General features: G+C 44.0%; 2 protein-coding genes across 4 annotated transcripts; one reads left to right on the top strand and one right to left on the bottom strand.

The window, feature by feature from the left end:
- Positions 1-21,561: 21,561 nt before the first annotated feature.
- Positions 21,562-37,661, bottom strand: TUBD1 (tubulin delta 1). Of its 3 annotated transcripts, none has more exons than XM_026682765.2 (9): positions 37,209-37,661; positions 34,296-34,480; positions 32,619-32,766; positions 30,175-30,391; positions 28,839-29,070; positions 27,252-27,416; positions 26,627-26,767; positions 24,070-24,253; positions 21,562-22,006 (listed from the first exon to the last, which is right to left on the bottom strand). In XM_026682765.2, the coding sequence occupies exons 2-9, from the start codon at positions 34,462-34,464 to the stop codon at positions 21,904-21,906; spliced, it is 1,359 nt and encodes a 452-aa protein (XP_026538550.2). In that variant the 5' UTR covers positions 34,465-34,480; positions 37,209-37,661; the 3' UTR covers positions 21,562-21,903. The 3 variants fall into 3 exon arrangements, with proteins under 3 accessions (XP_026538550.2, XP_087812417.1, XP_087812421.1); XM_087956291.1 differs by lacking the exon at positions 37,209-37,661 and adding an exon at positions 35,516-35,643; XM_087956295.1 differs by lacking the exons at positions 32,619-32,766; positions 34,296-34,480; positions 37,209-37,661 and adding an exon at positions 32,220-32,343.
- Positions 37,655-69,544, top strand: RPS6KB1 (ribosomal protein S6 kinase B1). Its single transcript, XM_026682763.2, has 15 exons — positions 37,655-37,929; positions 43,390-43,439; positions 45,056-45,176; positions 46,284-46,352; positions 48,171-48,318; positions 50,692-50,749; positions 53,272-53,372; positions 54,734-54,824; positions 58,812-58,902; positions 60,309-60,416; positions 61,664-61,726; positions 62,900-62,977; positions 64,096-64,203; positions 66,471-66,583; positions 67,548-69,544. Exons 1-15 carry the CDS (start codon positions 37,858-37,860, stop codon positions 67,783-67,785), a joined length of 1,509 nt encoding a protein of 502 aa, XP_026538548.1. The 5' UTR covers positions 37,655-37,857; the 3' UTR covers positions 67,786-69,544.
- Positions 69,545-71,157: the final 1,613 nt, after the last annotated feature.

Genomic DNA, 71,157 nt, shown 5'->3' with positions numbered 1-71,157 from the left:
AGCAGCTCTTCAGCCTGCAAACCCACAATATCGGCGCAGGTAGTCCTCATCTTACAACCCCAATGGAGCCCAAAGCTTCCCTTGCTAAGCAAGAGACAGTGTTTGGCCCCATTTTACAACCTTTCTCTCCACCGTTGTTAAGTGAAACACTGCTGCTGTGAAGTTAGTAACATGGTTGTTAAGTGAATCTGGCTTCCCCATCGGCTTTGCTTTTTAGAAGGTCGCAAAAGGGGATCACCACACCGCAACGGTCATAAATATGAGACGGTTTGCCAAGTGTCTGAATTTTGATCATAGGGATGGGGAATATCGCGGTGGTTCTAAGTGTCATAAATCATTTTGTTCAGTGCCGTTGTAACGTCCAGCGGTCACTAAACGAACGATTGTAAGTCGAGGACTACCTGTATGGGTTAAAAGTAGCCATGGATCTTCTGTAGTTTCCTCCTCTTGGCCAAAACCTAACAGTCTTTTGAAGAATTGTGCGTACACAGTGGTGAAAAATAGGATGTAAAAATAGAAAACAATACTTGAATCCATGGTATAAGTACATATAAGTCCCCAAATTTAAAACTTCTTCCATTATCAAGTTCGCTCACTCTTTGTTTATTCTGCCTGGGTTGTCTTGAACTGTCAGTTTCTGACATGTAGGATATTTTCACTTTTGTTAAATGCCAAAGTACCTGTAGCCCGTAAAAGATTTTTCATGAAACGCCAAGTAGCAGAATACTTAACGGAATAGATGCTGGAACTTCTGGAATGGTTTGTATTTTCTTCCAGAGTCCTATTAATTGCTGAAAGTTAAGTGTTTACCACCCTGGCCTATGGACCTGTAAATGCCACGCTGGCTGTGGATGATGTGGAGAGCAGGGAGTTGGGTAAGAATTGTATAGCCCAAGCCAATACCATCTTGGAACAAAACCACTTGAAACTGTGGCTGATGGGAAGAAACGAAGAGGAATAGCTAATAATTTTTTATTATTAGCTATCCATCTTAGTTTTCCGAATTTTATCAACACACCCCTCATATTTTAAAAAGTGAAAAAAGTGATGATTTAGAGTACAGTCTTTAGAAAATGATTCACTGAACCAACCTTCGAACAATTAATTAGATGTTTGTGGGTAGCTAAATCTGTATTTATAGAGATAGTTTTCCCTGTGAGTGTTGGGTTTTACTGCTTTTCTATGCTGGTTGATGTGCCTCTTTCCAATTAAATGCCAGAATAAAATGGGAAGAAGAAGAAGAATGCTTCTGGGTTACTTAGCAAAAATGTAGAGGAATCTGTAGAACTTTATTAATCATGCAAATAACAATGCCTTTGCTGGTGGATCAAATAAAAATAAAATAAATTCCATGTTTATTGTAACGAAGTACTTATTTCCAAAATATTCTGATTCCGTCTTAAGAATTTCTCTCTCTATCTTCTGTTTGGTCAATCAAGCTACTCTAGAGGTAGATGTATCATAGGTTTTGCAGTTCTCTCCTTTTTAAGGGCTCACTTCTGTAAATTATAGTGATTAGCAGGACAAAGAACAGGGAGTGCCTACTGCTAGCGCTACTGGTGGGAAAAATCATTAAAACAAGAGTTAATTGTCACCACTCTTTAAGCCAGCCCTGTATTATAGCTGCAAAAAACGGCACAGGCAATTAATTTTAGGCTGCCAACAATGAAAATACGGTTTCAGACCACCAGAAGTCCTTCCTCCAATTTATTTCCCTCGGCAAACTTGGAAGGGTGATATAAAACAATGAGAACCTTTTTTTTCCCTTGTTCTAGAATACACAATGACTAATTGTGGTCTTAACCTACAAGGAAACAGATCCTGATAGAATTTGTTGGGGGCAGGGAATGTTCTGAGACTAAGAATGATTGGACAGAACATAGAATCCCAGGCCTGGAACCCTGGAGGTCTTCTAGTCCAACCCCGCTACTCAAGGCAAGAGACCATCCGGGTCAAAAGGTTACCCAGTCTTATTTTTGAAAACCTCCAGTGACTGAGCACCCACCACTTCTGGCGGGAAACAGTTCCACTAATTGATCGTTTCCCACAGTTGAAAAATTGTTCTCACTGTCAGGAAATTTCTTCTTAGTTCTGGGTTGGTTCTCACTTTGATAAGCTTCCACCCGTGAGTTCTTGTTCTGCCTTCTGGTGCTTTGGAGAGTAAGTCCCCCTGGCAGCCCCTCAAATACCAGAAGAGTAGAACCAGGGACCCCCGAGAAGGGTCAAGTTATCCTTCTTTGGAAGTCTCCAAGCAGAGGCTTAAGTGGGCTCTGTACTTGGCATTTGTGCACCGAGAAGGGTTAGTCTTGAGGACCTCAAGGCCTCTTCCAACTTGAGAACTCGGTTACTCGAGGTAGAAGCGAGCCAGTTCTTGGTGTACAAAAGGCTTTTGCAATCTCAGTCTCAGTTTCCAGAAAACCAGCAAAAGAAATAGCAATCAGAAATTGGAGAAAGGCAGTGGCTTATGAAGAGATCTGAAAGGGGTTTCATTTTTAATAGGTTTTGAAACCCGCCTAAAGCACAGCAGAAGCCACTTCTGCAATTTCAGATTTCCCCTTACGCAAGCAACCAACTTTCTGACTCAGTCCAGAAGTAGCTGACCCCTGGGCTTAATGGTTGGAGACTTGGGGAAAACCAGAGTTTACTTCTCTGCTGACTTGAGAATGAAACTGCCTGGGGGGAACGGAGAGCCGGCTCGGTCCAGTGATGGAGGCACCATGCTAGAAACCAGGAGGCTCTGAATTCTAGTCATACATTAGGATTGAAAGCGGGCTGGGGTGGCCTTGGACCAATCACCAGGAGATTCTGAGCTCTAGTCCCACCTTACGCATGAAAGCTGGGTGACCTTGGACCAATCACCAGGAGATTCTGAGTTCCAGTCCCGCCTTAGGCATGAAAGCTGGGTGACCTTTGACCAATCACCAGGAGATTCTGAGTTCTAATCCCGCCTTAGCCATGAAAGCTGGGTGACCTTGGATCAATCAATCACCAGGAGATTCTGAGTTCTAGTCCTGCCTTAGGCATGAAAGCTGGTTGGTTGACTTTGGGCCAGTCCTTGTCTCACAACCCAACCCACCTCACAGGGTTGTTGTGGACAAAATAGGTGTATTAGGTGGCATGTTCACCACCTTGAGTTTTTAATAAAAGTAATAAAAGGTTAAAAAAAAAACTGAATATTGATGCCTCCTCGGCAAACATTAAGAGCTTCCTGGTTGGCATTGCACCCCATGGTTTCCGCAGAACAGTAGTTTGTACCTTGTTTGCGATAACACCCGATTGCCAGGTTGGTGAGAGCAGGAGAAAGGAATGGAGGAAATTGCTGCAAATAATCTTCAAGAACAATAAAGGCAGTGCTGGGAAATCCAACGAAGAAGGTAAAGTCCAATCTGGCTGAGGTTTATTACTTCCTTGCACGTATGCAGGAATCTTCCATCCTTTCGTCCTAGTGAGAACCTCAGGGATGTAGAAATGGGAATATAGGAATATTCTTTATTCACCAAATATGATTGGACACACATTGTCCAATCACAATTTGTCAGATTGTCAAATTGCACTACGTTGTGACCGAGTTCTGGGTGCTGTTCACAAAATAGTTTCTTGGTTGGCTTGACCCTTCGCCAAACAGATGACAGCAACACGACAACACAAAGTACAGTGTATACATTCACTAAAATATCCCCTGCCTGCTTTTTCCTCTTCCCCAGCATCTTCCTTTGCACTATGGTGCTTTTGGTTTTTTTACGGTGCTTTGAATTCTGGTGCCGGAGAAGACTCCCTTGGCGAGTCCCTTGGACTGCAAGGCCATCCAACCGGTCAGTCCTAGAGGAGATCAACCCTGGCTGCTCTTTACAAGGCCAGATCCTGAAGATGAAACTCAAATACTTTGGCCACCTCAAGAGAAGGAAGGTGTCAGCTGGTGCTCCGTTCAAATTCCAAGAAAGAAATACTTAAGACTCTTGTAATTAGAGAAAAGATATCTTTTACAGGCATGATATTCTTCCGATTAAAATCGGAATTCCGATATTTTTGGGAATCACCTCCCCTTTCCCCCCACCCCTTCTTCTCCTCCTTCCCCTCCCCTCGGAGGCCCCAAGTCAGGAGTTGCTGGCGCGGCTCGCGCGGCTCCAGTCCGCGTTGCCTCAGGAAGGGAAAGGCAAAAGGAAGAGCCGAGGCGGCGCTTTGCAACGGCAGCAGCGGCTCCTGGTTTTGCCTTTCCCTTCCCGAGGCAACGTGGGACTGGAGCCGCGTGGAGCTGCGCCGGCGGTAGCAACTTCTGACAGCCCCAGCTGGATACCTGAGCGGAGCCCGGGCGATGCGAGCGGAGGCCGCTGAGCAGCAGGAAAAGGGAGCTGGGCCAGCCACAGACCAGCCTCCGTGCAACACGCCACCACCCAGCCCTGGCGAGGGAAAGCAGCGGGCACTCCCCGGGCGCGCGGCGGGGGGTCTCTTGGCCGGCCCCGATTTTTTTTTCAGAGCGGAATATCATGCCTGCTTTTACTGGAAGTTAGTGGGAGCAACGAGAAAATTCTGAATCTGGGGAAATAGGCACGTACATCACATGTATCAAGGGAGTGAAATGTTCCCACCCCCAATAGTTCAAACGGTTCTTCCAATTAAAAGTTGTGAACTTCATCATGTGGACATCTCCAGGTGGTGATGATTAGTTGACCTTGGCTTACTCAGATAAAGGTTTGCAATTGCGCAAAGAAGAGAAAGCTAAGCAGGAATGAGAAACCCTCCCCAGTTTATACAATATCAGTTATTAACACTTTCAACACTTTCTACCCCCGTTACTCATGGCAGCCAGAAAGAAGCAAAGGAAAGGAGGAAGATCTTGAAGGCTGACAGAAGGACTCCCTGGAGAAGATCCTAATGCTGGGAACAATGGAGGGCAATAGAAGAAGAAGAGGACGGCAGAGAAGGAGGTGGCTAGATGGAGTCACTGAAGCAGTAGGCCTGAGCTTAAATGGACTCCAGAAGATGGTAGAAGATAGGAAGCCCTGGAGGAACGTTATCCACAGGGTTGCGATGGGTCGGACGCGACTTCACAACAACAACAAAGCACCTTCCCACTTACCTCTCCTTTTTCCTGCATTTGTGTGTGTGTGTGTGTGTGTGTGTGTGGTGTAGGAAATTTCCCACTTGAAAAGAAAGCACAACATTTTTGCTTTCCAAGAAAACTTTGAAGAAAGTTTGGAGTACAGGTAGTCCTTGACTTGGCAACAATTTGTTTAGGGGCCGAAGTTAGAACGGCACCCAAAAAAGAGGGGGGCTTACGACCATTTTTCACACTTAACAACTGCTGCAGCCTCCCCGTGGTCATGTGATCAAAATTCAGACTCGTGTCAGCTGAGTCACATTTATGACGGCTGCAGCGTCCCAGGTTCATGTGAACCCATTTTGCAACCTGACCAGCAAAGTTAGTGGGGAAGAGGGATTCATTTAACAACCGAAGTAACCGTTGTCAAGCCTGGTATTGACCTATGTGTAGCCATTTTAGTTAGGCTTAATATATATTCTTTTTCTTAGTTTCTCTGTGGCAGTCATGGGGGGGAAGGGTTTTGGGCTAGCCACATTCCTAAGGGGGGAGAAGTGGAGATAAGAGTTGTTTAGGCTAAGTGATTCTTCTTCCCATGGGAAAACGAGCTGCCCGTACTTGGGCCCCTTGAGGTGAAGATTTATGATGTCAACATTGAATTACTTCTATTGGAGAATGTGACTTTTGGGGGTTGTTTCTAACTTGTAATATTGTGGGGTAATTCCGGGTTGTGTCAGATCCGGAATTCCAACGGACTTTGCCAATTTGATGCTTTCCTAAATATAAGAAATTGTCTTGGAAGATGGACTTTGTGCTTTTCTTTTTAAGATGGATTTCATCACTTGGAAACCTGACATTATTCCGGATCTGATTACCCCACATATTAGAAGTTAGAAACAACCTCCCCAAAGTCACATTCTCCAATAGAAGTAATTCAACATTGCTTGATGTCATAAATCTCCACCTCCAGTGCCTAGGCACGGACAGCTCGGGCACCTGACAACCATGCTACTAACTGCAGTGATTCGTTTAACAACTGTGACAAGAAATATAACGGGTCAAAACTGATTTTAAAAAGTGTCTCAAGCCATAGAAACTGGGTTCAGTTGTGGTTATATGTTGAGGATTATTTATAGTTAAAGCATCTTTAAGTTGATCTGTAATTAAAGCTAGAAACCTATGAGATAATTTGCATCTCCCAAGGATCTCGTGTTTGGGGCAGAATCTGCAGTTCTCCCAAATGTGCTATCATGCCAAGTTACATCGGTGGGTAAACAAATCTAATGTTCTCCCTTCTTCTCTACCTGAATATGCAAATGAAGAGAAAGTGCCAAGATGGAAACAGATGGTTAACAACTTGGGGGAAAACTGAAATTGCGTTATTTTTCATTACAGATAATCTTCGACTTATAGCTGAATCGAGCCCACAATTTCCGTTGCTAAGCAAGTGAGCTGGGCTCATTTTACAGTATTTTTTTTTGCCATCATTGTTAAGTAAATCAACTGCAGTTGTTCAATGAATCATACGGTTGCCAAGCAAATCTGGCTTCCTCCGTTGACTTTGTCAGAATCTGGCTGGGATGGTTGCAAATGGTGATCACGTGACCTGGGACAGTACAACCGTCATAAGTACATGCCAGTTTCCAAGCCCCTGAATTTTGATCACATGACCGTGGGGATGCTGCAACGGTCGTATGCGTGAAAACTGGTCATAACTTACTTTTTTCAGGGCCGCTGTAATTTCAGTCATTAAACGGTTGTAAGTCACGGATTATTTGTTATCATTCCTTTTTTTATTACATTTTAAAAAAATTAATATAAACACTCCATCTTCCATTAAACAGTATGTCATCTAGTTACAGATATCTCTGTGCAATAAGCCATCAAAATTCATGACAGTATACATTACTTTGATACTGACTTTCTAATCTTACAACCGTAATGTATATAATAAAACTTTCAATTTTTCCCTCTTAATGTATCTTCTAGTAAAAATATAGTAGTAATATTAAACATAGTAAGCTTAATAGTCATATCAATAACAATCATCATATTGTTTACATCTTAACATACTTTCTATAATTCACTAGCCTCCTTTTACTTCTAACTTCCATTTTTCTTCTCTAACCATCGATAGAATAATTCCCATATCATATAATATTCAGTTTGCTCTTTCTCCTTAATTGCTAGCGTTAATCTATTCATTTCTGCACATTCTAATATTTTCCTAATCACATCATTTTCTATAGGGATTAGTGGTGATATTCAGCCGGTTTGCACTGGTTCACATGAACCGGTAGCAAGGATTTGGCATGGGTCACCAAACCGGTAGTAACTTCTGGCTGGCCATGCCCCTGACCCGGTCACCCTTCCCCTACCCACCCAGTCAGTCCTTATTACACATGGGCAACATCGCGTGCATTCCCAACATCACTGACTGCGTTCTTCCCTGCCCAGTCACTCCTTAAGGTGTTTTTTTCCCTCCCAACAATCAACTGTTCCTACAACTGTTCAGCTGTTCTGGGATTCCCCTCGCTGTCTTACTGCTTCACCTAGATCAGGGGTCGCCAACCTTTTGGACCTCAGGGACCACCAAACTCATAATTTTAGATCCCAGGGGCCACTAACTGGCTCTGTGGGCGTGGCCTAATTTGTGGGTGTGACTTGGTGGTCATGTGACTGGTTGGGCATGGCTTGTATGTAAATATTATAAATATTTATATAAATATTGATTTTTTTAATAAAAAAGAGCAACTTTTACCCAAAACCAGGCAAAGCAGGCAGGGAGATTGAGTTGCTCACAGAATCACAGATTCATTCAGAGATCTATCTGTCTGCCGTTGGCTAGCTCAGTCTGTCACATAAAATTTTCTTGCAAGCAAACTCACAAAATTAACTCACAACACACCAGGCATGTAAATATTGAATTTTTTATTTTAAAAAGAGCAACTTTTACCCAAAATCAGGCAAAGCAGGCAGATTGAGTTGCTCACAGAATCATTCAATGATCTATCTATCTGTCATCGGATAGCTCAGTCTCTCAAATTTGCTTGCGAGTCTGCACTGAATTTGCTTGCAAGCAAACCTTCAGTCCTAAGGGGAGGTTCGTCTGTGTTTAGCTAGAAAGCAAGAAATCCAACCATTTCCTGCTTCCTAGCTAATCTAAATCTCCGGCACAGCAGAACAGATGATGGTCGGAAAAAGGAAAAATAGCAACTTAGCAGGCAAGTTTGCTGGGTAAGGAGTGAGTGGGCGGGGAGGGGTTCCTGCGGGCCATGTGGGCGGCGCAGCCTTGTGTTTCTGCACAGCCTGGATTAATTGCTTTGTGGGGGTGCTCTGGGGGTGAGATTTCTCTGTGGCCCACCAAAATTTTCTTGTGGCCCACTGGTTGGCGACCGCTGACCTAGAAGGCTTCCCTGAGCCCCAAGAAGGCAAATAATAGAGGGGGGGGCAGGAGGCTTGCCTGAGGCCCAGACGGCCCAAAAAAATGGGGCACAGATGCTGCAAAAAAAAAAAAGCCACGCCCACCTAGCCACGTCCACAAAACCGGTAGTCAAAAAATTTGAATCCCACCACTGGTAGGAATCTCTCTTCCAGTTTTGTGCAAATACAATTCTAGCTAAGGATTACTTGTGACCATTCCTGATTGAGCTAGTGGACTTTCTTCCCAGCTGAAACGGTTGTGGACTCGCAACCCATCACAAATGGCTGGGTTCCAGAGTACTTAAACTGTACTAAAAGAACAAGGAGAGGGAGAAAGGGAGTTTACAAAAGAGAAAGGCTCAGCACAAATCTAAACAAATTTGTAAATCTTGAATTGACACAGGCCGGCTTTTGTGTGCTAACTTGTCTTACACTCAAGGGGAAGGACCTTTGCCCTGTTAGATTACTGGTTTCAAAATGCCTGAGGTTGTGTTAGCTCTGAAAGGTCAACAGCTTCCTGAGCACGTCATGGCTTAGATGTTCTCCTGAAACTTTCCTTCTCAGATTCTCCACATCATTCCTTTCCTGGTATGTATCACCATCGCTGCATCTCATAGCCCAGAGGTTCTGAAAATTAACCAGGATCTCTAAAGAGAAGCTTGCCAGCAACTAAGTCTATGGAGATTCTCAATCATCCAGGTCGTGGTTGTCCCAAAGGTGCTTTTCCAGGAGGCACCTGGACTTTTCTTGTTTTTTGTTTGAAGATGTTTTGCTTCTCATCCAGGAAGCTTTTTCCAGCTCTGACTGGATGGTAGGGAATGGAAGGATTTATACTCTTTACAGACAGCTGGTCATTTGCATCCATTTAGAGAGTCCTTGAGGCTACTTGGAGGTGACCCTGTGTCCTCAGGGTCACCTGCGTGACTCTAATGGGTGTGGAGCCTTCTTGGGTGCAGGATGATTTGTGTTCTGTGTCCCTTCACTGTTGAAGACAGGCACAAGCTGTTGGGGAAAACATCCTGTGGCCAAGAAGGCTCCGCATCTATTTGCACTACTCAGGTGATCCCGAAGACACAGACAAACCTCCAAGTGCCTCCGAAGAATCGCTGAAGAAGCTTCTTGGATGAGAAGCGAAAGATCTTCAAAGAAAAACCAGAAAGTCCAGTTGCCTCTTGAAAAAAAGCACCTTTGTGACTCCAAGTAGCCTCAATGATTCTCTAAAAGGATGCAAATGACCTTGGAGCTGTCTTCAAGGAATATATAAATCCTTCCATTTCCCACCATCCAGTCAGAACTGAAGAAGCTTCTTGGATGGGAAGCAAAACGTCTTCAAAGAAAAACCAGCAATTTACTTCGCAACTGTGGAAAGGGAGGCCGTAAAATGGGGCCAAACTCACTTAACTGTCTCTTAGCAATGGAAATTTGGGGCTCCGTTGTGGTCATAAGTCAAGGACTACAACCTGTAAATGGACAGCCGCACCTACAATCTTGAGTTCAAGATGAGCAATGGGGTGTTGCCCACATCTGCTTTTGCTGAACCCTCAATTCATCAATGACATTCTCATAACCTTGGTTACTTTGGAACTGTAGGATTATCAATTTTTTATGGAAATTCTCAATCATCCATCCAGATCATGGTTGTCCCAAAGTTGTTTTTTCCCAAAAAAGCAATGGACTTCCTTTCTTTTTTGTTTGAAATGGTTTCACTTCTCATCCAAGGAGCTTCTTCAGTTCTAACTGACTGGAGGGGAAGGATTTTTATTCTTTGCAATCACCTGTTTGTTAGCTCTTTTGAGAGTCGTGCGAGTTTATCTGTATCCTGAATCAGAGCACAAAAAGGGCGTGGCGCTTTCTTGGAACTGCCGACAGGACTGTGTTGTAAACAGGAGATAGGTGGTGTCCTATCTCTTCCCCTCTGTTGAGGGAGGGCTGTTCAGTTTTAATAGAGATGGCCCCTTTGAACCCTCTTTCAAACCAGTGGTCCCCTCTCTCCAGAATGGGGCAAAATGTAGGATTGTCAGGTCTGAAGAGAGGTTGACTCTCCAGAGGTGGCATTCAGCTGGTTCGGGCCTGTTCTGCCATACCAGGATCAGAAATTTTGACTGGTTCGGAGAACCGGCAAATACCACCTCTGGCTGGCCCTAACCTGCCCTGCCCCTTCCAGGAGTCCCCACGTGCCCCGTTTTTGCTCCCAGGGGGCTGCAGGGAGGCCTACTAGGCCCAAAACGGGACACGAGGGGGTGCAGCATGTGCCCCCTACGGCCCGTTTTTGCTCCTAGGGGGCTCCCAGGAGGCCTACTAGGCCCAAAACGGGACACGAGGGGGTGCAGCATGTGCCCCCTATGGCCTGTTTTTGCCCCCAGGAGGCCTACTAGGCCCAATACGGGGCATGAGAGGGTGCAGCCCCTTCTGTGGCCCGTTTTTGCTCCTAGGGGGCTGCAGGGAGGCCTACTAGGCCCAAAACAGGGCACGAGTGGGTGCAGCATGTGCCCCCCACGGCCCATTTTTGCTCCCAGGAGGCTGCAGGGAGGCCTACTAGGCCCAAAACGGGACACGAGGGGGTGCAGCATGTGCCCCCTACGGCCCGTTTTTGCTCCCAGGGGGCTCCCAGGAGGCCTACTAGGCCCAATACGGGGCATGAGAGGGTGCAGCCCCCCCATGGCCCGTCTCCCAGGGGGGTGCAGGAGACCGAGTGCTGCCCACCCTGGCTACGTCCACCCAGCCGGTCCTTAGAGCAGAGACTCAGTTGTTTATTTGAATCCCATCACTGTCTCTTTCCCAAGAAGATGCCCTCCTGAAACCCAACCTCAGGAAGGAAGAGTCTCTTCACTTGAGGCCATGAGATCTCCAGGCTCTCTCCTCAGGGAAAAGTCAAGTCTTCTGGCCTCAAAGTCAAGCCCAAACAATTTGCATTGCAAAAGAGGTGGCAATCTCATTGAAACCAACTATCTCTCCAACTTCTGCTCTCTGGAAACCATCTGTAGACCTTATATGCAAAACCTGGAACCTTTGAAATGCAAAGCAGGGGCTGTGTCATTAAGCAATGAGCCGTTTCTCATTACCAGTTAACCATTAACTCATATCATTAGTTCATTAGTTAAGAGTCTGCTGATGAAGAGTCTTTGTGACAGGCAATCTAGTTGCAGCACGAACAGCGATTGTTCGATTGTTTTAATTTGGGGGTTTGCATATTTATTCATTTTCCATAGCCGCCCATCTCAGTCAATGTCTCTGGGTGGCTTATTAAAAAAAAAAGTACTGCAATTTTAAAAAAAAATCATTTTAAAACAATAAAAACATTTTAAATCATTAGAAGCAAAAAATAACCCAAATAAATATGCACAGCAGCCAAAATACTTGGCCAGTTAACAATACAGGTAGCTCCACGATTTACTAACACAATTTGGGCCAAAGTTGATGTTGCTAAACGAAGCAGTTGTTAAAATTAGTTCTGCTCCATTTTATGACCTTGCCACGGTTGTTAAGTGAATCACTGCAGTTGTTCATTTGCTTGTCAGAAAGTCGCAAAATATGATCACATGACCCCAGGACACAGCAACCATTGTAAATACATGCCAATGCCAAGTATCTGAATTTTGATAATCTTAAACATCCGCATGCTTCAACTGTCATAACTCTGAAAAACGGTCATAAGTCAGTTTTTAGTACTGTTGTAACTTTGAATGGTTACTAAACGAACGGTTGTAAGTCAAGGACTGCTTGTAAAGCCAGGATATAGGGCATCCATTCAGCTATTATAATTTGCAAGGTCTATTGGTGGTTTAGTGAGAAGAAACATCCATCCGGTTCAGTTCCAAGCTGGGAGAAATGCACTGGAGACAAAACGGAGGCTGGAGGCTAGATTGCAAAGATGGTTTAATGATGTAGGGGTCATCTAGGGGTCACAGCTGGCTCTGTAGGCAAAGTACAAATCCTAGGTATTTGTCTGAGCTACGTTTGGTTGAAGTTTGAACTGCTGAGATGATACAATGAATGAGGCTTGTGTTTTGAAAGGGTGTTGGGCAATTCCTATAATGGTTTAATGGTTTAATGGCTTTATCCTGGTTTGATCTTGAGTGAGGGTATTTGCTTATGAATAGAGCTACCTATCTCTTTATCTCTTAAGTGCTGACATCTGCTGTGGGCTATTAAGGCAGGCGGAGACTGCTTTCTGTCTCTTAAGAGCTTCTCCATTTCTCATCCAGGGAAATATAATATTCTGCCTTTCTAATGTTTCTCAAAATTTTTCTAGGAGAGGGGTGGGTGCTAACTTTATACAGTTTAATAAGGGTGAGCCCAGCTAATTTGGGTTTATTGGACAAACCCTAATAACACTAACCCTGATTTGGTATAAACGATGAAGCTGGATCGCTGCCTAGCTGAGAATTTTGTGTAAAATTACAAGCACAGACCAAAATTTATTATAATCTGCTTAAGGGATTGATTATCTTTGCATCCCTCACTGTTTGCATAAAAACCTGCCTTTTTAAAAACTTTCCTTCCTGCTCCTTCACCCCAGACAGAATTTAGCTTTCTTGGGCAATTTCTCCCCACCCGACTCTCCTAGAAGGAGAAAAAAAAAGGGCTGGTGGGAGGAAGTTGTGTAAGAGAAAGGGAGAGGTTGTAACAGGGAATGAGTAACAGGAAGAGAGAGTAGAAGGAGGCGAGAAACCAACCGAGAGAGGCCGTTTTTTATGCAAAGGATGTGGAGCGATAAATAAGAATTAAGAACACAGAGCAGAAAAGACTATTATCTGTAGCTTGTTATGAGTCACCGAAAAGAGGAAGGACAACATGCAGGCAGTTGAAGGTGGCAATGGGGGGGAAAAATAAGGCCTTTAATGAGGACTAGAAGCATGGCTGAAGATCAACTGTGGTCTAACTTCATTCAAATATTCCAACACCCCCTTCTCTTCTCCAAATGGACTTTCCCTCCATCCCTCTTATTTTTCCTTCTTCCTGGGGTTTTTTTTTTTTTGAGGGGTGTCCACATCACAAGAAAACACAACTTTGCTTTCTCAGAAAACCCTAAGAGAGTTAGTTTGATGCAGTGGTTAAAGGCATCGGGCTAGAAACCGGGAGACCAGAGGTGGGATTCAGCAGGTTCTGACCAGTTCTGGAGAACCGGTAGCGGAAATTTTGAGCAGTTCAGACAACCGGCAAATACCCCCTCTGAGTGGCCCTGCCAACCCCATTTCTTCTCTGCCTCCCGAGTCCCAGCTGATTGGCTGGGTCTTCTTGTGTTGCCCTGCACAGGAGAATGGAGCTGGAAAGCAGGGTAGTGGGGTGGGGAGGGAATGGCGATTTTGAAGTGTCCTCCCCTTGCCATGCCCACCAAGCCACGCCCACCAAGCCACGCCCACAGAACCAGTAGTAAAAAAAAATTTGAATCCCACCACTGTGGGACCATGAGTTCTAATCCTGATTAGGCATGAAGCTAGTTGCTTGACTTTGGGCCAGTCCTTCTCACTCAGCCCTAGGAAGGAGGCAATGACAAACCATTTCTGAAAAAAATAAATCTTTCCAAGAAAACGGAAAGGATTTGTCTGGGCAGTGGGCCAGAGTCAGCCCTGACTTGAAGCCACAAACAAAAAAACACACACATACACACAAAATAAAACTTTGGGGTCCATTTCCCATTTGGAGGCCAGACACCTTCTTGTCCATCAAAATTATACCTGGGGCTGGCACTTGGATTCCCACTTTCAAACCTATGATGCTCAAATTCACCTGGGCAGGTATAAAGATTTAGAATAGAATAACAGAGTTGGAAGGGGCCTTGGAGGTCTTCTAGTCCAACCCACTGCTCAAACAGGAAACTGGATACCATTTCAGAGAAATGTTTCTGCAATCTCTTCTTAAAAACCTGCAGAACTTCTGGAGGCAACTTGTTCCACTGATTAATTGTTCTAACTCTCAGGAAATTTCTCCCGAATTCTAGCTTGTTTCTCTCCTTGATTACTTTCCAACTATTGCTTCTGGTCCTGCCTTCAGGTGCTTTGGAGAATAGCTTGACCCCCACTTCTTTGGGGCAGCCCCTGAGATATTGGAACATTGCTATCATGTCCCCCTAATCCTTCTTTTCATACCCAATTCCAGCAACCGTTCTTTATATGTTTTAGCCTCCAGTCCCCGAATCCTCTTTGTTGCTCTTCTCTGCACTCTTTCTAGACTCTCAACATCTTCAAATGGGTTTGGTTTGGTTCAGCTAAATCTGACTTTTTAGAGACAATCATCTGCAACCAACACAGAGAGTTGAGAATCAAGAAAACTGAATTTTTGACATATTTTTATAGACTTCGCCTACTATACTGAGCAGAGTGAACAGAAATTATAGCCCAGCATGATTGAAGGGCACCTAAGTTGGGGCCATGGAGATACACAGTTCCTTGAGAAGATGAGAGGTTAATTAAAATTGAGAACCAGAAGATTACTAGAGTACCTTCCTTACCAGAAGTACATATGTCCCAAATACAAAAGCTAGGAGGAAGTTAGGTTGATAGTAAGGAACTCAGAACAGGAAGTGGTCAAAAATACATGAAGATGCTGGCTGGAATGGATGACGAAACTTCTGGATGGAAAAAAACAGCCTGATCTTTCCTTCAGCGTCTTCTAGTCCAAAACCTTCCCCAAGTAGGAGATGGATAGTCCTCAACCTATGACCACAACTGAGTCCAACGTTTGTTGCTAAGCCAGACAGTTGTTAAGTGAGTTTTGGTTCCATTTTACAACCTTTCTTGCCACTGTTATTAAGTGAATTGTCACAGCTGTTAAGATAATAACATGGTTGTTAAGTGAATCTGGCTTTCCCATGGATCTTTCCTTGTCAGAAGGTCACAAATGGGGATCATGTGACCCCAAGACATGGCAAATGCCATAAATACAGGACAGTTGACAAGCAATTGAATTTTGATCATGTAATAACCATGGGGATGCTGCAACGATCATGTGAAAAACAGTAATAAGTCACTTTTTCCAGTGCCGTTATAACTTTGAACGGTCGTTAAATTGAATGGTTGTAAGTCAAGGACCACCTTTACCATTTCAGTCAAATGGCTGTCCAATCTCTTCTTAAAAACCTCCAGTGATGAAGCACACACAACTTCTGGAGGCAAGTTGTTCCACTGGTTAATTGTTCTCACTGTCAGGAAATTCCTCCTTAATTCTAAGTTGCTTCTCTCCTTGCTTAGTTTCCATCCGTTGCTTCTTGTCCTGCCTTCAGGTGCTTTGGAGAATAGCTTGACTCCCTCTTCTTTGGGGCAGCCCTTCAAATATTGTAAGACTGCTGACATGTCACCTCTAGTCCATTTCTTTGTTAGACATTTAGAGTTCCCACAACCATTCATCATATTGTTGGAAGTTAAAACCCACCCCTCTCCTAGAAAAATGACGTACTTTAGGATATATTAAAAAGGCAGAATATTTTCCCTAAAAGAGAAGTAGAAACTCAGCGAGGCAGAAACTCTGTTGATGGGCCATTCAGGCCTGGGGCAGCCTATTCTACATAACAAAGATCTACCTCCTTCTAATTGCTCTTCATTGCAACCACCCACCAAGTTTCAGCCAAACGTAGCACACAAGCAACCTACAAAGCTAGCTATGACCTCTGACAGCAACCAATCAGGAGGCTCTTCCTGTGCCCCAGGAAGTTCAAAGCCAGAGAGGATATCAAACCCAGGCACTCTCAGCATCTCTTCCCCTTTTTCTTCGCCCAAGAGCTCCAAGCCATGGGGTCCTCTGCCCACCATTAAACCATCTTTCCTAACAGCCTCCATGTTTCCAGTGTCTTTTCCCCCAATTGGAACTGAACCCCAAAGGATAATTCTTCCAACAATTTGTTTTAGCCTCCAGGCCCCTGATCATCTTAGTTGCTCTTCTCTGCACTGAGTCTCAACATCCTTTTACTATTTTTTTTTTCCTTTTGTAATTAATTTGTAATTTACAAGGCTAATTCACAGATACCTCTCCTGAGTCAGGTCTCTTCCATCCATCTTTCCCTGTGAGGAAATCTTAGGGCCAAACAAAATGCTTTCCCGCTCTTTGGCTACAGGAGAACAAAATCTATTCCCTACTTTGCCAGGTTTTGCAGAAATGGCTGGGGTATCTACAGCAAAGATGAACATGAAATCAACCTGTCCAGTACGGTTCTTTTTTTTTTTTTTTTTTCATGCATCCATTCATTTGCTATCTCCTTTACGCCTCCACACCACATCTTTTTTTCCCAATGCTATATCTTTTTTTTTTTAATAAACAGGTATGAGTATATATGTACATAATAAATGAGTAGGAATAAATGGGAAGAGTAGGACAGGGACCGTGGGCATGCTGGTGCACCTACAGACCTCTTAGGAATGGAGTGAGGTCCACGGTAGTCTAAGGTTAAAGTTTTGGGGGTTTGAGTAGTGGTGGGATTCAAAAATTTTTTACTACCGTTTCTGTGGCTTGGTGGATGTGGCTTGGTGGGCGTGGCAGGGGAAGGATACTGCAAAATCCCTATTCTCTCTCCACCCCACTAACCTTCTTTCCAGCTCTGTTCTCCTGTGCAGTGCAACACAAGAAGACCCAGCCGATCAGCTGGGACTCAATGGGAGGCAGCAAAGAGGGAGGGCCAGTCAGAGGTGGGATTGGCCGGTTCTCTGAACTACTCAAAATTTCCACTACCGGTTCTCCAGAACTGGCCAGAACCTGCTGAATACCACCTCTGGGTTTGAGGATGTGATAACAGAGTCAGGTAGCGAGTTCCAGGCGTTGACCAGTCTGTTGCTGAAGTCGTATTTTCTGCAATCGAGTTTGGAGCAGTTTACTTTGAGTCTACTTTCCTGTGTGTTATTGCGGTTGAAGCTGAAGTAGTCATTGAACAGGTAGGACATTGTAGCAGACAATTCTGTGTACTAATCTTAGGTTTCTGAGGTTTCAAAACAGGCACTGCTGCATTTATGACAGGCGTCAATCTCTCCGAAGTGCTTTCTTCTTGAAGCAAAAAGGGTTCGTCACCGAGAATTGTGACTCAGCAGGAATTCAGGTTCACCCCTCCCATCTTCCTTTCTTTCCTTACCAGAAGAGTAAACAGCAACTCTTGGGTGCAGTTTTGCAGTTGCAATGTCTGCTCCAGGTAGAACAAAGAGTAGACCAGCCAATCTCTCCTTAAATGCCCTTTAATGCACAACCATAACAGAGCCCAAAATTTCCTTTGCTAACCCAGACAGTTGCTTACATGAGTTTTGCCCCGTTTTACGACCTTTCTTGCCACAGTTGTTAAGTGAATCTTTGCCGTTAATAACACGGTTATTAAGTGAACCCAGCTTCACCCGTTGCTTGTCAGAAGGTTGCAAAAGGTGGTTCGCCTAACCCTGGGACACTGCAACAATCATAAATATGAACCAGTTGCCAGGCGCCCTTAATTTTGATCACATGACCCTGGGGTGTGTGTGTGTGTGTGTGTGCTGCAACGGCTGTAAGTGAAAAATGGCTGTTAAGTCACCTCTTCCAGTGCCGTTGTAGCTTTGAACGGTCACTAAATGGTCCTCAACTTACAACCATTCATTTAGGGATGGTTTGCAGTTGCAACAACATTGAAAAAAAAATGACTTACAAGTTGTCGATCGAAATAGAGTTGGAAGGCAACTTGGAGGTCTTGTAGTTAAGGCCTTGAAAACCCTACCTGGGTCTTCCAAACCTTTGGTGTTGCCCCCCCCTGACCATGCCCAATTTAATGATTACTTTTTAGTTAACTGGTTATTATTTGGAAAGGACTTCAACCCGGGAAAATCTGACTGCTGAGTGTAACCTGTTCAAGCCAGGTGTGCTAATGAGTTGATAGACGTGTTACTGTGTTTCCCCAGAAATAAGACCGTTTTTTTTTTTAATATATATATTTTTGCCACCAAAAAAAAGGCACCAGGTCTTATTTTCAGGGGATGTCATCCACTGACTAACCTCACTTGTGTGTGTCACTCCCGGCCTCTTTTTTGCACATGCCTTCGGGAATTTCTTCTGAGGCCGGCAAGGCTTTCCTGAAAGCCTGACTGACCCGGAGCTTAATGGAAGGGAATATTTGTAGCTCAGGGTTGAAATGTGGGAGCTGAGCTTAGTTGGTGTCTTGTAGACATTTCATTGCCAGGTTCTATCAGTGCTTGAAAAATATTTTCTTAGAGCTTCATAGGTATACAGGTAAGGGAAATTGCCCAACCTTGATACAGGTAGTCCTCAACTTACGACAGTTCATTTAGTGACCGTTTGAAATTACAACAGCACTGAAAAGAGTGACTTACAACTGTTTTTCACACTTACGACCCTTGCTGCATCCCCATGGACACAACATCAAAATTTGGATGCTTGGCAACTGGTTCATACTTATGACCGTTGCAATGTCCTGGGATCATGATGATCCCCTTTTGCAACCTTCTGACAACAAAATTGATGGGGAAGCCAGATTCACTTAACAACCATGTTGCTAACTTATCAGCTGCAATGATTCACTTAACAACTGAATGGTCAGAATGGTCGTAAAATGGGGCAAAATTCAAAATGTCTCACTTAACATAAATTTTGGGGTCAGTTGTGGTCGTAAGCCAAGGACTGCCTGTATTTTCTTCATTCTATGTTTCTTGACTTGAGCAATAAATGGAGATGATTATAAATAATCCCTCTAACACAAGCCCAAAACCTTCCCCCATGACTGCCACAGAGAAAGTAAGAAAGAGAATATATACTAATTAAAATGGCTACACATGTCAATTTCGGGCTTGACAGGCTGCCCTCCTTCATTTGAAAAGAAACCCCTGCAACAACATAAAATGCACAAAGATTGAAATTAGGTTAAAAACAAACATACAATGCACATTTTAAACCTCCTCTGCCACCCACAGAATTCAGTTTTGGCTTGTGTGGATATTTTTCATGGAATTTCCCCACTAAATCTATCAGCATTTACTTTCCAGCTATTAACCCAAGTCGCTTGTGAAATTGGATAGCCTTTCCAATAGATTAAATATTATAACCTCCCCTGAAAATCCTAGAATCCAAAATTTTCTTAACCTCGTAATGTTCATGCCCTGCAATGAACAAAGGAGAATTCTGGGGGGTTGAAGTCCACTGGTCTTAAAGTGGCCAAGGTTGGAGACCCCTGCTCTAACATACCGACGTGGTTTATATTGTTCTTTTATTCACCTCCTGCTTTCCCAGTGGGTTGAAAATGTGAGGTGACTGTGTCCAATTTAGGGCACCTGCTTGGGAAATCTCTGCCATGCAAGGTTAAATAAGCCTTGGTCTGGATCTTTCATGTACCTTTCAGTCAATTGCACTGAAGTGGATCCAAGTAAAATCCACTTGATCTCCAACAAATGGAAGGCGGGCGCCCTCTTGTGTCCGATCTGTATACAGGGTACAAGGACCAAAATAAGATTTCACAAAATAAATTATGTGGGGTTTGGGCTTCTTCAGTCAGTCCATAGCTTACATAAAAGTAACATGTCATGAAAAAGGAGCAAATATGATGTTTTTCAACTTTGACAACTTTTAAGATGTGTGGACTTCAACTCCCCGAATTCCTTAACCGGTATGTCATCGTAGGGGAGCTGTGCTAATACAGGGAATCCTTGATTTATGACTACAATTCAGCTCCAAATTTCTGTTAATAAGTGAGACATTTGTCAAGTGAGTTTCGCCCCATTTTATGACCTTTCTTAACAACCTTTCTTTCCACCATTAAGTTAATCACAGCAGTTGATAAGTTAGTAACCTGGCCGTTAAAGTGAAATCTGGCTTCCCCATTGACTTTGCTTGTCAGTAGGTCGTAGAAGGGGACCATGTGACCTTGGGATGCAGCTACGGACATAAGTATGAACCAGTTACCAAGCATCTGAATTTTGATCACATGACCATGTGATCACATAACAAAAGTTGTTAACTATGAAAAATGGCCGTAAGTCACTTTTTTCAATGCTGGTCAGTAAACGAACTGTTGTAAGCTGAGGATTACCTGAATATGGCAGCCAGAAACCAATGAGTTGTAGTTTATAAAGCTTTATGTCTTTTAATAAAATACAATTTGCAAGTCTGAAAAAGCGCAATTAGATAGCTTCAGATTTTTTGGTTTATTGTGTAGAAACAACACTAAGACTTAGTTAATGGTTGTGTTGCCAAATACAGTCCGGTTGGCAAATGCCTGAATTTCTGATCCTTTGACCATGGTGGTGTTGTGATGGTCAAAAGTGTGTGAATCGATCATAAGTTATTTTATCTAGTATTGTAACTTCCAACGGTCACTAAATGAACGATTGTAAATCAAGGACTCCCCGTGCCGCATGTTTCAGACAAATGGTTATCCAATCTCTTCTTAAAAACTTCCAGTGGCAAGTTGTTCCACTGATTAATTGTTCTGTCAGGAAATTTCTCCTTAGTTCTAAGCTGATTCTCTCCTTGATTAGTTTTCACCCATTGCTTCTTGTCCTGCCTTCAGGTCCTGGAGAATAGCTTGACTCCTTCTTCTGTGGGGCAGCCCGAGATATTGGACAACTGTTATCATGTCACCCCTAATCCTTCTCTTCATCGAACTAGACATACCCAGTTCCAGCAACTGTTCTTTATATGTTTTATCCTCCAGTCCCCTAATCCTCTTTGTTGCTCTTCTTTGCACTCTTTCTAGAGTCTCAGCATCTGTTTTTACCTCGTGGCGACCAAAATGGATCCATTATTGCAGGTGCGGCCTTACCAAGGCCTTATAAAGTGGTATTAACCCTTCCCGTGATCCTGATTCTATCCCTCTGTTTATGCAGCCTAGAACTGTGTTGGCTTTTTTGGCAGCTGCAACACACGTCTGGCTCATATTCCATTAGGACTCCAAGATCCCTCTCAGTTACTACTATTGAGCCAGATACCACCTATACTATACCTGTACATTTTGTTTTTCTTGCCTAAATGTAGAACCTTACTTTTTTCACCCTTGAATTTCATTTTGTTACATAGCGTCCAATGTTCAAGTCTGTCAAGATCCTTCTGTATCTTAAGCTTATCTTCTGGCGAGTTGTCTGCTGATTTGATGAGCCCCCCGTGTACGTTGTCACTGTAGGAAGAAAAATTAGTATGCACACAGGCAGGTCTCATAAATTAATAACTATATTTAGTACAAAACATATAAAACCAGGAATGTAGAAAATATGGATGCTGATGAACGAAAAAAGACCTTTCTCTAATCATTGATGGTGTCTGATGTGATCCAAAGCCGAAGCCCATTAAACGTACTTCATTGTCATTAAACAGACTTCCTCCATTGGAAATGTGCAGTTTATAAGAGAGGCTCCACAGGCATGTAAAGCTCTGGCATTTGTAAGGCACTGCAGGATCCGTGTCCTTCGTTGAGACGGGTGCATGGAAGATTGACCTCATCAGAGTCTTCTTGGTCCTCCTGGAAAAGGCACAGAGTCCTTATGAGCTTTGGGAAATCAGAGGCTGCTGTAGCTGGCAATCACTTGTTCCAAGGTGGTAAAACAGCCCAGGAAGTCATCTTCCTCAATCCCAAATTTCGAATACTGGTGAATGTAAGCCCTGCGCGGAATGAACAAGAGGTTTTGGTGAACAAAAGCACCTATCATCATCATCATCATCATATTTTAATGACCCCCATAATCCCTTGGCGAGTGTGGAGTCTGAACAACTGAATAGAGCAAGCAGAGTGTTTTACTGGCTGGATGCTCTTCCTGTCACCAATGCAGAGTTTTGTTCAGCGGTGTGCCCAGAGAGAAATATCGGTCTCTACCTAGGATCAAACTCACAGCCTCCTGATCGTGAGGCGAGAGCTCCAACTCTAGGCCACCGCACCACTTGACCAAGAGAGCCTGTCCCAGTTCAAATTACCCACAGCTCCTTGGAAGGGAAGTAATGGGACATCAATTAATTGTGGGCAAAATACATCATATAACCTATGGCACGCATGCCCAAAGTGGCACATGAAGCCATGTTGCCTGGCACGTGCGACCTTGCCTATTTGTCTTCCAGGTTTCTGGCACGCATGGGCACATGACCATCAGCTCTCCTTCGTGTGTGCGTCAGTGCCAAAAATTGGCCTGTGCATGTACGCTGGCCGGCTGATCGGTGGGCACGCATGAACACTAGAACCCAGAACTTTGGCTTTTCTGGAGTGTGGCCCCAAGGAGCATGCATGCGCCACGTTTTCATCCGACCTTTTCAGCACTCGGTGCTGAAAAGGTTTGCCATCGTTGTCATATAATATATATGGCTATGTGGGTATATGCATAATTTTTATTGATTTATTCTGTCATGTTTATGTGGAAGTAGTGACCCTTTGAGAGCTGTATGCAATGAAATTTTATTATAACCTGTGACAATTGGTGTACAATTGGTGTACAAAGCGACAATAAAGTTCATTTAAGTCTAAGTATAATACAGGTTATCCTCAACTTAAAACTGTTCACATAGTGATCGTTCGAAGTTACAACGGCACTGAAAAAAGTAACTTATGAAACTTTTTCACACGAGTGACCGTTGCAGCATCTTCATGGTCATGTGATCAAAATTTAAATGCTTGGCAACTGACTCATATTTATCACTGTCGCAATGTCCCGGGGTTGTAGTGACTCCTTTTTGCGACCTTCTGACAAGTGAAGTCAGTGGGGAAGCCAGATTCACTTAGTAACCAGGTTATTAACTGAACACTGTCAATTCATAAAAATATTTATATGGTCTTTTTAGAGTTGCCAACAAAAAGGGAGGGGGGAGTAGTGTGGCAGTTTGGAAATCGAGACTGCGTTCCATAAATAGTTTTTCAAAGATAGTAACCTGGTGACTGAAGTTTCTGCCACACAAAAATCTAACGGGAGAACATGATTGATGGTTCTGGGCTATGGATGTGTCCCATTGGAGAATATGAATTATGATACACCCAGGGGGTGGGGTAAAATCAGGGTCAAGGGTGACAATGAATTATGTTTCTCAGAGTTGGCTACACCCAGGCAGTGCCGGGCAGTTTAACTCCCCATAAATCCTTTTGAAGTTTTGGAAGTTTGGCTCGAGACTCATGATTTAATCGGGGGTAACTGCCGGAATCCTGACAAACAATTGCAGTGATTCACTTAACGACTGTGGCAAGAGAAGTCGTAACATGGCGCAAAGCTCACTTATCAAGTTTCTCACTTAGCAACATAAATTTGGGGATCGATGATGGTCGTAAGTCGAGGACCACCTGTACAATGTTTCTTGCCAAGTTGTTAAGTGAGTCACTGCCGTTGCTAAGTCGGTTGTTAAGTGAATCTGGCTTCCCCGTTGACTTTTCTTTGTCAGAAAGTCGCAAAAGGGGATGATCGCATGACTCCGGGACACTGCAACCGTCATAAATGTGAGTCCATTTCCAAGCATCTGAATTTTGATCACATGACTCTGGGGATGCTGCAATGGTCGTAAGTGTGAGAAATGGTCCTTAGGCGCTTTTTTCAGCGCCGTTGTAACTTCGAACGGTCACTAAGCAAACTGTTGTAAGTTGAGGACTATCTGCATTTTAATGTGCTTTCCCTGATTCCACTCCCACCAAAACAATTGTCGGGACATATTAGCCGGAAAAAAAAAAAAAAGGGGGAATTTAATTTTCGACTTACTTGGAAGCGAACATTTTCCAAGCCTTCCCCACGAGGCTGTTGAGCGGACTGAGCAGAAACTGGCTGTTGCTGACCAGAGAGGCGGACTTCTCGTACTTATTGAAGGCTCTGGGTGTGCTCCAGATGCTCAGGGTCTCTGGAGGATTGAGCCAGGAGGTGTACAAGGCTGGATCCTGGAAACCCCCTGCAAGGGACAAGAAAGGGATGCATTAGGCAGTCTTCGTCTCCTCCTCCTCCTCCTCCTCCTCCTCCTCCTCTTCTTCTTCTTCTGACCCCATAATCCAGGGGTCCCCAACCACCGGGCCCCGGACCGGTACCGGTCCATGGATCATTTTGTACCGGGCCGCAAAGAATGAATAATCGTGACTAAAATATATATTTAAAATATGTTTTTGCTTCCGGGTGTCTTATTTTGAAAGACAACCACTTCAGAAACAGAGTTCACTGGAGAGTTTTTTTGGAAAGGGTAAACGAGACAATGATGAAGCCATGAAACCATCAAAACTGCACCGCCACATGGAGACAAAACACCCAGCATTGATTAAGGTTTTTGTTATTGGAACCTTCACGCCCCTACCCGGTCCTTGAAAAAGTGTTTCTGCGTGAAACTGGTCCCTGGTACAAAAAAGGTTGGGGACCACTGTCATAATCCCTTGCAGAGACGCAGTGGCTAAGATGCTGAGCTTGTTGATCAGAAAGGTCGGCAGTTCGACGGTTCGAATCCCCAGTGCCACGTAATGGAGTGAGCTCCCATTACTGGTCCCATCTACTGACAACCTAGGCAGTTCAAAAGCATGTCTAAAATGCAAGTAGAAAAATAGGAGCCACTTTGGTGGGAAGGGATCAGCGTTCCGTGTGCCTTCGGGCGTTTAGTCATGCCGGCCACATGACCACGGAGACGTCTTCGGACAGCGCTGGCTCTTCGGGTTCGTCACGGAGATGAACACACCGCCCCCTAGAGTCAGAAATGACTAGCATGTATGTGCGAGGGGAACCTTTACGTTTACCTTATCCCTTGCAGGATGGAGTCTGGGCAACTGAATGGAGTGAGTAGAGTATTTTAATGGCCGGATGCCCTTCCTGTCGCCAATGCGGAATTTTTTTGTTCAACAGACACATTCTCAATGCGCTCAGAGACAGAAATATCTGCCTCTACCTAGGATCGAACTCACACCCTCCTGATTTTGAGGCGAGAGCTCCACCTCTAGACCACCGCACCACTCATAGGTAGTCCTCACTTAGCGACCATAATTGAGATTGCAGCTGTCATTAAAAGAATTCGGCTTCACCCATTGATTTTCAGATGCCAGCTGAGGTCATTGGTGATCACATGACCCCGGGACATAGCAAATACAACTTGACAATGGCACTTTGTTTGATAACGAGACTGAAAAAGTGACTTACAACCATTTGTTTAGTGACGGTTTGAAGTTGCAACAACACTGAAGAAAAGTAACTTACAAGTTGTTGATCGGAATAGAGTTGGAAGGGACCTTAACGACATGTGATTCACTTAACGACTGCAACTCTGAACAACCATGGCAAAAAAAAATTGCAAAATTGGCGCCACTCACTTCATCAACGCTTTGCTTTTAGCCATCAAAATCCTGCTCCCAATTGTGGTCGTAAGTCTGGGGACTACGTGTTGTGTACCCCCAGTTTGGTCCCCGTTCATTTTTTCTATTAGGAGCCAAGTAGGAGAGATGAGCTAGGAGGAGGAATGGTTGTTGGCAGCCACAGAGGAAAAGCCACACCTGTTGTCGCTGCTTCTTGCAATGGCATGCCCCTCCTATTTTGATCCAGCACCCCAAAAGATGACAAACCCTCTGATATGAACTCAAAAGATTCCTTTATTAGGAATGCTGGCAGCCACAACGAAAAGTTTCTCTCGCAGGCTAACAAGTCTGTCCATCCAGAAGATGGATAGCTGTCTGCCACATCTAGTCATCTCCGCCCCCTGCCTTTTATTCCCAGAGCTAGAATGGAGGCTTCGCTAGCAGCGGTGGCTCTTCTGTCCCAAGGACCGGCCCATAGATTTCCACTGCTCTCCTCTCCTCTGCACATCCATACATCAGGCGCTGGACCCAGCTGTTCCTTCTCTTCCTCATCAGCCACCTCCAGACCTGGGGGCTGTTGAGCCATTTGGGGGATGAGGCCCAGGCTCTCTCTCTCTCTCTCTCTCTCACTCACTCTCGCTCTCTCTTTCTCCCCCTCTCTCTCTCTCTCTCTCTCTCTCTTCCTTCATTCCCTCTTCCCCTCAGAGCTCTGTTTGCCTTAATGCTGATCCTTTTGCCCCATTTTACCACCTTTCTTGCCATGGTCGTTAAATGAATCGCTGCAGTGGTTAAGTTAGTAACACGGTTGTTAAGTGGATCTGGCTTCCTCATTGACTTTGTCAGAAGGTCGTAAAAGGGGATCACGTGATCCTGGGACACTGCAACCGTCGTAAATACATGACCCAGGTTGCCCCAAGGCTGACCCCGACTCCCATACTTCCTCTTCCTCCTCCTATTCGGCTGCTGGAGGGGCCAGCAGCCGACAGGCCAACAACACTTACCCAGATCTGCACACTGTACGTCCTTCCCTCGCAGAGTGACCAAATTGGCAATCGATGTATTAAAATTAACTGCCCGGTTTGAAGAGGGTTTCTCAGCTGCAGGAGCTCTGCTGGTTGGAGGCCGCACCTGCCAGTCAATACCTGTGAAGGTGACGTGAACAGGTAGATGAGGTCAAGTCAAGTCACTCAAGCAGTGTCTCAGGGTTCCAGAAAACCTCCAACAAATAACTCCGAGTCAGACATCCTCTCCGAGGTTCCTTTTATTAGAGTGGTAAACTGGCACATCTGGGAAATCCCGAATCTGAAAGTTCTGGGTTTCCTTGCAATAAGTAAAATATTACAAATCCGCCTCCTGCACCCCTCATGGCATCCCAGGCCCCAATCACCATCCGTCCCAACTTGACACGTCCTCTCACCCAGGTGCAGAAATAACATGACCTTGACTTAGAAGAAGAATGCTATTATGTCTAACCACATACACCGCCAAGAAATTCCCCCCTCCCATTTTCCCAGGCTCAAGAATGTGGCCGTGTGGAAGCGTCTGGTGCTTCAATGGCTTCCAAAGCTGACAGAGTGTCTGTACGGCCTCTTCAACACCTGGTAAACAAGGCAGCTTTGATCTCACCTTCTTCCATTTGAGCGTTAGCGATGAGCATCTGCCGGAGGTGTTTCAGAAGCCCAGGCCAAGCAAAGGTGGTGTAGGACAGGGAATTCTCGGACATTTGAGGGATATTCCGGAGGCCCAGCATCTTAAACTCCGGATGGGGAACTAAAGCTTCCATCAGATCCCCTGGAAAAAAAAGAGGAAACGAAGATTAACAGTGCGGTTTTAACACTTCACTTCTATGAAGAATTGAGCCCCAATGGGCCTTAAATTGCAGAAAGTACGACTTCAGCAACCGAGTGGTCAATGCCTGGAATGCACTACCTGACTCTGTTGTTACATCCTCTAACCCCCATTCCTTTAACCTCAAACTAACCACTATTGACCTCACCCCATTCCTAAGAGGTCTGTAAGAGGCATGCATAAGTGCACCATCGTGCCTACCGGTCCCTGTCCTATTGCTCCCATTTATTCATACCTATTTCCTGTATTTTTACTTATGTTTATACTTATATCTATTATCTTGTAAGTGATTGACAAATCAAATAAATAAATAAATAAATAGAAAGGTACAGGTAATCCTCAACTTACAATCACAATTGAGACCAGAATTTCAGTTGCAAAGTGAGACAATTGTTAAGTTAATCACTGCAGGTGTTACGTTAGTAACATGATTGTTATGCGAATCTGGCTTCCCCATTGCTTGTTGGAAGGTCGCAAAAGGGATCTCGGGGACACTACAACCGTCATAAATGAGTCAGTGGCTAGGTGTCTGAATTTTGATCACCTGACCATGGGGAACGCGGCAATGGTCGTAAGTATGAAAAATGGTTTTAAGTTGCTTTTTTCAGTGCCGTAGTCCTTTATATACTGCTTCAGTGCTTTATAGCCCTCTCTAAACAGTTTATTGCCCCCAACAATGTGGGTCCTCATTTTACCGACCTTGGAAGGGTGGAAGGCTGAGTCAACCTTGAGCTGGTGAGGATCGAACTTCTGGCAGTGGGCAGAGTTTGCTTGCAAAGCAATAGCACTTAAGATTTATATACCGCTTCACAGTGCAGCATCCCCATAATCATGTGCTCAAAATTTAGATGCTTGGCAACTGACTCATACTTATGCCAGTTGCAGTGTCCTGGGGTTTTGTGATAAGCAGAATCAATGGGTAAGCTAGATTCACTTAACAACCGAGTTACTAATTTATCAACTGCAGTGATCCACTTAACAACCGTGGGAAAGAAAAGCTGTAAAATGGGTGAAAACTCACTTAATAAATGTCTCACTTAACAAGAGAAACGTTGGGCTCAATTCTGGTCATAAGTCGAGGACAACCTGTACAATTTACACTAAGAGGACAGAAGACACCAACAGAAGCTGATTTTTGTCTTCTGTTTTATTTTGGTTTCGTGCTGCATTAAGACGATTTCTGAGGTAAAGTAGGCCAAATCAGCCTTTCTCAATTTTTGATCACTTGAAGAGGTGTGGACTTCAATTCCCAGAATTCCCCAGCCAGCTGTGGGGAATTCTGGGAATTGAAGTCCACACCTCTTCAAGTTGCCAAGGGCTGAGAAACAGCGGGCTAGAGCGTTTTCAGAAAGAGCAACTAAATACCTAGAGGTGATCTGCTGAAGTGAGCCGCCCCTTTGGAGGAGTAGGCTGGCTGGAAGACGCTTCCCAACTGATGTGCGATCGCTCGATTGACATCCTGGAAAGAAACCTGCTTGATCTTCATCAGCTGCAGGCAGATCTTATGGACGGCGTCGTTCTCGTGCACCAGAAGGGCGTCCGAGGATTGGTATAAGTGGGAGAGCGTCAAGACGGAGTTGTAATTTTGGACAATCACCTTGAAAAGAGAGGAAGAGCAAGGAGCTGCTTTAGATACAGGTAATCCCTGACGTACGACCACGACTGAGCCAAAAATTTCCACTGCTAAGCGAGTTAAATGAGTTTTGCCTCGTATTACGACAGTTTTTTTTTTTTTTTTACAGTTGTTGTGATGACCCAGGGCGGGATACAAAAGCAACAAAGTCACAAAAACAGGTGAAGTCTCTCTAATTCCTTCAACTTGGCTTTAAAGGTCCAATTGTCATTGACGGGAGAAAAAACTGCCCCACAAACAGTTGCAAAAAGGAAGAACTTCCGTTCAAATTCGAAATACATATAAATTATAAATAGAAAAAAAGCAACACAAACTACACCGAAGCAATTAATGAGACAAGGCAGAATAAGGGCTTGAAGATGTCCACAGATATCGAAATACACACACACAGAAGGACGCCAGAACTCAGATAAGAACTGACAGACTAGAATTATTTCATGCTTTGCTTCCAGCAACTTGGCCACGCGCAGTTTGTCCTTTTAAACAGTCTTCCCAGCTGCAGCCCATGAAGGGGATCAGGGCCCTTTCCTCCTCCGTAGGCCATGCCATTCACGTTTCTCCCTTATCTGCTCCTCCCTGCATGCCCTAGCATGAAGAGGGGATGGGCCTGGGTCTTCCTCTGAATGCCCAGCCGGCCTGCCGCCTTCCCGTTTCCTCCACAACCTCCAGAGCCACACTCCCACTCCCTATTGGCTGTTCCTCCTCTCCCTTGGAGTCAGATTCTAACAGGGGCATGACAGTTGTTAAGAGAATAATTGCAGTTGTTAAGTGAAACACACGGTTGCAAAGCAAATCTGGCTTCCCCCATTGACTTTGCTTGTCGGAAGCCGGCTGCAAAGCTGAACAGATATCAGATTAACAGGATTGGAAGGGACCTTGTAGGTCATCTAATCATAAGTTGAGGATCACCTGTGTACATTACTTTTCCCCAAATCCCAGGGAAGTCTCCTCCCACAAATTTTTCTGGCCCACCCACCCTGCCCCACTTCCTGTGTTAGGTTTCTCTGCACCCATTAGCAAGAAATTCTGGCACCTTCAAGCGAAGAAGACCTGGGACACTCAACTCACCTCTCCGGTTCCGTACGGCCAAATAACGTGGTTGAGCAGGAAGGAGTTTGGATAGGCCTCTCTTAGGGCTGCCGTCACAAATGCCCCCAGGCCCGACCCCGTCCCACCAGCCATGCTCATGATCATCAAGAAGCCACCTAGCCGGTCGCACTTCTCCGCTTCCTTCCGAATCAGGTTCATGATCGCGTCTTCATGTTTCGGGCCGTGGACGCAGTACCTGGGCAGAATTCAGGAAAGGAAGATGTTCTGACCCAGCTCCCCGAACACGACAAACCCTCTATAGTTAAATCAGTGGTTCCTTTATTAGCAGCACCAGCAAAAAGTTTCTCTCACAGGAATAGTTGTCTGCCAGATCTATTCATCTCCGCCCCCTGCCTTTTATTCCCAGAGCTAGGGTGGAGCTTCACTAGCAGCGATGGCTGTTCCGTCCCAAGGACCGGCCCATAGATTTTCACTGCTCTCCTCTCCTCTGCGTATCCATGTGTCAGGCACTGGACGCAGCTGTTCCTCCTCTTCCTCATCAGCCACCTCCAGTCCTGGGGACTGTTGACTGTCCATTTGAGGGCTGATGGACGGCATCTCCCCCTCTCTCTCCTCCCTCTCTCCCTCTCCCTCCCCTCTCTGTCCCTCTGCCAGCTTCATTCCCTCTTCCCCCCTCAGAGCTCTGTTTGCCTTAATGCTGATCCTTTTGCCCCATTTTACCACCTTTCTTGCCATGGTCGTTAAGTGAATCGCTGCAGTGGTTAAGTTAGTAACATGGTTGTTAAATGGATCTGGATTCCCCATTGACTTTGTTTGTCAGAAGGTCGCAAAAGGGGATCAATTGATCCCAGGACACTACAACCATTGTAAGTACATGCCAGATGCCAAGTGAACAAATTTTGATCGTGGGACCATGGGGACGCTACAAAGGTCGCAAGTGTGAATAACGGCCGTAAGTCACTTTTTTCAGTGCCGTTGTAACTTTGAATTGTCACTAAATGAACGGTTGTAAGTTGAGGACTACCTGTATATAACTCAGGGGAGTTCTCAGAAGCCATAAGAAAGCAGAATCAGAATTGATAGAGGCAACTTAGCTGGCAGTCTGAACGGCTACAGGTAGCTCTCAAACTTGACAATCGTAAGGAAGCCTGGAATTTGTGTCGTAGGTCATGACGGTCGTAAGTCAAGGCACCCATTTCACATGACCCAATTTTACAGCTATTTTTTCCAGCAGTTGTTCAGGGAATGCCATAATCATTAAGTGAACATTGTTGAATGGTATAGGGCAGGGGTAGGGAAACTTGGCTCTTTTATCACTTATGGACTTCAACTCCCAGAAGTCCTGAATGAGCCATAAAAGGTTCCCCATCCCTGGCCTACTGGTTTTTCAGTTGTGGGGGAAATCAATTTTTGACTTGAATGGGACTGTTAAATATACAAATGTAGGGATGGGGAACCTTTTATGGCTCACTCAGGAATTCTGGGAGTTGAAGTCCATAAGTGATAAGAGAGCCAAGTTTCCCTACCCCTGGTATAGGGTGGTATAGGGTTTCCTACCTGAACAGGGGGTTGGACTAGAAGCCCTCCAAGATCCTTTCCAACTCTGTTATTCTGTTGCCTGACCAGTTATAAGTCATTTTTTGTCAGTCAGTCAGTCAGTCAGTCAGTCAGTCAGTCAGTCAGTCAGTCAGTCAGTCTCAGTCAGTCATCTATCTATCTATCTATCTATCTATCTATCTATCTATCTATCTATCTATCTATCTATCTATCTATCTATCTATCTATCTATCTATCTATCTATCTATCTATCTATCTATCTATGCCAAGTGCCACTCACTCATCACAAAATCTCCAGAACCATAAAGCCTACAAACTTGAAATTTGGTACATATGTTCTTCTTTGCTTCTAGGTGCTCGCTAAGAAAGGATTTTTCGAAATGATCATCAGATCATTAGTATTTCTTATACAGTAATTAACACGCTCTGATGCTAAGGAGTTCTACTCCCCCTCCCCACTTGAAAAGAACTCTGTTCCAACTGCCAGTTGCCTCACATTCCGTTACCTCAGTTCAAATTGGCAGACGTTCCACTCCTTCACTCAGGAGCAGCCTGGGGCTCCTTACAGTACTAAACGCTGGTACCTCACCGAAATGTCTATGCTTTCCACCTATGGAACTGCTTCCAGACTCAAGGTGGCGAGAGCGATATTCCCTTACGTGTTTCAGTCACAGACCACCGCTGAGCCAACGGATTGTGAACCGGATTTTTCCTGCATAGCCCGATCACAAAGTTTAGTCGCGAAGCACGGGTATCCAGCTAGTTTATTATATGTTATTCTGTTGTTGTTAAATTAATCTTGGCTTAATTGCAAAACAGCAGGATTCTTTCGGCAGCTGTGCTTTGAAGAGCCAGCCGGAGAAATAAATAAAGGGGTTGTTAGTTCGGACGGCAATCCCACATACCCGTGTGCCCAATTGTTTCCTGATCCTTGTTTCTGACAGAAGGCAGACTGGGGGCCGTATCTCCAATTCCCAGTTCTTGAGGCGAAGGATAAAGTCTGGTTGATCACTTTCGGTTCCATGTCGACCAGAACAGCCCGAGCAACCATACCTAAGCAGGAAAAAGAGAAAAATTGGGGAAAAAACAACCTCCTTTTTACAAAACTATAGTGAAAAAACAAGATAAATAGGAAATATGGGTAGTCCTCAATGTATGACCACAATTGAGCCCACAATTTCTGTTGTTAAGTGAGCTTTGCTTCATTTTAGACCTTTCTTGCTGCACTTATTCTATTCTATTCTATTCTATTCTATTCCTTTCTCTATTCTATTCCTTTCTCTATTCTATTCTATTCTATTCTATTCCTTTCTCTATTCTATTCGTCTATTCTATTCTATTCTATTCTATTCTATTCCTTTCTCCTATTCTTCTATTCTATTCTATTCCTTTCTCCTATTCCATTCTATTCTATTCTAATTCTATTCCTTTCTCTATTCTATTCTATTCTATTCTATTCTATTCTATTCTATTCTATTTTTCCTTTCTCTATTCTATTCTTTCCTTTCCCCTATCCTTTCCTTTCCCCTATCCTTTCCTTTCCCCTATCCTTTTCTTTTCTTTCCTTTCCTTTCCTTTCCTTTCCTTTCCTTTCCTTTCCTTCTTTCCTTTCTCTATTCTATTCTATTCTATTCTATTCTATTCTATTCTATTCTATTCTATTCTATTCTATTCTATTCCATTCCATTCCATTCCATTCCATTTTCCAAGGCACCTGAAGGCCAGGCAAGAAATAACGGATGGAAACTGATCAAGGAGAGATTCAACCTGGAAATAAGGAGAAACTTTCTGACAGTGAGAACAACCAATGGAACAGACGTTGCCTTCGGAAGTTGTGGGAGTGTCATCACTGGAGGCTTTCAAGAAGAGACTAATCAAGGATTTCCTGACAATGAGAACGATTAATCAGTGGAACGACTTCCCTCCAGAAGGGTCCCAACACTGAAGGTTTTTAAGAAGAGACTGGACAGCCACTTGTCAGAAATGGTTTAGGACAGTGTTGGTGAACCTTTTCGGCAGTGAGTGCTGAAACGGGAATGTGCGCGCATGCATGCTCACCAGTCACCTGGTCTTTTGGTTTCTGGTGTGCCTACACACGCGAAGACCAGCTGGCAGGTATGCATGTGTGCGCCGATCTTCTGGTTTCCGGCATGCACATACACACCAGCTAGCTGGTCTTCACACGCGCAGGTGTGCCGGGAACCAAAAGACCAGGTGGCCAGTGTGCATGCATGCACTGGAAACAGGAAGATCATCTTCCCGGCACATGCACGCGCATTGGGTGGCTGCTCTTCTGGTTTCCGGCACTCCCGTGCGTGTGAAGACCAGCTGGTCAACACGCCAGAACCTGGAAGAGCAACAGGCGACGGGTTGCGTGCCCCAAGAGATATAATATACTCTGTGTGCCATTTCCGGCACGTGTGGCTTAGGTTTGTCATCACGGGTTTAGGGTCTCTTGCTTGTGGAGGGGACTCTGTTGTTCTGTATTTTTCTGCATCCTGGTTTGTCACAGTCTCAATTCTCCCTTGGGGAGCTTTGCCCCAACCACCTTTCAAGAGGCCGTGACATGGATGACTTCTTACCTCCATCTTTTTCCTCAAAGAAACGTTCTTTACTAGCTGCCTGATAAGAGTCATTCTCCCTTTTGGAGCAGAATCCCTGGGAACTGTGGAGGTCTGTGCAGATGGTATCAAACACCTCGCGCCCAATCTGGTTGCCGCACTGACCCAGTTGAATGGCTATGATGGACATTCTTAGTCGCCTTTCCCTAAAGAAGAGGAAACCAAGTTTTAATCGCCGTCTTAAACCTGGAGTCTGCCAGCACCAACCTTATTTGTTCACAGACCAATGTGGGGACAACAAATTCCTAAGAGGAGCATGTTAGCAAAGTAGAAGTGTAGAAGGAATTCGTGCTAAATTAAGGCAACCTTGGAGTACAGGTAGTCCTCGACTTACGACCACAATTGAGCCCAACATTTCTGTTGTGAAGTGAGGCATTTGTTAAGCGAGTTTTGCCCCATTTTATGACTTTTCTTGCCACTGTTGTTAAGTGAATCACTGCAGTTGATAAGTTAATGACCAGGTTGTTAAGCGAATCTGGCTTCAACATTGACTTGGCATGTGAGATGGTCACAAAAGGGCATCACATGACCTCGGGACACAGCAACGGTCATAAGTATGAACCAGCTGCCAAGCACCTGGATTTGGATCACAAAGATCGTAACCAGAGGTGGGTATTCAGTAGGTTCTGACCAGTTCTGGAGAACCGGTAGTGGAAATTTTGAGTAGTTTAGAGAACCAGCCAGTCCCACCTCTGACTGGCCCCGCCCCCATCTATTCTCCGCCTCCCATTGAGTCCCAGCTGATTGGTTGGGTCTTCTTTTGTTGCCCTGCACAGGAGAACGGAGCTGGAAAGCAGGGTGGGGAGGGAAGGGGGATTTTGCAGTATCCTTCCCCTGCCACGCCCATCAAGCCACGCCATGCCCACCAAGCCATGCCCACAGAACCCAGCCCACAGAACCGGTAGTAAAAAAAAATTTTTGAATCCCACTACTGGTCGTAACTGTAAAAAAGTCGTAAGTCACTTTTTATCACGATGCTGTAACTTTGAAATAAACTTTTGTAAGTTGAGGACTATCTGTAAATGCCACAGTAAAGTGTTGGTTATTTGTTTGGGGTCCTTGTGTTCTGATTCCACACCAACACAGACAAATCATTTATATTAAAAGGTAGTCCCCAACTTCCAGCTATTTGTTTAGTGACCATTCGAAGTTACAACTGGCACTGAAAAAAAGTAACTTACAACAGTTTTTCACACTTGCAACATCCCCATGGTCACAGGATGAAGATTCAGAAGCTTGGCAACTGGCATGAATTTACGACAGTCGTACTATCCAGGGGTCATCTGATCCTCTTTTGCAATCTCTTGACAAGAAAAGTCAATGGGGAAGCCAGATTCACTTAACAATGATGTTGTTCACTTAACAACTGCAGTGATTCACTTAACAACAGTGGCAAGGAAGGTTGTAAAATGAGGCAAACCCATCTAGCTTTAATCAAGGATTACCTGCATAGGAATCCATTCATTAAAATTATATAGTATACATATATATACACACATTTGTATGTTTTCTGAGGTTCTTGCGGGTATTTGTATGTGGATCTTTGGTTATTCGGGTTTTCTCCCGCGTAAGATTGGAAGTATCTAGGCATCGTTTCGATGAAGTCTCATTCATCATCTTCAGGCTTGTGTCTTCAGCTCTGTGCTTCTTAGAGTGATGAAGATGATGAGACTTCATCGAAACGTTGCCTACATACTTCCAATCTTACGCGGGAGAAAACCCGAATAACCAAAGATCCACACACATGTATGCATCTATATCTATATCTTCTATATATAAAAGCGAAATACCACTCACACATCATCACAAAATCTCCAAAATCGTAAAGCCTACAAACTTGAAATTTGGCACGTATGTTCCTCTTGGCTTCTAGGTGCTCACTAAGAAAGGATTTTTCAAAATGACCATCAGAGCATTAGTATTTCCTATATTATTAATATGCTCTGATGCTAAGGAGTTCTACTTCCCCTCCCCACATGAAAAGAAATCTGTTCCAAATGCAAAACACAAGCAGAGGAGTTTCAGTTTCAGAGCATCAAGCAGCTTTAGTACAGAACAGTTGAGCTAAGCCACGCCCAGGCTCCTTGCTGTCTCCTTCTTGCTCACACAGCAAATACTGTTTCAGTTTCCAAACAGCCCCGATTTCTCTCACACACTGACAGGACGCTAGCCAGGTGAAAACCGATGGATGCTGGTAAGCAGAGGCATGATTTTTTTCCCTTTATTTTTCTCCACAAAAACTAAGCCCAACCACATAGTTTTATAGCAAAGCACGGGTATCGAGCTAGTAATAAATATATATACATACATACATATATGTATGATGTATTATGTGTGTGTGCGTGCATTTGACTCAGACATACAGTATTATTATAATTGCCCAAAGATGCTTATAAATTTAGCATATACATTTAATAAATAAACATTTATAATCAATTTATAGTCAGACATATACCAAACTTTATATCTAGCACACAATAGACAACAGCCAAATGTTTTGTTTTACTATTCTTTTAAGTCAAATTCTTACAGACTAGCATGGACTATAGTGTATACTATACATATTAAAATATTAATGTATTACTTAACTGATGGAAAAAAACGAGCCGATTGTTACAGAGAAGCGGTCTATAAATTACAAGCTATTAGCAAAATATGTTCATGAATTAAAAAATAGTCGTCAAAATTTAATTTAATTAGAAAACCACAGCGCATAAATTCTTAGCTATATTATGAACAGCTAATATAGTTAGGCACATATACATACATACATTACATATATACATATACACATATATATATATATATATGATATGTGCCCACGTTCTACATGTATATCGTATATAAAAATATAAATTATACAACTCCGTTTACCCGTTTCCTTCTTCCTCCCAGGGCGCATGCGCCTACGGTTCTCACGCCTCCCTTTGCGTATTCCTAAACAGCCACGGCACTTTCGGCTCATTCCCCGCATGCGCCCAACCAACCCGTCGGCCGAGGCGGGAAAATCAGTCTCGAAAAAAAGTTATCCTAGAAAGGGCAGGTGGTCTGCCTCAGTCGCGAGCTTGACGCATGCGCCCTATGGACGCCGGCGCACTCCAGCGCTGGTTTTAAGGAGGACGCCTTCCAAGTCCCAGGGAACGAGTAACAGCCGTCCAGGCGGCACGTGTTGCGCGTGCACGCGCGCGCGGGGAGTTAGACGTTATGCCCCATTGCGCTTGCGCAGATCGAGGCGGCTCGTCTTCCAGGACGGCCACGGCGACGTCGGGCAGCCTTTTGAGCGGGCAAAGCTGAGCTCGGCGCGCGCCCGCGCGCTCCTGCCAGTCCGCCCGTTCCGGCACATGCGCGTTGGCGCCGGCGAGCTTGAGGAGGCAGGGCCTGCCTTAAGCCCGGGCTATGACGGCCGTCATGGCGGCGCTATGGGTGGGTGCCGCGGGCCCATGAGGTGCCCTCAGTCTTCACCCGGACGCTCCCGGCTCTTGGCAGCGAAGGCGGCTGTCCCGCACGCGTCGTCCCCGGGGCCATGGCGGGCGTCTTCGATATCGACCTCGACCAGCCCGAAGAGGCGGCCTCGGACGAGGAGCTGGAGGAAGGGGTGAGCGCGGCGTGGCCAGGCTGAGGGCGGCGTGGGGAGGCCGGGCCTCAGGGAGCGAGACGAGGGCCTGGGCCCGCCTTCACCCCGCCGAGGCTGAGTCTCCTCGGGTCCCGCGTCTCCCTTTTCCCGCCCCTGTGACGGAGGAGGCTCCTCGCGGCGCTCCTTGCCTTTGGAGGACGGGACGAGGACCGCTGAGGGAGCTTAAGGGAGGCCCGGCTCGGGGAAGATGGACAAGCCCCTGACCGTCCTCGGAGAACCAAGCGGGGACAGGAGACCACCAGGAAATCTTGTCCCGGGAGACTTGAAGATGATGATTCGTGCCCGTCGGGGTCTCGGGCGTCGGTCTGGCCCCGGGGAGACCCGGGGTCAAGTCCTTCCTCTTCCCTCCCCCCCAGGGAGATATATAGGCTGGTTTCCTCTTCAGCCGGCCTACCTTGCAGGGAGGTGGTTAGGGAGCCAAAGAAACGTCCCATCCCCTCGCCTGGATTGCAAGGCAGTCTTGCTCCTCTGCAACTGCAAGGAATACTGAAGGAATCAGAATAGAGCTGGAAGGGACCTTGGAGGTCTTCTAGTCCAACCCCCAGCTCAGGCAGGAAAAAAAACTACCACTTCAGACAAATGGTTGTCCAATCTCTTCTTTAAAACCTCCAGTGATGAAGCACCCACAACTTCTGGTGGCAAGCTGTTCCACTGGTTAATTGTTCTCGCTGTTAGGAAGTTTCTCATTAGCTCCAGATTGCTTCTCTCCTTGAATAGTTTCCACCTCTTGTTTCTTTTCCTGCCCTTCTGGTGCTTTGGAAAATAAATTGACCCCATTCTCTTTGTGGCAGCCCCTCAAATCCTGGAATACTGTTAATCATGTCCCCCCAGTCCTTCTTTTCTCTAGACTGGCCATACCCAAATCCTGCAGCCGTTCTTCATATGTTTTCATCTCCAGACCTTTAACCATCTTAGTTGCTGCTCTTGCACTTTTTCTCAAAGTGCAAAGACCAAAGGTCCTAAACTGTGATTCAAAGGAGATTTTATAATGAACAGAAGAGCCCTGTTAATTCGAAGAAAAGATTAATTAATTCACTTAATTACATTAATTACAGGAGGGCCTTCTCAGGAGACGCTGGAGGGAAGAGCCCAGCAAGGTCCCTGAAGGCATCTCCTGCCTCATCTCCTTTGCATCTGAAGTCCTCCATATAGTTTCTGATGGACTTTTTTCCTCCTTGAATTTATCCAGTCCTTCTTTAGAGATGCCCCCAAACCGTGGCATATAAAAGGGCCCAGCCGTTTTAACCCAAGCAAACATGGTGACTTTTTTTAAAAAATAGTGTCACATTGGCAGATGTATTGCCAATGGTCTGTGGGGCCAGAGCCCTGCGTGTCAGTTGATCATTGCCAGGAGTGTTGACCTCTCTCTGCTGCACTGGGATGAAATGGGCTCTTGTCCATGGAAAACTGAGACTGCAATAAATTTTGGGCAGCCCAAGCTTGAGTATCTTATCTTCCTCTTCAGTCAGGTTTACTCTTGAGTAGGTAGAGAGTCTTGTTGTTTTCCTCTACAAGTCCTAATGTAGGACCTCCCCTTGGAATGAAATTCTCCGTAATAACACTGCTGTAATAAGTGAACCATTGGTGACTATTGAAGCTGCTTTAGTAATGTTGCTTCACAGTGGGTATGGTCAGCTACTCCTTATGTAGTGTATTACTCATATGGGGAGGCAACTTATGCAAACAGACTGTTTGCCTTTAGGCATTCACCTTGGAGGAGGCAGCTTCATTGAACATCACAGATCTTATTTCTGACAGAAAACACAACACAGCTTTGTGGCTTACGATGGAAAAAGATGTTGCCCTTCATAACTCGAATTGGCTGTCTTTGGTCTAAACTTGTATACTGTATTTCTGTGATATGTCTTTGTACAGAAACCGGCCTATTAACGCAGATGTTGGAGAGCCTTTTTTTTTTGACACAGATAGGTACAATAATATATGGTGGGAAATTTGAAAAGGATAGGAATGGAAAGGAAGATTGAAGGGTATTTTTGGACAAGGAAAAATTTATACTTATCTTTTTAGAATAATGCAGGCAAGTGGTATAATATCCCCTTATACAAGTAGTCCTCCACCTAGGACCACAATTGAGCCCATTTTCTTTTGCCAAGTAAGCAAGACAGTTATGTGAGTTTTGCCTCGTTTTTCAACCTTTCTTGCCCCAGTGATTCACTTCTTGTTAAGTGAATAACTGCAGTTCAGTTAATAACATGGTTGTTAAGTGGCTTCCCTCATTGATCTTGCTTGCCAGAAGATTACAAAAGGTGATCACATGACTCCAGGATACTTCCACTGTCATAAATACATGCCAGTTGTCAAGCATCCAGATTTTGATCACATGATCATCGAAATGCTTCAGTGGTCATAAGTGAAAAACGGTCATAAGTCACTCAGTGCCATTGTAACTTCAGTCACTAAATGAATGGTTGTAAATCGAGGACTACCTGTAATCTCAACATTTTGCTTGAAAAAGGATCATTAGTTTTAGGAGATTGTGGAAAGGAAGCTAGATATTTACATTTTTTGTGCTAAATATCTCTAGAGGCAAATATTTAATTACATATACTTAGATTTCTGATTGGGTTGTTTGTTTAAGGGTTTGAGGCTAGAACATTATCTGTAAAGGGACAAAGATTAGCAATTCCTTAATTGTGCTACCACAGCATGACAGGCAACTTTTGGAGAGCTGCACTTTTTTAAAAAAATAACATTTTCTGGTAGCTAAGACTGCAGTTGTAGAGCCATTGCATGTTAATGTCATGTAAATGGGTTGTTATTTATGGTTTGCAGGGAGAATTATTTGAATTGTGCTTTACTTTAATGATATCCAGACTGCGTATGTGTCCTTTTCTTTGGAAACACAGTGGGGAACTTTGTCTCAGACGTTTTGCAGTTTGTTACAAATTTCATTGATACGCTCTGTAGAAATTTGAGGGGGCTGTCTGCAGGTTGGAAGTTGCTGACTTTGGCACTATAGGTTCAACATGTTATTAAAGACTTCTAAACCAGCGGTCCCCAACCTTTACAACTTGGCAGCTCAGCAGGGAGGACGAGAAGGGAACCAGTCTGCACAAGTGCCCACTCGCCACTCGCACACGGACATACCCACCAGCCCACTGCTCATGCAAGTTGAGCTGCGCACGTACGTGTGCGCCGGCTCATCGCTTACACAAGTCAAGCTGTGCGTGCCAGCCTGCCACTTGCGCAGCTTGTTTCTAAACAGGTCATGACCTGGTAGTGGGCCGCAGCCAGTGGGGTTGGGGACCCCTACTCTAAGCACTTACACTTTTAAGAGTTGGCTCTTGATAAAGGCCTAATTGCAAAGGTTGCTTTATGCTTATTACCAGTGGCATGCAAAAGCAATGATAAAATTGGCTTTTCTCTGCACTGTAGCAGAATTTCTCACATTTGAAAAATGTTCACGAATGAAGGCAGATATACCTATCCCAAGATAATGTTGCAGGATACAATCAGGGTCGGTCACAGGGACCACTGGTTTAATCTTCCAAACTTTCAGATTCATGCTTGAGCCCATCTTCAGGGAACTTCTTTCTAGCAGAGTGAAAATTTTTCACACTTGGCCATCATAATCTTGCTCATGTCAGGATTGAATGATTTTTTAACTCTTGATCTTATAGACCAGGGGTGTCCAACCTTGGCAATTTTAAGACTTGTGGACTTCAACTCCCAGAGTTCCTCAGCCAGCTTTGCTGGCTGAGGAACTCTGGGAGTTGAAGTCCACAAGTCTTAAAGTTGCCAAGGTTGGACACCCTGTTATAGACCTAAACAATTTGTTGCTTAGTTATCCAGGATTGATGTAGGCATTGTAGTATCTACCTTGAGTGAATATGTAATCTAAGAGTCATCTAGATGTAAATACAAACCAGGAACACAGATATTTGTGCTGAACTTCAGTGTTTCCACATTCTCTCTAGGATAAGGTGAGAGATCTGTATCCTGCCTCTTTTTTTAACACACGTAGATTCCCAGATTTGTGGTTCTTATTTATTTTTAGGAATTATTGGATTTTGGCATTCTTGCTAATAGTTTAATTGCTGGAATGTACAGGAATGTTGTGGTACTAGTAGTCACACAGTAGAATGAACCAAAGTGAAATATTTCTTATATTGAATGAAATCTTAAGAATGTAGTTGGGGAAAGTATTGCATGCATCCCTTTCCTGGTTTCTTTGTCTCTAATGAAAAAGTTGCCTAATTTGACTTTTCATGGTGCTTGTATTATTTGCTAAATATAGGCTATGGTGGATTATGAACCCAGTCCTATAGTCCGTCTATAGAGTAAACTAATGAGTTTATAACTGTTATTGATTTTACTCACACTTTCTGTATGATGGGATGTGGTTTTCACAGATTGCAGAAAGGATCAATTTTTTTGGACTGTTTCCAGAACAGTAACTGTGCTAATCTGTTTTAACAAAAAACTGTGTATTTTTTATGGCCGAAAGACTAGCCCATATAACTGGATACTTGCATTGAGGAATTGATTAAACAAGCTTCCTTGTTTAATTTTCCAAGTTTCCTTGTTATACAGGTAGTCCTTGATTTATAACTGCAGTTGGGAGCAAAATTTCCATTTTTAAGCAAGGCGGTCGTTAAATGAGTTGCCCCTGATTTTACTATCGTTTTGCCACAGTTAAGTGAATCACTGCAGTTGTTAAGAGAATCACGTGTCGTTAAGCAAATCCAGCTCTCCCTATTGACCGTGCTTGTCGGAAGCTGCCTGGGAAGGTCACAAATGGTGATCACATGACTCTGGGACATTCCAACTGTCATAAGTACATGTTAGTTGCCAAGCACCCCATTTTTGATCACCTGATTATGAGGATGCTGCATCTATCATAAGTACGAGAACTGGTTATAAGTCACTTTTGTCTGTGGTACTGTAACTTTGGTCACTAAACAAATGATTTTAAGTCAAGAACTACTTTTATTTCCGCACGATTATCACAGTTTCTATGATACAGAAAAAGTTATTTTGGGGAGGAATGGGTATGAGAACTTCACTATAAGGGTGAATTGCACAAACCTAAATTTAAATATTTTATGTAGCTGATATTCTTCATGCAGTCTGTCATTTATATTCACTCCAGTGTGTTGATAGTATTTTTTTCTCAGACTTTTTCCAACTATTTGTAGGATTTGCACATAGCTGAGTAACAGGACAGTTGCTTGAAAACTGCTGAATCTGTGCAGTCAATTCCCAGGTTTTGCTGCTTCTCTCCAGTGTGGTTGCCGTATCTTTCTGCTGACAAAGCTTATTATGTAAATTCAGTCTGCAGGCTTGTGATGCTATCAGCCTTTAAAACTCGAGTTAATGTATAAACAAATCTTACTGCGCTTTCTAAATAATTCTTGTTTACAATGTTATAATGACTTTTCTCTCACCATTTCATTTTAGGGTCACTTAAGCGAAAGTATGGATCATGGAGGAGTCGGCCCATATGACCTGTAAGTCCTGAAATTGTCTGGGATGGGGGGATGCAGTTGGCAATGGTCAGAAACATCCTCAATGCAAAGAGGAAGTGGTAACAAAACAAGCCTTCTCTCTTGGAGATGCTGCATTTTCATTCTAGGGCACAGATATGGCAATGGGATTGATGAAATCCAATCCTGAAACAGTTTTAATCACATTTAATTTATCTGCAAGGAAAAGGAATTTCTTTTTAAAAGTTGTTCCAATAAAGAAGATGAAAATATTTCTCTTGCTAAACTAAGGAGATGTCAAAGGGTCTAAAAGGAATTTACTATTTGCTAAATTTATTTGCTGCCCATCTTGCCATGGAACTACTTTAGCGACTTACAATCATAAAATGGGAAAAAAATGATAAAAAGTGTAAACATAATTATAGCAAAGGAATAAAACAATAAAAATAAACAGTGCAAATACAATAATATCCCAAGGGTGCTTTTTCAAAAGGCAACTGGGCTTTATTTTTTTCCTTGAAGACATTTCACTTCTCACCCAAAGAACTTCTTCAGTTCTGACTGAATGATGAGTATGGAAGGATTTCTATTCCTTGCAGTCATCTGGTGGTTAGCACTCTCTCTGAGAGCCGTTGAGGCCACAGAGGTGGTCTGTGTCCTCAGGGCCATCTAAATAGTGCAAACAGGTGTGGAACCAGGGGTGAGTTTCTACCGGTTCTGTCCACCTCTGTAGAACCGGTAGCTCTGAAGAGCAGCAGACATTGAACCGGTTCTACGTCTGCTGATGTTTCTGCCCACCTGCCCACCCGGGCTCTTACCTGACCTTTATTTCCTGATTTTTCAACTTCACTTGCCCTGAGAGGCGCAGCTGCAGTTAAAACAACAAGAACAGAGGGCTGTTTCAAAGGCTGCTTTTCTGCACGCTGCAGGGAAGCACATCATAAATCACCAACCCTCGTAAACCAGTAGTTAACCCTGTCGTATCTCACCCCTGTGTGGAACCTTCTTGGAATTGCTGAAGGGACTGTGTTGTAAATAAGAGATGCTTATATGGCGAGCATCTGGAAAAATCATGCTAGGGCTTCTTTTGGGTCTTATTTTGGGGGAAATACAGTAGGTGGTGTCCTGTCCTTCCCTCTCTGTCCAGTCTTAATGTAGATGGCCTCTGTGACCCCTCTTTCAAACTGTGTTCAGAATGTGGTCTACATTCTTCTTGGATGAGAAGTGGAACATCTTCAAGGAAAAGCTATAAAAGTCCAGCTGCCTTTTGAAAAAGCACCAATGAGACAACCATGACCTGGATGACTGAGAATCTCCAGAGACAAGAACAATAATATAAAATGTAAAAGTTAGGTGGAGGGGAAACAGGAAGCGCAGGGGGGAGGTGGGCGTCAGCTAGTTACTCCAGTGGCCACCTGCAGTGTGGTGCTCCCCTATTGGGCCCAGGTTAACCAGCAGAGCCAGGTCTTCAGGTCCTTGCGGAAGGGCAAGAGGGTGGGGGTAAACCTCATCCCAGAGAGACAGGATGTTCCAAAGGGCTGGCAGTTCAGCAAAGAGACCCCTTCTGGATCTTACCAGTCAGAGTAGGGTTGCCTTGCTAGCCTTATTTTTAAAAATGAAAATGGTTGGTTCTCTTTTAGGAGCATGGAGCATTGTGAGAAATTCGAGATTTCGGAAACGAGTGTAAACCGAGGTCCTGAGAAGATCCGGCCAGAGTGCTTTGAGCTGCTCCGTGTTCTGGGCAAAGGGGGCTACGGAAAGGTAAGGAGCCTTCTAGCAAGGTGGAGAATCTCTCCTCTTTTCCTGACGGCTTTTATGTCAGTGGGCCCAGCACGTCTTTTCCTTCTGGATATTGATTTATTAATATATTACTAAATTCATGTTTCAAATATAAATCACCACGTGTAAGTTGGGCGGCTGTATAAATTTGTTTCATAAATAAGACGTCGAACTTGGGCATCTTCTGGAATAAGGGAGTAGGAACCAGGGAATGTTCCCACCTGGTGCAGTGAGCAAAATGGTCCCATATTTCTGTCTCAGTTGTTTAATCAGAGCATAAAGACTGGAATTTTTATTTGCCGGGCGGGGACTATAACTCAGGAGTCAAACATAGCCTGTAAATGCAGGAAAAGCAAAGATTCAATCCTGAGAATCTCAAAATAGGGCCTGAAAGGTTCTCTGTTTAACTGTGTAGATCAGTGTTTCTGAACCTTGTCAACTCTTTAAGACCCGTGGACTTCAATACCCAGAATTCCCTAGCCAGCCAGACTGAGCTGCGCCAACACAGTTCCTATAAATCAGCTGTAGCTTATGGCCCAGCACCTTGTAGCAATCTCCTCTATTTTTTCTGGCTTGTTTATACACTGCTTTGTGGCAAAGGTTCCTTGGGTAACTTAGAAGATAAAAACAAAAGCACAGATGAACTCAGAGCAGGGTTAGGAGGGTGACTTTTGGCCTGTTGATTTCATAATATGTGCTTGATGGATGACTTCTGTGTATGCTTATCCTAACCTCCCTTTTATTTTCATTAGGTTTTCAAAAGTTAGTAGTTTCTTTATTTTAAACAGTATTTGCCATTAGTTGCCCTGAGCCTTATTACTAAAAGACCACTTATAAATTGATTCTGTCGATATTTTATTATTTCAGACCAATTGTATTTGCAGCTTGCTGAATGGTGCAAACCAGGGCTTATGGGAAAACTGGCTTGTGCTATCTGTGGCTTGCTTGGTTTCATTCAGGTAGTGAACCCTGATCACTTGTTATTCACTGATTAAAGGAAGCGTTAAAATGCCAGATATTGCAGTCACTATTGAACCTTTTTGGGGGGCAGGGAAAGTAATATTGTTTCTTTTTAAAATGTGTTGGCAGGTTTTCCAAGTTCGCAAAGTAACGGGGGCAAACACGAGCAAAATTTTTGCCATGAAGGTGCTGAAAAAGGTGAGATGGCTTTGATGACCCAATTCTAGAAGGATAGACAACTTTGTGTGGAGTGAATATAGAACAAGGTTTTGCTTGCTGCAGATCTTGAATCCAAGCTCCATTAAGAGGATCTTGCTGAGGCTCCAGAAAATCATTGCTAGGAGAATGTAAATTTGTCAAGAAACACAGGTAGTTCTCAACTTACAACTATTTGTTTGGTGACCGTTCAAAGTTACAACGGCACTGAAAAACTGACAACAGTTTCTCACACTTATCGCCATTGCAGCGTGCCTGTGGTCGTGTGATTAAAATTGCCCCATTTGGCAACTGGCATGTATTTATGATGTTTTCAGTGTCCCGGTTTCATGTGATTCCTTTTTGTGATCTTCTGACAAGCAAAGTCAGTGGGGAAACCAGATTCATTTAACAACTGTGTTTCTAACATAGCGAACTGATTCGCTTAGCAATTGAGGCAAAAAAGATAATAAAATGGGGCAAAATTCACTTAATAATTGTCTTGCTTAGCAGCAGAAATTTTGGGCTCAATTGTGGTCATAGATTGAGGACGATGTCTTCCTAACTGAAATAAAGAGGTTTTCTACAACTAACCCTGTATTTCTGTCTGGTTACTTCAGATATTAGCAGTAACTGGAGAATTAATGTTTACTTCTTTTCAAAGTTTTTTATCTGTTATTACATATTTAAAATTCTTGAACTTTTGCTTAGTTGGTGCACTTATTATACAGATATTTTTAACAGGCATTGCTGTTAAAAAGCAATTATTGTTGTATTATTTATTGCTCCTTGTATGATAGTGGAATAGCTAGAGCAGGGCCTATGCTTCTCAAATGTCATCCAGTCCGTTGAAACCTAAATGACTCTGAATACGTATTATAGGTGAACATACATTTAACAATGCGTTAAATTACGTCCTCCTGGGATCTATAATCTCTTTTGAAAAAAGGGAGGAAAAAGAATGAGATAGAAAAGGCTGGACAAACTAGGCTTGGTTCAAATGGGTTTGATTGTTTAAAGTTCATTGAATTGCAAGAAACTGACTCTTCTGTCATGTGTGAACCAGACCATCATTAGAAGCCATTGTAATGTTTGATAACTTTGGTTAGTGGGCTGTGAAAACCAAGCCAAATAACAAAGAGGCTCTTTGGGGTTTATAATGTCTAAAGTCCTCCAAATCAAGAATCCAAATTATAAGTACAGGAGTCTAGGTCAGCAACTATAAGATGTGTGGACTTCATCTCCCAGAATTCCCCAGGCAGCATGCTTTATCCTTTTTCTACTCAGCTGCTCATGTCTTGATCAACCTTGCTATCAGACTACTGAACCATATTTTACTTGGGGCTGTTCAGAAACTTCAATTGGTACAATATGCAGCAACTTCACACACTCCAGTCCCTTCCTTGTTATTATTATATTTATTGTCAGAGTACAACAGGTATACAATGAGATTGGCTGAGCTCCCTTCGTGCCCCCCCACAACACACAGTGAGGACAGAAGGCAGGTTGGTAGCAATTGTTTTATCTGCAGTTCTAATTACCCCTCTGTGTCTGGTTTGGTTGCAGAGCTTTTGATACATTATATTTTTGTCAGGAAATATCAGGTTCACATGTGAAAGTCCAGTTAAGTTGATTGATTGCTAAAAGCCTATGCACAAGAATCTTCTCAACTAATGGTTAAATTCAAGGAAGTTTCACTTAGTTTGCTTGTGGCTACGTAGGGATTCTAGGCGGATCCCTCTTTTAACCTTGCCCCCAGATTCTACCATTCCCTCTACCTAATTTTTAGAATACAAATGCTGATTGTTTTGTCTTCTTTAGGCGATGATTGTGCGGAACGCAAAAGACACCGCTCACACCAAAGCCGAGCGGAATATCTTGGAGGAGGTCAAGCATCCATTTATCGTCGACTTGATTTATGCCTTTCAGACTGGTGGAAAACTCTACCTCATCCTTGAGTATCTCAGCGGTAAGTGTGAGCGGAGAATCAACATGTGGATTTTGAGTTCAGCAACGGTGTGAGATCCATTGCATGCTTACATTTCCCCCATAAAACTCCTCTGTATTTTTAGAAATATACGTAGTCTTTGAGTTAACAGCCAGAATTGAGCCCGGAATCACAGTTGTTAAGTCGTGCAGGTTGTTAAGCAGGTCACCATGTCACCGGGCTCAATTTCGTGACCTCTTCTGTGGTGGTCGTTAAGCAAATCAGTTGCCTGCATTGATGTTTTTGCCTGAAAACTATAGATTTCTGGGGGGGGTGTAAAAACATAAATCAGCATGCTGCAAACAGCTGTGAATATGGTTTGGTTGCCAAGCACCCAAAATGCAGTCGTGGGACATTGGGAGGAGCCTGGCTGTTGGAAGTTCAAATCTGGGTCATAAGTAACCCTGGGGAAATTCCGTCGTAACTTTGAGTCGTCGCTAAGTGACCGGTTATAAGTCGAGGACTACCTGTATCTTCTTTTGTAAATCTAAAACATATGCAGGAGAAGGAAAAGGGGGGAGATGGTTCACTTGGGTTCAAAATTTGCCAACTGCACAGGGGCAGATAGGACAGCGCTCTAGAGGGTCAACGTTATTGCCCAGAGGGTCATTGGTTGCCCTCTCCCCTCTTTGGAAGAGCTTTATAGCTCCCGCTGCCTTAAGAAAGTTCAAAACATCCTCAAAAATCCATTTCATCCTGGGCACCCTTTTTTTTTTTTTTGAACTGTTACCATCTGGCAGGCGGTATAGGACAATAAAAACAAGGATAAATAGGCTGAAAAACAGCTTCTATCCCAGGACAGTAACTCTATGGAATTCCACTGTATAGTGCAATATTAATGCAATATCAGGGGTTTTCAGTTCAGTTGTATAGAACGCGAAGGATGTGTCCTTGTGTTTTATTTTATAGTTACAATGTACACTGAAGATGGCATTTAATTTCATTATACGAGGGGCAATGACAATAAAGTAAACTAAATAAATTTTTTAAAATGTACTATTTTTTTTCAAAGAAGTTTCTCTAAAGAAGCATATCTTTTGTATTAGTTTTTTCTCAAACTGCTGTAGGAGAAAGAGTGGTGCAGATCCTGGGGGAGTCATCAAATGAGGGATCTGCCTAGAATCCCTACGGAGCCACGCACAGGCTTAAGTCCAACCACCCCCTCCTCTCAGTGCGGTTGACCCTTAAAAAACTCCAAGAAGGTGCTGACCCTTAGTTGAGAGGGTTCCTGTGCGTAGGCATAATTAGCAGTAAAGCAGTCTAATTGGACCTTCAGGTATAGACCTGGACATTCATGCCTGACAACTGGTCTCTCTCAGGAAGGTTGCATTTCTGGGGAAGCCACACTTACAGGGTAGTCCTCAACAACAGGTGGTTCAAAGTTACAACGGCAATGAAAAAAAGCGACTTATGGACATTTTTCACAGTTAAGACCTTTGCAGCATCCCTGCGATCATGTGATCACAATTCAGATACTTGGCAATGGTTTCACACTGTGTCCTAAGGTCACCGGTTTTGAGACCTTCTGACGAGCAAAGTCAATGGGGGAAGCCAGATTCGCTGAACAACCAGGTTGCTTACTTACCAACTTAACAACAGCGGCAAGGAAAGTTATAACATGAGGCAAAGCTCACTTAACAAATGTCTCCCTTAACAACAGGAATGTTGTGGTCGTAAGTAGATTGTGGTCGTAAGTCGTGGACTACCTGTACTGTACGTAGCTGTCCAGCGGACCCAATGTCTGTTCATGGCATGGGCCCAGGCTACTTGAGGGACTGTCTCATCCCACTGGGATTGCCTTCCCTGTCCATGCTGGCAAAGGAGGCACGTCGTAGGTCCTGTTGGCCTGAGTATTCTGGATGATGAGGTGCAGGATAAGGACCTTCCCTGCTGTTGTCCCTGCCCTTCGGAACATCGTGCCCTCCAGAGCGAGGTCAGCTCCAACCGTCCGGACCTTCTATAAGACCTAGAGACCTGGCTCTGGCATTTAATTATGCTGCAATATTTATAATAGATATTGGTTTTGTCTAATGTCTTTTCTTTTTTAAAGCTTTGTACAGTTTTTATCTTTTATGATTGTAAGCCAGAGTTACCCTGAGATATGATGGAGGGCCAATAAATTTTAGAAATAAATAAATAAGTTACAAGGCAATTTGTGAATCTAACCCGAGTGCGGTCAGTTCTCTAAACAAAAGGACAAGTTATCTAGAATGCTCCATGGACTTGGAAATAGGGCAGCTAGCTTTCTGCGATGCAGCCATCCGCATCCCTCTTCTCTGGTGACATCTGTCTGATACTATGTTCCTAGTGACGGAGCCGAAATTTTACTGGGCTTTTCTCCCACTTCGGTTTCAGGAGGAGAACTCTTCATGCAGTTGGAACGAGAGGGGATATTTATGGAAGACACCGCTTGGTAAGTGACAGAAAGTTTCTTCAGCTCCAGCAGGGTAGACTTAAGGCAAGAGCTGGGTGAAGAATGTATGTAGCCAGTTGGGGAGGCAAATCACAGCTTCCTGCTAAGCTGCATTTTCACTTTCCATGCCTCAAAGAGAAGGCGATTTGGGGAACTGGATATTGAATATGCCTGGGTGTGCCTGAAGGCTGATCTTATGGTATGTCACAATACAAGATTCTGTGTTTCATTTAAATGGTTATATAAATACCACTAAATATATCATGAAGCCACAGTAGGCCTGAAATAGCTCCTGTTGAAACAAACCTCTGTACAGAAGTTTGCTAAAGGCAGATGCGGACAGATTTTGACAAATACGTAAAGGCTGCATATATTACCTAGAATTAAATATGAGGTTGCATTCCAGCAGCTTCATTCAGTTTTGGGCTAAAAACAAATTTGGTGGGGGGAGGAGGGGCTTAACATCCATCTGTATGTTGATCTTGTGGTTTTATCATGGAGAAAAAAATCGGATATGGCTGAAGCCTGTCCTTTGGGCTGTCCCAGCATTTGCTATCAATAATTAACATGTTGGAATCATTAAACATTTCTAAAGAAGGAATATGGTTTTGAGGCCATGGGCCAGAAGCCACACATGAATTTCTCTGGCTCCTTAGCAGAAGGAAAGGCTGTTAAAGAGCACATGACTCCGACCTCATTGCTACAATCTAGAGCATCTACTGTTGATTGGCACTCTTTATTGGCCAGTTAAAATGACTCCCATCCTCTATCACATTAAGAGCTGAACTGAAGGAGGAGAGACGGTCTGGATGACAGGTAGTCCTTGACTTACGACTGGCTGCTTAGTGGCTATTCAAAGTTAGGATGGGCCAGAAAAATGGTACTTACTATCTGGAGTCCTGACAGCTACCCCACCCACCCTGTGTAATCACACGACCATATTTTGGATGCTCAGCAACGGACCAAATTTAAGGCTTTTCTGAAGCATCCTGGAGACACATGGCCCTAATTACTGCCATTTTTTTTGCCACAAACTGGTGTTTAATTCCAGTTTCTGGTGGAAAATGCCCGTAATCTATAAAGAGATCCCTCAGCGATCGCACTGTTCACTTAAGCTGCTGCAAAAAAAGGTTGTAAGACTGGACTTGGACACATGATGACCTGCTTAATGACCATCACAATTTATGATCATAATCGTGGTCTCTTATTACAGTCGTAAGTCAAATGGCTACTTATATATCGATGCTGCTTTCTATCCCTATCCTAAGGGAGAAGTGGAAGAACATCACTAGTGCTTCTGTGCAGCTTAATAAGCTGAGCAAGAATGACCATCTTTATGGAAGGTGGATGACCACTTCGTTTAGAAATGCAGAGCCCCAAAAATTGTTTTTTCTGTCCACACCACATGGGAGGTTGAAAAATGGTGTCATCGCCCTTGTTTGGGAAGTGGGAAACCTGGGTGCAGCAGGAGGGTTGCGCAGCTTTTGGGTTTTTTTGCCATTGTACCATTCTGTTTCTATTCCTTGAGGCAGACCGAAAAGTAGCGGCAGAGAAACTGAATTTCAGGCCCTGTTCAGACATTACACTAAAGCAGCGGTCCCCAACCTTTCTGACACCAGGGATCCATTTCAGAAGAAAAATGGTCTTCCAGAGATGGTGGGTGGGTGGGATAGTTTCATGCACAACCTAGATCCTGTGCATACACAGACGAAGCTTTGTTTGCTCACCCGCCGCTTGTGCGCCCTAGTTCCTATCAAGCTTCGAACCCAGTACTGGGGTTTGGGGACCTCTGCACTAAAGGGCTGCAAACGTCTGTAATTGGCCAGCAGGGCAGCATTAAAAGCAACAGAGGGCAGTCCTTGACTTACAACCATTTGTTTAGTGACCATTCAAACTTAAAAAAGTGAGCTATGACCATTCCTCACACCACAGCATTCCCCGTGGTCACGTGATTCAAATTCGGGTGCTTGGCAACCAGCATTTATTTACGAACTTTCCACAAACAGAGTCAAGGGCGGAAGTTGGATTTGTTTAATGACTTCAGGATTCGCGTAACAACTGTGGCGAAAATAGAATTGGGCATGACTTGCTTAAAAAAAACCTCACCTCATTTAGCACAATTCTGGGCCCAATTGTGGTTGTAAGTTGAGGACTACCTGTGGCTTGAAATGGAATTATGGACTGTGATTTATCCATGTAGCTTCTGAAATTATGGTTACAGTTGAAATTATGGTTCTGGTTTTTGCTTTGGGCCTATTGCCCCCAAAGCAGGGATGGGAAAACCCAGCTTCTCTAGGAGCTGGAATAATGAGTGAGAGTAAAACTAAGCCAAACAAACAACTATAAAACCTGGAAGCTGAGTCTTCTCTTGTGCCACATCTGAGATTTTGCACTGCTTCTTCTTTTTTAAAATTTATTTCTTAATCTATATGGTTGCTAATTGAGATTGATTGACATATTAAAGCCATACATGCCACATAGCCACCCAGGTTTCTTTCCTAATCGGATTTTTTGCATTGCAGTTTCTACTTGGCTGAAATTTCAATGGCTTTGGGACACTTGCACCAGAAAGGAATCATCTACCGTGACTTAAAGCCAGAAAACATCATGCTGAATCATCAAGGTTAGAAAGACAGTGACCAAGCCCCGTTTTAGGTTTTTTTTCAACCCTTGTTCAGAATTATTGGAATCTGGGTGTGATTCAGTAGAAGAGATTTCCCCGCCTGAGAGTCAACACATTGGTTGGTATTGCAGTTTTCTGCATTTCCAGATGGTGTAAGGCAGGAGTCTCCAACCTTGGCAACTTTAAGGCTCGTGGACTTCAGCTCCCAGAATTCCCCAGCCAGCATGGGGAATTCTGGGAGTTGAAGTCCACAAGTCTTTAAAGTTGCCAAGGTTGGAGACTTCAGGTGTAAGGACAATGGTCCCACCATTTGCATGGACACTGGGTTACTGCCTGAATGCACACTTCGATTTTGAATCCTTGGGGAGATATCTGGTGAATTTGGAGCATGATTTTACTACAGGATGTCTGAAAGCTTTCATGGTCTTTTCTCAGATTGGCACCCATGAGATGAGATGCTGACATCTCCCATTATAGTAACCGTGAACTTACGCTCTTGGTCCATTGAGCATTCAAAATTACAGTGGCCCTGAATGGACTTAGAATCCCTGCCTGAAATTATGGCCATCACATGAACAAAATTTGTGCATTTGGCAATCTGTCCACCCTGACACCTGACCGTAGCACTTCCCCCCCCCATACCCTCCTGTGGTGCTGGTCCCCCAGGCCTTGGGCCTACTTTCTCCACTGGGTCCCGATAGGCCTTGTGTCTGCTTCCCACATAGCTTGATTCCACCCCCTCCTCCCCACCCTCCCCCCTAGGTTTCCCAGGTCCTCCCCTTGCTTTGCTTATTGACCATTTAACATTTAACAACTGTAATAAGGAGAACCAGGATTAGGGTATTTAATGAGCCATAATAGGGAGAACAAGGATTAGGGTGTTTTTGATTTGATTTGTTTCAATTTGATTTCTATAGTCGCTCATCTCCGCAAATAATTCTGGGCAGCTCACAATTCAAAACCTATATTAAAATGTAAATTTAAAAAAATTAAAACAATAAAAATAGTAAAAAGTACCTCGCTTAACAAGCATCATGACTTGCCACCGTAATATGCAGACTTCATTATGGTTGTAAGTCGAGGACTACTGTATTTTACCTGCCTAAAAGAAGCAGGAAGTGAAAGAAGAGACAGAGCTTGGCCTCTTAGTAGCAGATCTTTTCAGGGGTGGGCCCCTAGTTTGCAGGATATTTGTCCTCGAAGTACCTGCCAGGCTACACTCCTGTCAGGGTTTAGAAAGCCAACCGATTTCCCACTCGTTGGCCTTTTGTATGTGTTACTGCTTGTGTGTCAAAAGTGTATTTTAACTGTACATTAGTTTTCTGTGCTTCTCTCACTTCTTTATTTTTTTTTCTTTCCAGGTCACGTTAAACTGACAGATTTTGGACTGTGTAAAGAATCCATTCACGATGGAACAGTCACACATACATTCTGTGGAACAATAGAATACATGTAAGTCCAGCTGATACCGATAGAAAAATGGTGTTCAAGGAGAAGTGTTTATTTTTCCCCTTCAGATTAACCTGCCTAGTGGCCAAAGCAAATCATGAATGTTTTCAGTTTAAATTAGGAGAGAGAGAGCACACGCATGCGTATGCACACGCACACACTCACTCATTCACTCCCAGGATTTCTTGAGAAGAAGAAAAAGATCTCTCAATTGAATGTCCTTCAGGTGCGTTGGACTAAATTACTGTAATCTCCACTCAAAATGACCCAGGAACAAGGCTGATGAAACTGATTTTTTTTTTTTAGCAAGCAGGAATCTTGTCAATTTAATCTGTAGTTTTTTCTCTCCAAAAGACTTGTTTTTAAGTTCCTACAGGATCCTTTATTTTATTTTATTTTATTTAGCTATTTGGATTTATATTTAGGAGGTCAAGACAGCATATTGTCAGGACAGTAACGGAGGCTGCCCATTTAGGTTGCAGGTCACCTGTCATTAACTGAAGTATCAAACCTAACCCCATCCCTGCTTTCCCCAGTGAATTGTTTACTAAATATGCAGATTTTCTTAAGTGGAGTACTGGGAGGGGGAGGCAGAGGCCTATCACAGACCTAGGCTGACCTATTCCGGGCCTCCAAGGGCACTTGGTGCTTCGCTCCCTATCCTGGCAAGATGTGGGGGAGATAGGCGGTGGGGTATCTATGCGCTACTTCCATTTTTCTCCTGTGCGATTGACCCTATGAGATAGAGGTTAGAGTCACTTAGTGCTTTTTCATACCGAAGAGTGGGCTTGAAATAGGATTTAGCACTCTTAGTTACTATGGTCACACTGCTTAATGCTTTTGAGAGGATGTTAGTTTTGACAGGACGACTGACCTTTTAAGATTTGGAAGCTTGTCTCTTGACTGGCATCCTGAATTTTGGAGAACGAGTGTCCCTGTCCGTGTACCACTGAGATCTCATCAATGTCATAACGAGCGTCAGTGTTTTTCATGCACTATCATTTGAAAGAGATATAGTACGTTTTAGTACAACTGGCAGCTTAGTGAGTGTTCAGAGTTACAGCTTACCTGGTAAAAGGGGGTTCAGATCAGAAATTCCATTGGTTTACACACACACACACACACACACAACACACACACACACACACACACAAAACCATACACACAGACACACACACACAACCATTTTTGGATGCTCAGCAGTACAGCTGCATTTATGGTGGTTTGCAGTGCCTTACAATCATGTGGCTGCACTTTACGATGATTTTGCTAAAAACCTGAAATGGTTTCCAGTATTCAGCAAAACTCTGCCCTATTAGAAACTGGGCTTGTTTTATGACCACTGTGCTTGTGTATTGCTGTAAAAAATGTAAAATAAAGTCAACTCAAATTATTGGCCTGATTTATGACCATCACAACTGTTAGGGTCATAGGCCAAGGCTTCCAGCATCTGTGAAGCAAGATGCCGTTTAATGTGGTAGGTGATTATGCAGTGCTATGAAACTGATCCTTCGCATGAAAACACATACATCGGGTCACATGATAACCACATATGCCTATCTGGTGACTCTAAATTACTCATTTGAAAAATCTTACTGAGGAGTTGATGTCACTGAGATGACCTCTGCTGCAGAACATGTTGAATAAAGGTCACAGAATCATAGGGCTGGAAGGGGCCTTGGAGGTCTTCTTGTCCAAGGGTCCGATTTCATTGAGGGCCACATCAGGGTTGTGTTTGACCTCGGGGGGCCAGGGTGGGCATGGCCAGCTTGACGTCACTCATGTCGGGCGTCTGTGGTAGCCTGAGCACTGTGTGGGCTCGCGAGCTCCATTTTTGGCTGCGACGGCCTCCTGCAACCCTCTGCCAGCAAAAAAGGAGCTCTGGAGGGCCGCAGGCTGGTCATTCGCTGTTTCCAGGGTGGCCCCGTGGGACTGATCTAAGCACCCAGTGGGCCAGATCCAGCCTGCAGGCCTTGAATTTGACACCCCTGTTCTAGTCCAGTCCCTTGTCCAAAGCAGAGACCTTATTCCATCCTGGACAGATGGAAACTTTTCTTGAAAACCTCCAGTGATGGAGCACTGACAGTTGCGGAAGGTGAGCTGTTCCATTGATTAATTGTTCTCACTGTCAGGAAATTCCTCCTTAGTTCCAAGTTGGATCTTCCTCTAGCAAGCTTCCACCCATTGCTTCTTGCCTCAGGTGCTTTGGGCAATAAGTCAATCTCCTCTTCTCTGTGACAACCCCTTAAGTACTGGCCCAATCATTCCCCCACCCCCCATCCTCCTCTTTGATAGGCTAGACTAGGGGTCTCCAAACTTGGCAACTTTAAGACTTGTGGACTTCAACTCCCAGAATTCTCCAGCCTGGAGAATTCTGGGAGTTGAAGTCCACAAGTCTTAAAATTGCCAAGTTTGGAGACCTCTGGGCTAGATGCACCTAGTTCCCTTAGGTATTCACCATAGGATTTAGCCTCCAGACCCCTTTTCATCTGTTGCTAAAAGAGTTGGTTTAATGTCATGGTTCCAACTAACAAACCCAACCAATTCAGAACTCTTGAGACTGGAATCCTTCTCGGAACTTCCTTATCGGGTACATCATATTGGCACGAATAAAAGCAAAACCAACTCTTAACTGTTTCCCATAGTTTCAGTATAATTAAAAGAGTACATGATTCCCTCCCCCTGGGTGTCCCAGGTCATATTGTCCAGTTAGCTTATTTAGCAGCTTACCTGGTCATTCCTCTCTGTCGGGCACCTGTGGAGATGACCTTGGTTCCCATGGGATGGTTGTGTGTTGTTGTCTGGTCTGGCATTCCAAACCTCTCACCCTCTCCAATATTGTGTGGCAGCCGAGAAATAAAAAAATGGCTGCAGTGGGCCGTTTTGAAGTTGACTTGCACTCTTTCTGGGGCCTTGACATCTTTTTTATATTGTGTTGACCAGAACTGGGCACAGTATTTCAAATGTGGCCTCACTAGTGCAGGCTATCTCTTCTCATGATCTTGATATCACTCCTCTGTCGATGCAGCCTAGGATTGCATTGGATTTTTGGACAGCTGCAGCACACTTGGTGGCTCGTAACTTAAGTGATGATCCATCAGGACACCTAAACCCCCCTCACAGACATGGGCACTACTGTTAAGCCAGGTACCGCCTTCTCCTGTACCTTTGCATCTGGTTTTTAAACTTTTCACACTGTCACCAGCTCAGCATGACACTTTACATCAGAGGTGAGTTGGAACCATGGCCCCTTTATGACTTGTGGACTTCAACAGTTGAGGTAATTCCCCGTTAGGAGAATGAGCGCATACAGGGAGACGTATTTGAGAGTAGTCTTTGAATAATACACACACAGCACACAGATACACTGTACAGTAAATGTAGGTTTTTACTTCCAGAAACGTTAAAGCAAAGTTCAAACACAGTCCAAAGTCATTCACAGGTAAGATCAGACAGTTTTTAGTCCAGGGATAATCCAATAACAAAGTCCAGTATCAAAAACAGTTCAGTATCAGACTTACATCAAATCCAACAGAAGGAAACAGAGACTCACTGAGACTTCTTCTGAGACTAGACTAAACAACCCAGGTTTCTGGCTCCATCTTATGGTCGTTTGATGAACCACACCCAATTACACTTTTAGGATTCTCTTAAAGAGACAGTATTAAAATGTCTATCCTGGTTTATATATTTCCAACCCAAATAGCTGTTAGGTGACTTACATTCCTAACAATCATTCCCCAACCCTGTTTTACAAGATGCTGACGCTGACACATGAGTGTTGCATATAGCAAGTTAGCAAAGATAGCCCCTTAGAAGTAACGGTTATTCACCACAGGTGAGTGGCTGTAACCAGAAATACTTGACTGATTTATGGCTATCACAACTGGTGCTGTTGGTGCTGTCCGCAGGGTCTTTAATTATAATCGTTACCTGTTCGCTGTGCTCTGCTGTGCTGATCCTTGCTTTTTGCATTTGATGTCTTTTTAGGGCCCCTGAAATTCTGATGAGGAGTGGGCACAACCGTGCTGTGGACTGGTGGAGTTTGGGGGCACTAATGTATGACATGCTGACTGGAGCAGTAGGTGCACACTTACAAGCTGCATGTTTTGTTTGTTGTTTTGGAATACATTCCCTTCCTTTAAATAATTTACCAACGTGGTTGTTGTTGTTTTTTAATTCTGCCTAAGCATGGGCGCTTCGATTTCCCGGTTTTGAAAGAAATCTCATTTACAGTCTGGTTTATTCAGAAAACGTTGGTGAACAGGTAGTCCTTGTCTTTACAACCACAGTAGAGCCTGGAATATCGATTGTAAGTCGTGTCATAAGTCGAGGCGCTATGTCATCGAATTCTATTTTAAGACTATTTTTACAATGGCAATAAAGTGAGTCACTGCGATCAGTAAGCAAATCATATGGCCTTTAGTGAACCCTTTCATCCAAATGGTCAGAGGTTGTTTTTTTTGCCAGAAACTTGTAAAACAGACCTTGGGATGCTCCAAACAGTCATAAATGCGAGCTGGTTCTCCGAGACCCTAAAATGCAACCATGTCACAAGGTGTGTGTGTGTGTGTGTGTCAGTTGTAACTTTGAGGACAGATCAGAAATAACTATTTTTGAAGTCCATCATAACTTCGAATGGTTGTTGAATAACCAATCTTTAAGTCAAGGACTACCTGTATTTCATTCTGCTTCTTGGAATGATAGCAGTTCCATTTATGCTAATTCACAATACTTACCGATGTCCACAGCATGTTTGTTGGGAGGGAAATTTCCTTCCATTGGCCTGGCTGAATGTTTCACCCCAATCACGTAAACTTTTGAGGTTGCAGCAAGCTTGGAAATTGAATCCCTGTTGGGTTTGCAGTACTGATTCCTTATGCGCTTACTGCTGACATTGCAGTCAGGGCATCCAAGCACATGCATATCAAAAAAGTCAAGATAATGGTTATGACTGTATGATCGAATCACTGCCATTTCTCGTGATCGCGCGCATCCATATCTCGGGAGATTCTCAGTCATCCAAGTCATGGTTGTGCCAAAGGCATTTTTTTCAAAAGGAAACCGGATTTTTTTTTCCTTGAAGACATTTTGCTTCTCATCCAAGAAACTTCATCGGTTCTGGGAGGATGGTGGGGGAGATGGAAGGATGCGCATAACTAAGCCTTCCATCTCCTCACCACCACCATCCTGCCAGAACCAATAAAGCTTCTTGCATGAAAAGCAAAACGTCTTCAATGAAAAATTAATAAAGTCCAGCTGCCTTCTGAAAAAGTCCCTTTGAGATCCTCGCCCATACTATTTTAGTTTCTAAGACAGCCCCAGCTGCAGATCAAACCCACTTTGTAATAGCCAGGTTTGGAAATCAGCTTTTACAGGCCTGCTTAAAAGTCAGGAAGCACAAGCAGAATTTTGTTTTGATAGCGGACATTATATAATGTGGTGCATTTTTCTCACAGCTTCTCTTTCCTCCTCTCTTTTTTTCAGCCCCCTTTTACTGGGGAGAACCGAAAGAAAACGATTGACAAGATTCTCAAGTGTAAACTCAATTTGCCTCCCTACCTCACACAAGAAGCCAGAGATCTGCTTAAAAAGGTGAGACTCTTACAGGGTAATCCCAGAGGTTGGATCAAGTATAAATCAATAGCAATTTTTTGAATTTGCTACTCTCCTGTAGCTTCTATGCTCAGTTACAGGTAGTCCTCGACTTATGACCACAATTGAGCCCAAATTTTCTGTTGTTAAGCAATAGGGCTGTCAAATTAGTAGTGCCCAATTTTATAGCCTTTTTGTCGTGGTTGTTAAGTGAATCATGCAGTCATTAAGCGAATGTGGCTTCTCCCATTGACTTTGCTTGTTGGAAGCTGGCTGGGAAGGTTACAAATGATGATCACATGACTACAGATATGCTGCAAAAGTCATAAGTGTGGAAACCGGTCATAACTCACTTTTTTCAGTGCCATTGTAACTTTGAATGGTCACTAAATGAATGGTTGCAGGTCAAGAACTGAATGTCTGAGTTTAGAGTGAACCAAAAGTGATTTCATCCGAATTGTTCTTTGATCTGAATTGCAAGCTTGTGTTTCCCCAATTAATAACTACTAAATATTCATTAAGCCTTTTAAAAATACAAAATGTCTCCAGCGTCTGTTTGTATACAGTTGGTGATCTTGGTAAATACAAGCCTGGAAATTAGTTGGTGAATCAGTCACGTGGACATTTATTCACAAAGTTTCAGTACAGGTCATCCTCAATCTCCATCCATCCATCCATTTAGCAACCAAAGTTATAACGGCACTGAAAAATAGTGACTTATGCCTGGTCCTCACACTTATGACCATTGCACTTTTGCAGCATCCCTGTGGTCAAATGATCAAAATTCAGATGCTTGGCAACTAGCATGTATTTACCATAGTTGCCGGATCTTGGCTTCGTATGCTCACCTTTTGTGGCATTCGCAGGCAGCTTCTGGCAAGCAAAGTCAATTGGGGAAGCCAGGCTTAACGACCGCATGATTTACTTAACAACGGTGATTTAAAAACTCATAAAACATTTGAAACTCGAAAGTTGAAACTTGAGGATGAACTCTTAACTGTAATTCCCATATCACCCAATGCGTTTCAAGAGACATGTAAACTGGAAAATTTTGCCGCGCAAACCTCAGTTCTGGCTTTGCTCTACTGTAATCTACTTGGCCTTCAGAAAAGTATAACTGTCACAACAAATTGAATTGAGGGTCTTCCTTGCTTAAAGGACCAGGTTGGGGCAGGTCTGACAGCTATCAAGTAACTTTTTCTAAAAGAAAGTCCATTTGGTTTTAAGCATCTATTCCCTCTCTTCAGCTGCTAAAGAGAAACGCTGCCTCTCGTCTAGGAGCTGGTCCTGGAGACGCTGGAGAAGTTCAGGTACGCAATTTTGTGATTTGTCCTCCCTTCTCTTCCGGCCAGTAAAATAACTTTCAAAAGGGATTGTGTCTTGGATGTAAGTAAGGGCTTGGGTATAGTTTCAGAGAGATGTCAAGCCAGCCTGCTTGGCAACTCAAACTGATAACAAAAATTTTAAAAATTGGGAAATTGCTGAGCTGTCTGTTCTTCTCTCTTGCCTTTCCTTGCACAAGGAGGATGGCTGGGGAATGGGTAGAAAGGATGCCAGCTGATCTGGTCACAAATGTCAAATATGTTGGTGAGCGCCGGCATATCAACTAAAATGTCATCGCATGTCACATAGGTTCACCATCACTGTCCTACCAATTCTAAATAAACAATTTTGAAGCAACACCTTAGATCACGGGTGTCAAACTTGCTGCATCACATTGATGTCAGGTGACGTATCACAGTGTTTTTCCTTCGCGGAGCTGGGGTGGGCATGGCCCATTCTCAACCTTGGCAACCCCTTTCAGATGTGTGGACTTCAATTCCCAGGACTGGCTGGGGAATTCTGGGAATTGAAGTCCACAAGTCTTAAAAGTTGCCAGAGTTGGACACCCAGAGGTTAGACGTTAGTTTCCACGTGCCCCTTTTGGTCTTTTGAACTGTGAAAAACTTTAGGAATTGTGATTTGGGACAGTTAAGCGCACACACCATGCAATTTGGGTGGTCTTGTATTTATTTGTATAAAGAATCAATTTCCCGACCTGGATTCCTTGTAGATAACAGCTATTGTGTCAACTTCACAGAGAGTGTAATTCTCTTGTATGAGAAACTGCAACCATCTATGGAAATGTCTATTGGAATTATTAAGTGCTTTATTTAACAATGTCTTTAAAAAAAGGTTTCCATTGGGGTATAGTAATTTAAGATTTAAGCATGGCTGGCTGGGGAATTCTGGGAATTGAAGTCCTCGCTTCTAAGGGGTTGCTGAGGTTGAAACAGAGCTTTAGTTCATTTTAGGGAACAATTGTTGCTTTGCCCAGTTTTTATTTGATGCTCTGTCTCTCCCAGTTCCTATTCCGAGTAAGCGCTGTAGACCAGTGTGCTTCAGTTTGTATTCGGATCAAAATCAAGGACCTCTCATTTGGCATGTTTTGCTATCTTTGATTGGTTGTTGACTGATAACCCCTTGGTTTTTTTTCCCCCCAGGGTCATCCCTTCTTCAGACACATCAGTTGGGAAGAACTGCTAGCTCGGAAGGTGGAGCCACCTTTTAAACCCTTATTGGTATGTAATTTGGATACGTGCTTGTGATCTTCAGGCACAACCCAGCCAAATAAGCCAAATTTTGGGAATCGGGGCATGTGGCATTCCCAACCCAGATGGGGTTTTTGGCCCTGTCTTTCCAAAGTTGTCCGAATCAATACTCAGCTGCGTCCCACTTCCTTCACAAGGGAGTTCACTTCTGATTCTTCCTCAGTTTTAAATTTCGGGTTGAAATGCACCCCCCAATTTTAAAGTGTCTCCTTCACTTCAGGGGAAGGCAGAAGATTGGCACAGCTAGCCGAAGTCTGGGCTTCCCATAAACCATTGGGTTGCAAAATGGAGAATTCATTGATCCATTTCCATAAATTGGAGCTCAGAGATGCACCTGGCTATTAAAGGTAGTCCTCACCTTACAACCATTCGTTTAGTGACTGTTCTAAAGTTAAACGGCCCTGGGGGAAAAAAAGACTTACGACCGTTTTTCACACTTATAACCATTGCAGCGTCCCCATGATGGCGTGATCAAAATTCAGACGCTTGACAACTGGTTCATTTGCAGTTGCAGGTCATGTGATCCCCTTTTTGCCACCTTCTGACAATCAAAATCAATGGGGGAAACCAGATTCCTTTAACAACCGTGCCACTGAGTTAACAAGTGCAGTGATTCACTTCACAATTGACAAGAAAGATCATTAAATGGGCCAAACGCTTAACAACTGTCACTCAGCAACAGAAATTTTGGGCTCAATTGTCGTAAGTCAAGGACTACCTGTATTTTGTTGTATAGCTGCAGTAACTCAGACTTCCTAGAACTCTGGAGTCCAACTAATTGTGGTGCTTGGGAGGGGAGGTCTCCTTGATGTCTTGGCCTTGAAGGCATCTCTTCTCACTCCTCCTTTTCTTTGATCCGTGACTCCCTTCCCCCTTCCCCTTGCCTTCATTTCTCAGCCCAGTTGTCCAAAAAGGGGACCCTCCAGTGGCGGCGGCAGGACTCCAGCAGACTTCCAAGGTGGTACATCTACGGAACGCTTCCTCCGTCCAGAAGCTTTGTCTTCTTCCACTAAAGGCTGTTGTGCTTATCTGTTAAACTATTTTTTTTAAAAAAACAACCCTTCCTTCAACTTTTGTTTTTTGCAAAGCAATCCGAAGAAGACGTGAGCCAATTTGATGCAAAATTTACACGTCAGACTCCTGTTGATAGCCCCGATGACTCGACCCTCAGCGAAAGTGCCAACCAAGTTTTCTTGGTAAGTAAGTTTGGCGATGAATGTCTATGGAGATTCCCAGTCATCCAGGTCCTGGTCGTCCCAAAGGTGCTTTTTCCAAAAGGCAATTGGACTTTCCTGGGGTTTTTTTCCGCCTTGAAAACTTTTTGCTTTTCATCCAAGAAGCTACTTGTTCAAACTGAATGAGAAGCAAAACATTTTCAAGGGGGGAAAAAACCCAGGAAAGTCCAATTGCAAAAAGCATCTTTTTTTTGGAAAAAGCACTTTTGAAATATTTGAGGATGAATCCTGACACATCCAAGGCAACCAGGTCTGCTTGCTCTCTGGCTCAAATTCTCAAATGTTCTCTCTGTGTGAAGGAAGCGAGATTATCCACCTACCTAAAGTTCCTCACTCTGTTATTTCCCTCCTCCTTGCTGTGCCTTGCTGCTGGGATTGGATTTATGGAAGAACGTCTGCAGAATCTGTTAAGCCGCTTCCCCGGTTCAGTTCTTGCTTAGGTAGTCCTCGACTTAAACGACCACAATTTGGACTGAAATTTCCACTGCAAAGCAGTGAGGTTGTGCAGCCGGCAGGTCCAATCTTTTGGCTTGCCTTGGCTGCCCTGAGTGAAGAGAAATTGTTTAGGGCTACCTATAAAATACATAATAAAATGCATGTATATAAATAACAAACTTCCTTTGTTTTTTTTAATACATATATATATTTACGATCTTGTAGGGTGTCTATGCAGATTCCCAGTCATCTAGGTCATCGTCATCCTAAAGGTGCTTTTTCAAGAGGCAACTGGACTTTTCGTTTTTCCTTGAAGATGTTTCGCTTCTCATCCGAGAAGCTTCTTCAGCTCTGACCGGATGGTGGGGAATGGAGGGATTTATATTTCTTGCAGATACCCGGTCATTTGCATCCTTTTAGAGAGTTGTTGAGGCTACTTGGAGGTTTATCTGTGATATAGGAGAACAAACCCATCAGTGCTAGATTCAGCAGTCTGCATTTAAAAGACAACACTTTTGAGGACAGCAAAGTCCACATTCTGTGAAGAGAGGACCGCTGGTTTGAAAGAGGGAGCTCAAAGAGGCCATCTAGGTCAAAATTGAGCAGCCCTCCCTCAACCGAGGGGGAGGGATACAATATCACCTATCTCCAGTCCACAACACAGTCTTTTCAGCAGTTCCAAGAAGGCTCCGCACCCGTTTGCACCACTCAGGTGACCCTGAGGACACAGACAGACCTCCAAGTGGCCTCAATGGCCTCTCTTAAAGGATGCAAATGACCAGCTGTCTGCAAGGAGCATAAATCTTTCCATTCCCCACCCTCCAGTCAGAGCTGAAGAAGCTTCTTGAATGAGAAGCGAAATGTCTTCAAAGAAAGTCCAGTTGCCTCTTGAAAAAAAAAAAAGCACCTGTGGGGAATTCAGCCCCTTGGTTATTTAATTGGTCTTGCAAATATCGGGAGATCCTCCCAATATTTGAAAAAAGCACCTTTGGGATCTTGCAGGGTCACATTATTGGCTGTTCAGGGCCGCATGCAGTCCTTAGGGTGCAGATTGGACACACCAGTTGTAAAATGAAATGTCACATGACTCCGTTGCTTAGTGACTACAATCTGGCACTCCCAGTTGCCACGGTTAACTGAGAGTCATGGTTGTTGCGCCAAGGGATTTGCAAACGGAGAGTTGCAGTACAGCTGTCAATCACCTGAATTTTAATTGCCTGACCACGAGGTTCTGCAACAGGTGTAACATCAGGCATCACAAGTCCATTTTTTTCCCAGCACTAATGTAATTTCAAGTGGTCACTGAACGAATAGTCATAAACCGAGGACTAACCGTAGGACCAGTAAGGATCCAAGTTCTTGTTTCCCAGACGATGGGAATGAGTCACAGTTCAATGGGAAGGCACACTCTTGGCAGCTGGGTAGACCAAATGGCACGTATTGGAAAAGAGACAGTGACCTGGGTTCTAGTTCACAAATTAATAAGTGGTGGACACTATATATGTCTTTTAAATATATTTTTCTGTGGTGTTTCTTGACTATAAGGGAAGTCCTAAGGCAAATGGCAGGGACGGAGCTTTCTCTCCAGAGCTGCCCCAACAGATCAGCCTGAGTTAGGCAATATTGGTTGCTCCTACCAATACGTTGGTTCTCGTAGCAAAATTGATGGGAGGTTAGTTCTTCCATGGCCTGTTTGGTTTCGTCACAATGTGGTGCCCTCGTTTGAGTTCTTCTTTTGGTGGGGATGGTCACCGGCCACCCTCGTTTCTCTCCCCCCCACCCACCCCTTGCAGGGTTTCACGTATGTGGCTCCATCCGTACTTGAAAGCGTAAAAGAGAAGTTTTCCTTTGAACCAAAAATCCGGTCGCCACGCAGATTCATTGGCAGTCCTCGGACCCCCATCAGGTATTTGTCTCTTCCCATTGCCGGATGTTTTGTGAGTGACAGCATGTGCCTCTGCTCTTCATAAAAGCTTGAGAATCTTGGCTGCATGGGAATGTTGATTTTTCATCCAAAGATTTGCAAACATGATTCCATACAATCCTGTCGGTGCCATAAAATGACAATAAGTCAGTAAGAGGGTGAAAAGGCCTTCTTGGTAGTTGACGGCCCTGCGGGGATCTCCAGGTTGGAAAAGGGGTGCATGTAAATGCAGAACCTCTGCATCATTGGCCCCGCCATTAAGTTACACAGATACTTGGCATATTTTGGCTTTAAGTGGCAATGTAGATGCAGTTATTGATCTTATGTACAAAATGGTTTGACCTTTTGCCTCTCAAATGCTTGGCTTAGCGCAGGAGTCTCCGACCTTGGCAACTTGAGGACTTGTGGACCTCAACTCCCAGAATTCTCCATCCAGCATGGCTGGCTGAGGAATTCTGGGAGTTGCACAAGATGAGGAGAGGGAGATGGGGGGGGGAGATGGATGGATATAGATAGATGGATAGATGATAGGTAGGTATGTAGGTGGATAGGTAGGTAGACATAGATAATGGATGGATGGATTGATGGATGTAGGTAGATAGATAAATGGATGATAGGTGAGTAGATAGGTAGGTAGATGATGGATGGATGGATGGATGGATAGATGGATAGATGGATAGATAGATAGATAGATAGATAGATATAGATAGATAGATAGATAGATAGATAGATAGATAGATAGATAGATAGATAGATGATGGATGGGTGGATGGATAGAGGATAGATAGATAGATAGATAGATAGATAGATAGATAGATAGATAGATAGATAGATAGATATAGATAGATAGATAGATAGATAGATAGATGATGGATGGATATAGGTATAGATATAAAAACTTTTTTTTGATAAAACCTTTTTAATGGCTGCTGCTTCTCTTCCAAAGCCCTGTCAAGTTCTCTCCAGGCGACTTCTGGGGCCGAGGCGGTTCCTCTGGCGTGGCCAATCCTCAGCCGCCCATGGACTATCCGATGGAGACGGGTGGGATTGAACAGATGGATGTCACAGTCTGCGGGGAAGCCTCAGCTCCTCTTCCGATCCGGCAGCCCAACACCGGTCCATACAAAAAGCAAGCCTTCCCCATCATTTCCAAACGACCAGAGCACTTGCGCATGAACCTATGACATCATCAGCCGCAGTCCTTTCCCCCGACCCCCGGCTTGAGCGACAGCAGAAGACGAGGACAACTCTCTGCGAGGCAGCTGTGCCTCACCGCCCTCTTCCTGCCAAAAGACGAGACCTCTTGTGGCTTTTTCTTTTCACCCTCTTCTCAGTGATGGTATCAAGTTAGTCATTGCACAGAATAACGGAAAAGAAGAATGAAACAAAAAAAAAAGATGGATTCCCCTTCCCTCCCTCCCTCCCTCCTCCATTCTCTTTTTCCCCACCTGCTCATTCCCTCCTTTGAATCAATGGTGCATAAAAGACAGGACATGAGCAAAAAAAAAGAGAGACAGAGAAGGTATTACGCAACTTAGGCACAGTCGCTAACCGATATGCAGCGTGGCATCTTTTCCACTCTTTATCAAAAGATTTCCCCCCAAGTCAATTGCTTGAAGCTAACGGGATGGAGAGTAGACTCTGGCTCTCCTGCGTGGTTGTGCCCCCCCTGGGAAGTCCATGCCCCCTGGGCAAATCTGCAGAATGCCAGCCTGGCCCTTTTCTACCTGAGTATTTAATCCCAACCAAGTTCCTTCAGGGGGCTTCCTGCAATTTTAAGAAATTACCAGAGGGTCCGAGGCTTAACTCCAACCATTAGGATTCCACGTGCAAAAACAATCCGAACGAATCTTTTTTTTTTTTAAAGAAAACTATATATAGATATATTAGATATATAGATATATAAATCTCTATATTTTTCAACTAGTTTTTTTTTCTTCCCTTTTTAGAAGGGACTCATTATGAAAAAGTCTCCCACAGTTGGAACATTACGGAATTATTGATTTCCCTCAGCAAAGAGAGAACAAGTTAGCAAGACTGAACATTTCTTAATTATATTTGAAATAATGGTTTTGTAAAAATAATAATAATAAATCACTGTTCATTACGTTGCCAAGATTGGTAGGGTAAGAGTTTTACCCTCTCTTATCTTGTTTAAATACTTTTTTTCCCCTTGTCTTGTTTCGTTTTAAAAAGGACCCCCCATCGGGCCGTTGGCTGTGCTAAAACCTTGGCTAATGTGCGGACATCCCGTGTTTTAATCTGAGGTCTTTGTGACGTTTTTCCCGCCGCCCCCCCCCCCCCAACCCCCCCAGCTCAAGTTTTGCCCTACCGGTCTGGAGTTCTGGTGGCTGTGTGGAATTCCAAGTGTCTTGTCCTATATTCTCGTCATTCTGAAACCAGAATTCTGGCTATCAGGAACTTAATCTCTGTTTATATGCTGATTATATAGTTTTGCTCAAGACCCCGGCATGTGCCAAGGAGGGCTTAAACCTATCGCAAAAGGGGCACAAGCTTTAGCAGACGGCTATCTTTTTTTTTTTTTTTTAAATAAAAATAAGAACCTGCACATTTCCCTTGGTGTTGCAGCCGATTGGTAATGCTCAGAAGAGATAGTTTTACCCCATAATTGTTCCATTGTTCATCTCTGTAACGGACGACCGTATAACTTCTCTGTTGGGGCAAGCCATCCGTTGATTGTATTGAGGGGAAAAAAGGAAGAAAAAAACCCAGAAACACACAAGTATTACGATGGCCTTCGATGAATGTCTTCCAGAGAACTTTTGCAACTTTGATTTTAGGAAATGTTGAGAAGACTTGCTATTTATGTTTCTGCGATTGTTATTGAAGAGGAAAAAAAGAAAGAAAGAAAACCTGTACACAAATGACTATACCGTCACAGGTACAAAGAATTAAATAAAGGTAACTTTACCTTAACTTAAATACTTCCTGCCTTAAAGAAAGCATTTCCATGGCTACAGCTGGGGGAAAAGGGTGAATTTTTGTCCACAGAGTTTTACTCTAGTGTAGAGTGTGGGTGAGTGAATTGTTGGGACAGGGTGCGCATCCTTTGCTTCCCCCCTCCCCCGCTTGTTACACCTGGCCATTCTGCAACCGTGGCTACTTAAGTGGGTTTTTGTGATGTTTTGTTGTGCTTCTCTCCTTGAGCCATAGGATCTGAGCCATAACTATATTTTAATTTGAATCTAGCCAGAACCTCTTCTGTGGATTCTTTTCCCCCAACGGTACTTTTCCACACCTCGGATCCAAGCTGTTCCAGAAGTCAGTGGGGAGGGGGGGAACGTGTTGAGGGGAGGGGGGGGACTGGTGAGCACGGCCTCACCTCTCTTGAGTGTAGAGCTGCCTACCTTGGTTTCCCCCCTCCAGGAGCAAAATTAAAGACACAATCCTGGAAATGAAAGTCCCACCCAAAAGGGGCAGCGATTCTCCTTCAGGTCCTAGAACAAGGGCCTCCAGACTCAGCCGCTTGTAAGACGGGTGGGCTTCGACTCCCAAGAATTCCCCAGCCATCATGACTGGCCTGGTGAAGTCCACGAGCCTTAAGTGGCCAAGTTTGTGAGGCCCCTGTCTTCAAGCATGCTGGCTGGGGAATTCTGGGAATTGAAGCCCACAAGTCTTTAAAGTGACCAAGCTATAGGGGACTCCTGTTCTAGAACAGGAGATTTAATTCCTGTGGGCCAGCAATCTCCTAAATTTTGCATGGGCCACTCCAAAATGAGACCCTTTCCCATGTCCCCAAGCATCAGTCAGTGTCGTGTGTGAATAGTGAGACATTTCTGGATGAGAGTAGGATCTGGGGGTGAGCTGGATCAGGGGTCTTCCACTCTTCTTCCACAGGCACCTGCATCAGATTTAGTGTGTGGTGTCATGTCAACTAGCTAGTGGCATGGTTTCCTTTTGCAGAGGAATAATAGCACAATTGGGGAAGAGTCTGAAAGGGAGAGGAGGGGAGGGAGACTCAGGCTTGTGGTCCTCAGGAACATGAAGGCCGCCATTGCCTGGGGGAGGGTCTTGGCAGGGCCAGGAAAGGGGCTCACTTCCTTTCTCCTGCATCATTTGGAAAATCCAGCTGTCAGCCAGCCCTGTGGCTCTAGGACAGCCTTTCCCAACCGTGCTCATTTCCAGGTGCATGAACTTCAACTCCCAGAAGTCCACAGCCAGCATGACCCTCGAGAAGAATTCTTGGGGTGGAAGCCCATATATGCCTGGAAATAGACGAGTCTTGGAAAGATCCCTCTGGGAGGCATCCAGTGAGACAGGTGGAACTTTTTCTTTGTCCTGAACCAAGAAAAAGGCAGTCCTTCCTATAGAGGTGCCTCACCCCACACCCCAGTGGCGTGAAATCTGGATCTGGAGTGGTGCAAGATGCTCACATTTCGGGTTTGGGCGGTTCCTTCTCTGTGGCTGGTTACAATCACCTTGCGTACGTTGTGTGCTGTTGCTTAAGCAGGCCTCTCTTAGCTGAGGGATTAGCCGGGAAAACCTAGCAGAGTGGTTGATGAAATGGTGCCATTGACTGAACCAAGGGTATCCAA

The sequence above is a fragment of the Notechis scutatus genome, chromosome 1, assembly GCF_049901735.1.
Source record: "Notechis scutatus isolate UNSWTSFEM ecotype Mainland chromosome 1, rNotScu1.2, whole genome shotgun sequence".
In the NCBI taxonomy this organism is placed as follows: domain Eukaryota; kingdom Metazoa; phylum Chordata; class Lepidosauria; order Squamata; family Elapidae; genus Notechis; species Notechis scutatus.
Note: the sequence above shows the minus strand (reverse complement) of the source record. Positions and strands in the feature narration are given on the sequence as shown.

What these genes read in the sequence shown, in the direction of transcription:
- RPS6KB1 (XM_026682763.2), top strand. Translation starts at nt 37,858, where the DNA reads ATGGCGGGCGTCTTCGATATCGACCTCGACCAGCCCGAAGAGGCGGCC. An exon ending in TGTGGAACAATAGAATACAT is followed by an intron (nt 54,825 to 58,811) that starts GTAAGTCCAGCT and finishes ATGTCTTTTTAG; the next exon opens with GGCCCCTGAAATTCTGATGA. An exon ending in AGTCCTCGGACCCCCATCAG is followed by an intron (nt 66,584 to 67,547) that starts GTATTTGTCTCT and finishes TCTCTTCCAAAG; the next exon opens with CCCTGTCAAGTTCTCTCCAG.
- TUBD1 (XM_026682765.2), bottom strand. Translation starts at nt 34,464, where the DNA reads ATGTCCATCATAGCCATTCAACTGGGTCAGTGCGGCAACCAGATTGGG. An exon ending in CTTCAGCAGATCACCTCTAG is followed by an intron (nt 27,417 to 28,838) that starts GTATTTAGTTGC and finishes TTTTTTTTCCAG; the next exon opens with GGGATCTGATGGAAGCTTTA. An exon ending in CGTACAGTGTGCAGATCTGG is followed by an intron (nt 24,254 to 26,626) that starts GTAAGTGTTGTT and finishes TGTCCCTTGCAG; the next exon opens with GGGGTTTCCAGGATCCAGCC.